The 72,089-nt window shown below is 39.0% G+C and overlaps 3 protein-coding genes across 5 annotated transcripts in view; 2 read left to right on the forward strand and 1 right to left on the reverse strand.

The window, feature by feature from the left end:
• rsbn1 (round spermatid basic protein 1) overlaps window positions 1-6,913 on the forward strand; it is a 10,227-nt gene extending 3,314 nt beyond the window's left edge. The window contains exons 3-7 of the mRNA XM_083895719.1: window positions 1,740-1,877; window positions 3,094-3,236; window positions 4,074-4,241; window positions 4,373-4,481; window positions 5,167-6,913. Of these exons, the coding sequence (XP_083751845.1) occupies window positions 1,740-1,877; window positions 3,094-3,236; window positions 4,074-4,241; window positions 4,373-4,481; window positions 5,167-5,727 (1,119 nt within the window). The 3' untranslated portion in view covers window positions 5,728-6,913. The remainder of the gene's footprint in view (window positions 1-1,739; window positions 1,878-3,093; window positions 3,237-4,073; window positions 4,242-4,372; window positions 4,482-5,166) is intronic.
• Window positions 6,914-8,629: 1,716 nt separating this feature from the next.
• ptpn22 (protein tyrosine phosphatase non-receptor type 22) lies at window positions 8,630-25,098 on the reverse strand (the record flags this gene model as incomplete). The annotated part of the gene is made up of 24 exons (XM_083895535.1): window positions 8,630-8,668; window positions 9,102-9,205; window positions 9,408-9,470; window positions 10,712-10,739; window positions 10,981-11,105; window positions 11,211-11,279; window positions 11,420-11,518; window positions 12,557-12,584; window positions 12,766-12,902; window positions 13,000-13,071; window positions 13,258-13,326; window positions 13,414-13,479; window positions 14,350-14,902; window positions 16,500-16,586; window positions 16,755-16,832; window positions 16,930-16,996; window positions 18,856-18,998; window positions 19,728-19,787; window positions 19,932-20,003; window positions 20,643-20,681; window positions 20,873-20,968; window positions 21,740-21,816; window positions 22,022-22,130; window positions 24,997-25,098. The coding sequence occupies 24 exons, from the start codon at window positions 25,096-25,098 to the stop codon at window positions 8,630-8,632; spliced, it is 2,382 nt and encodes a 793-aa protein (XP_083751661.1).
• Window positions 25,099-33,037: 7,939 nt separating this feature from the next.
• On the forward strand, window positions 33,038-45,280 carry LOC310931399 (membrane cofactor protein-like). 3 transcript variants are annotated; one of them, XM_083894533.1, is made up of 13 exons: window positions 33,038-33,133; window positions 33,874-33,964; window positions 34,070-34,258; window positions 34,733-34,829; window positions 35,121-35,194; window positions 35,650-35,832; window positions 35,954-36,145; window positions 36,957-37,037; window positions 38,265-38,294; window positions 38,394-38,435; window positions 39,036-39,093; window positions 42,493-42,550; window positions 44,313-45,280. In XM_083894533.1, the coding sequence occupies exons 2-13, from the start codon at window positions 33,904-33,906 to the stop codon at window positions 44,313-44,315; spliced, it is 1,068 nt and encodes a 355-aa protein (XP_083750659.1). In that variant the 5' UTR covers window positions 33,038-33,133; window positions 33,874-33,903; the 3' UTR covers window positions 44,316-45,280. The 3 variants fall into 3 exon arrangements, with proteins under 3 accessions (XP_083750659.1, XP_083750660.1, XP_083750661.1); XM_083894534.1 differs by lacking the exons at window positions 39,036-39,093; window positions 42,493-42,550; XM_083894535.1 differs by lacking the exons at window positions 36,957-37,037; window positions 39,036-39,093; window positions 42,493-42,550.
• Window positions 45,281-72,089: the final 26,809 nt, after the last annotated feature.

A 72,089-nucleotide genomic window follows, 5' to 3' on the forward strand; every position in this document is an offset into this window, starting at 1 on the left:
GAACAAACATGTCGCTCTGGATAATATCTCCTGAGGAAGCTTCAGCCAAGTTTACCGAACACGCTCTCCTTCCCTCAAAGTTATCCATAAGCAAATTTAAACTAAAGACTCTCAAGTTTACAGAATGTAAGCTTAATAGAAAAAAGTAGAGTAATATACATCCAGAAGCCAGATCATGTAGACCTAAACATGAGTATCTTGAATGTGATTTGGTATTTTATAGAAAAACAGCATGAAGGAATGAGGGGGTTGATGTAAGTCATTTTACTCAGAATGTAGTGAACAGCAGCCTGTTGGACCAGTTGTTAACGGTTTAATTGGGTTTATCATTTCAACCCTACTCCAAATCTCAAAATATTGTAAGTAGTCCAGTAAATAATAAATTAACATAGATGTGGGTGCCTAGGATGCACATAAATCATAATTTCATAAAAATAACAACGTAAGTAGCATAGTTGACGTATCATTCAGATGATGACTAAAATGAAATGCTCGTATGTGCCCTAACAACACTGTAGAAGGTGACAGGAAGTCGAAAAGCATGGGACGAGCCAGAGTCATGAATGAGCTCACGTACGTGTTCACTCCCAGTAGATGGTTTCGGTCCAAAGTACAATGAAGAGAGGGGAGTAACAGAGTTGCCCTTTTTTTTTTTCATGACGATGCTCGATTGGTCCTGAGAGGAGAGTGAGTGCTGATGTGACACTCTGCGTGTTTGTGATCTGCAGAAGGGAGACTCTGGGAGCTCAGCATTTTTTCTTTGTATGCAGAGACGTTGGATATAGTTTGACCATTTTTGAGACTACGGCATTTTTACTGACTGACTGAAGCCTTTGAGATGAAAATACACTCATGTATTAGTGTAAAGCCAGGGCTATTCAACTAAAATTTCCAGAGGGCCAGCTTTTCGGAAGGCTGTCCAGCCAGTGGGCCGGTCAACCCCTGTACTAATATTTTGTGTTGCATGTACAGTAAACGGGTACAAATAGATCCAAAATGTTATAACTTATTTTGCACTTATTTATTGAAATGGCTGCTAGTTTTGTGCAAAAAAATGTAAGTCACAAAACCACCAACATTCAGGTACAATACATTTTACAGTTGCAGTACCACCATCATTTGGGTGGAACAGTCACAGTTGGCTCTTACAAAATTAGAGGTAACAATATAAAGACAAAGTGTGGCAAAGTGCCAGAAATGGTCGAAGCTACGGTTTGATTGGCTTTTTAATAATGCATTCATTATTTGTGGGTTAATGGGCTGCGGGCCGGTCCAAATAGCTTGAAGGGCCGGTTCTGGCCCCCGGGCCTTAAGTTGACTTGGTGTAAAGCATAGAGTTCATGCTATAGTGTGTAGGGTCTACAGTATACAACATCCACTGTATATCAACACACATCATATTCATATAGACACTGTAATGATAGCTGTATCATGGGCCTGTTTTACAGTATGTATGCATTTCTGAGATTTGGTATTCAAACAAAGAAAAACAGCCTCACCCACATAATCAAATGCATAAATCAACACAAACACAGAAAACCACAAACGAGTGGTGGCGTGGAGAGAGTTGCCAAAGAGTGTTTGTGTCCTTTCTGGTATGCAATAGCCACCGTACTTCCCTGGTGTGGAAAGGGAGAAGTGAGGGAGGAGTCCTCCATTTGTTGCACTCACAACTTTAAAGAAAATGAGTATAACGTATGGGGCGCACGAACTGATACAAGTCGTTTCTCTTGTTCCAGGTGAGTCGGACTTACTCTTCAGGAACATATAGGGCAGGACCCATGAGGCAAATCAGCTTGGTGGGAGCTGTGGATGAGGAGGTTGGAGACTTTTTCCCAGAATTCCTTGACATGTTGGAAGAATCACCCTTTCTCAAGGTCAGAGGGATGTATGTACTCTATACATAAACACATATAGCCCTAAATTGTGCATCATCCTAAGACACTTAATAAGAATACAATAGACGGCCGAACATTGTTCCTCAGGAATGTCATTCAAGAGTTCACCACCCTATGACTCGTTGTTGTCGTGGGCGTTTACCTGATTTCAATGTCCCTACTAGGCCACTTAATCTGCACTAGGTTGTGTATCCCAAGTTTAACTCGTAATTAGAATAATTTTCATTCACACAGTCCTTGTAAAGTCCAGTGGAGATGGGGAAATGCGTTAAAAAACAAACAAAAAACACTTAATTTGGTGCTCTACAAGACTTGTCCACTGTCTCAAGAAACAAAAATGGGGAACAAGGCACACCAGGAATCCACGTTATCCAAGATATTAAAAATAACTTTTTACACTTAAAAAGATCCCACCCACTCTGACCAGCCTAACTGTAATAATAATAACAGTAGTAATTACAAACTACTCTGATCAACAGACTTTATGGCATGTATGCACATGGACAGCTGAATAAAGTACACATGCCGATAAAACATATGATATTAAACGTGTCTGGTAAACACCAAGCACATCATTTATCATTAAACCTGTCATATTTTATGAATATGTTGTGTATTATAATATACACTACTCATAAGAAGTTTCATAGGGATCTTCGACAAGAATATCCCTATGAAAAGTCCATGCTACAGTGATTCTACCATGAAAGTAGGGCATGCAATGGATGGAAGGATGCAATGGTCATTTGTCTCAATAACTTGATCAATGATGTCAACATTTCAACATCATGATGAAGACGACTGTTTGAATACAAATTGTCACTGAACCAGAACTTTTCAGTTGTTATTGAACCACTACATCAGACAGTTGTTGTGATTTTTGCGCTTTATCACCTTGTTATTCAGCACAGAACAGCATGTTATGCAAATAAGCGCTGAAACGCTGAACAATCGGACTTGTGCGTTCAAAAGTTTAGAGACGGTTTACTTAAGTTCACCTGTAAAGGTTATAGTGCATTTTAGGAGCATTCTGAAATAGAATCCAAAAGCCAAACATCCCTGACTTTTTGTGAGCAGTGTTTATACCATGTTTTTGTTTATTTTAATCGGATATGTTAAAAAAAGACACATGTTGACTGTGATTCCAGTCTGTGCGGGGCTCTGTGAATGATCTCCCAGCTGTGTCTGTTAACAGATGACCCTACCATGGGGAAGCCTCTCCAGTCTGAAGCTGGACTGTCGCTCTCAGAGCGATGATGGGCCCATCTTGTGGGTGCGACCGGGAGAACAAATGGTACCCACTGCTGATATGCCCAAGTCCCCTTTCAAACGACGCAGGTACAACACCCCCCCCCCCCACCTCCTTTTAAAGCGGAACTAGACCGGAAGTTCCTATTATCGCTGTTTTTTTTGGTGTGTATCTGCGTCATTACCTTGTTTATGAAGCCCTGACGGTTCGAAACAAACAGTTCAGCCATTGCTGAGAACGTTGTGTTTTATTGTAATCTCGGGGCTCAACGAGATCACTGAAAATCCCGTAATAGTTACGTAAGCAGCGGTTCTCCTGAACAACCGATCGTCCTCCTCCGGGCAGTAGTCCGGGCACATCCGGTTACATACATTGAACCGCAGAAGAAGAATAACGTCCGTTGTGGAGGTGTTTCACGAGCAACAGTGTCTTCTGACTCTGGGTCTGACTCCGGTTTAAAGTCATCAAAGGGACTGTGGCGGGGAGTCGTGAAGAAGCTATTTTTAAACACTGTTAAAACAATGTTTTGATAATGAGGAGCAGTGCATCCACCGTTCCAGAGGGGGGCGCTGCGCTTCTGAGAACGGATGTGCTGGATAGTACTGGCCAATCACAAGACTCTGTCTCCTGGGGGTGAAAGTTCACTCTGTAACATCGCGGCTGAAAAACACTGTCAGAAAAGAGGATTTATATCGGCTCGTTTACAGAAACTAGGAGGTTTTTGACCATAAAAACAAGTTAATATATGTAAGTAGACCTCCATAACTAACATTTATGTGCAACAGGACCACTCTATGTGACCTTTAAAGCAAATTTATGAAATGACCTCAAGACGAAATTATAGTAGTCATGGAAATATAAAGCTCTCCTGTCTTATTATTGTCCTTTCTACCCCTTTTCCTGCTCACTCACTTCTTTTTGTCCAGGTCTATGAATGAGATAAAGAATCTTCACTATCTGCCAAGAGCCAGTGAACCTCGAGAAGTCCTGTTTGAGGACCGCACTAAGGCCCACGCTGATCACGTGGGTCAGAGTTTTGACTGGCAGAGCACTGCTGCTGTAGGGGTACTGAAGGCGGTGCACTTCGGAGAATGGTGGGTGATGGGGGTTTTTGTCAATACGAGTCCTAGACTTGTCCAAGACGATTACATCCTGGTACGCGATGGAGGAGATGTAACTACTGTTTTTTTTTTGGTTTTTTTTGCTCCTATTCAATCTCTTACAGGAATAACCGACCTCGGATAACCAAAGATGTTGTATGTTTCCAAGCTGGTGACTTCACTGACGTTGTCCAGAGGCTGCAGCTTGATCTGTACGAACCTCCCGTGTCTCAGGTAAGGACTCCGATTTCTACACAGTCACTGCACCCAATACAGTTCAATGACATGTCGGTTAGTCATCTGGCATTAAATATAAATTGAATGGGACATTAAAACGTTTGAATCTAAACAAATGTCTGCCCCTGTTCATTCAAAAACCACACAATGCTGATTTAAGCTTATCGGCGCACCACACAACTCTCTCTGTGTGATTCTGTGTGCGACTCTCTCACTATAGCACTGTTTTGTGTCCGTGTCTGTGGAGACATTCCCACGCGGCACAAAGTGACTTATTCTTCCGTGTGGCACAATGCTACATAGCACTAGTGCCCAGAGGAGTCCAAAGGGTGCAATGGATGTTCCGCACTGGAGCTTTAACTGCTACATTGAGCTGCCCCAGCTCATAATAAAAAGCAAAAAATAATGTTTTCCTCTTGCTTTGCCGACTCAGTGATCACTGGGCTAGGGCAGAAACTCTCAAAAATGGGACACATGGACAAATGTGAGCCTTAAAATTACAAAAGTTTTTTTCCAGATATTTACCTTTTTGAGGTAAACTGGCAACTGCATGATTCTAGGGGGCGAAAAAACAACTGTTAAACCAAACAAATACTTGCTATATTGCCATGAATCCCCTCCCCCACCCCCGTAGCATATACTGCTAACATTTTAACCACAAAACCACTGTATCTTCATGCAGTGTGTACAGTGGGTGGACGACGCCAAGCTCAACCAGCTCAGGAGGGAGGGCATCCGCTATGTCCGCGCCCAGCTCTGCGACGACGACATTTACTTCATCCCGAGGAACGTCATCCATCAGTTCAAGACGGTGTCTGCGGTCTGTAGCCTGGCCTGGCACATTCGTCTCAAACGGTACCATCCAGAGAAGGTCAAAGTGGAGGGGGAGCAGCAGCAGCAGCAGCAGCAGCAGCAGCCGCCCAGTGATCTCAGCCCCACCTCGGGCAGAGTCTCGTTTTCCTCCCCTGCCATGCCCGACGCCACCGTTACACCCCGCGCAAGACCACAGAGTGACAACATCCACGGTGGAGTGGCTAAGACTGAAGAACTTGAGTTCCAGAGGCCAGCAACACCTCCCCGAGAGCCTCAGCCGGCTCCCCCGCAGCCCGCCAAGTCCACCCACCTGTCCCAAACATACCATGAGCCCCACTTTTCCTTGGCACCAGTCCACTCTGGTTGTGCACCTTCTAAAGAACCTTCACTTCCAAAAGCTTTTGGCCACGCCGCGATGTTCCCGAAATGATCTTCTCCTTCCTACACAACCCTTCTCTCTTTCCGTTGTGGGAGGAGCATGAAGGAATTTTAAGACTAAAAACTGACAATTGACTGTCAATCAGGAAAACCTTTCAACTTAATTAATAACTCATCACATATTTTTAATCTTTAAATGTTGCTTAAAATGTCCTCTATACTTTTTTTTTTCCCTCAGCCAAAGTATACAGTCAATTGCGACTCTAATCTCGTATTTTTACGTGGTCACACTTAAACTAGAGCTCTCCGCCGAAGAAGCATTTATTTTTAGACCGACAATGTAATTTGTTACACTCAAATTTTAAATTTGCGAGAATGGAAGTCACACGTGCAGGTGGACTGATTTGTTTACATATTCTGGGAGCACGATGCCGAACTTCTTGTACTTCTTTTATTAGTTTAAGCAAAAAGAGGCATGTTGGCTAACTTTACCCAGTAGATGCTGTGGCTTTCTGTGAGTCGTGTGTAAAATAAAACCAGGAGAATTTAAACGCCTGGGACGTGTTGGAAATAACGGATCGGCTAAAATCGACATGTTGACTGAATGTCGACATTTATCTCATCATGGAATAAGCACTTCACACTTTTTTTTTGTCAGCTTTATAAGTTGTAGTTTTTGCATGAAATTACTTTATTTAAATACCATTTTTTTATGGTGCCTTTTTCTTTTTACTGTTGATGCTGTTATTTTTATATATTTTATTTATTTTCTTAATCAACATAAACACCGGTTTGTAACTAAGATAAGATATATATATATCCATCAGATTTTGCAGATGTAGATATGATCGCTGTCCGTGCACTCGTTTTTCATTCATTCGCACTTTTAACTCATAATGTCTCTATTTTGATGAAGGCACTCTCTGAAAATGGTCACCTGTGTTTGAAAGTTTTGACATAATTTGGCCTCCAAAGAATTTTTTATCCCAAAAATAAATCAATAAAAATAAAAATCTTCTTAAATTGGTAAATGAAGGTATGATGGGACACTGCCTCTGCTCTACCGCTTACTTTGTCTAGTCCCTTGTACTGTATAGGATTAGCCTCATGTATGTGTTGTAAAATATTGATTGGCAGCCACAGTGTGTCATGTTTTCATTTTATTTATGTATTGTATTGGGGTTTTTTGTTTGTTGTTTTTTTTTAAAACCAACATTAGTCTCATTATGTTTTTGGTTTCCTGATCTTCCTGCCACCTGGTGGAAGCCAGGTGTTATTGAACACTGTATGAGCAGAGTGGATGTTTTTCTTTTGTCAGAAATATGGCTGTTATAGGTTCTTGATTTACTGAATCAATGTAGAAATAAACAGACAGGTAAAAACACTGTCACATCAGCCTGTTTTTGTCATTTGCATATAAGGAAGTTCATTGTCATCTATCTATAAAGCAAGTTGCGTCTGTCTGTCTGTCTGTGACGGGCATATCTCGCTGACCATTTGTCAGATTGCCCTAAGACTTTGGATATGGGTTGAGCATGGCCCAATTGTGTGCATCCTTGATTTTAATTTTTTTTGGAGGAATTTTCATTTTCACGGATTTATCACGCTGCACCAAGCAGGCAGTGGCTCATCAGCAGCAGCTGCGCTGTCTGTAGCGGGGAGGTGGGATTGAAGAGGCTGTACTCACGGTGTGGGTGAGACATTTTCACACGGTTCGCCGCAGAACACGATGTTACACTGAAACGACGAGGACGGTGTCCATCCTCCAATACGCGAGCACATGTTTATTTTGCATTAGCATTAGCTACTACTTTGCGGCCAACTTGGCCAACCTGTTTCCAAAAGGTAAGGCTAGCCAGGCTACAATTAGTGTTAGCGTAGGGCTAGCGTAATACAAACACTGTGCAACCTCATTAAGCACAACGCAAATGTTTTCATTTTCGATTAGCATGAAGCTACAAAACACGAGGTTGCTCAGTGAGGTAGCACAGTGTTTGTATTATGCTAGCTTTTACGTTCCTTATCATGCATTACCATAACTGAAACATTCAGCTCACACTATAGAAATACATACAAAAAACTGTGACTTTGTGTGTTTATATATATATATATATTTTATAAATACCCCTTTGTTTTACCAGTTTACAGTACAGATTACAGTTCAATTACATGCATTACAATCACTGTACCTTAACATAAAAAAAAAAGCTTTACCTTTTTGGTTCTTTTAAAAGACTCTGCTTTATAAACACACACACACACACGACAGAAAAGCGATACCGTTCAATCTGTGCTCTTATTTCACACAGAACTGTACGTGCTGCATATAGTTTGTTCAACATTCAACCCTTCAAGTTTGAATTCAATTACTTGTTTTAGTTCGATGAGGCGTTGATTGTTTAGTTTAGAAAATTTTGTTTATGACTAGTACAAAAGACACGAGGCAACAGAAGGACAACGAGGCACTTCCAGTTTGCTCCCTGCTGAGGGAGCTGTTGTGCAAGACAAAGAGAAGCCACCGCTGGTGCTTTTCATGTCTGCGGATCATTAGGGGGATATTTTGCTGTAAATGTCCAAAGTCCTGAAGTGTCTGTGCTGCTGTTAGGAGAGACCTCCAAGCTCCACCGTCAGATCCACGCCTCAGGGTAACCCCTGGGGCCTTTTGGCTTCCCAAAGCGGTTTCCAAATCCTGGAAAAAAGCGCACACGGCGTCAGAAATGTCGAGATCTGCCGACGATGTAAGCGGCGAAATGAAGAAAGCGTGCAACTCACCTAATTTGAACACTGAAGATAAGGCTGGAGACGAAGCAGCAGGTTGATCAGGGAGTGGTGGCGGGGCAAGTTTAGCTGGTAACATATATATATATATATTTTTAGTCACGTGAGTCACATTCTTTCATAAACATGTTAATAATAATAACATGGTGCTTATTGAGCTCCATTTTAAAATAGCTTTACTTACGTTTTTGTTTGTGTCTGAAGAACTTCAGACTCTGGATTTAAAAAAAAAAACCACAACATTATTTTTTTTACATCTTTACATATAGCCATTATTAAAGGTGCCATATGTAAGAATGTGGCCAAAATGGTTACTACATTAAAATTTTAGGTTTCGTTTTCTGACATAACTGGCAACCCGTGGTTGCTCGGCAGACTGAGACTCTACTGACTGCAATGATTGGTAGACGGCGGTAGGTGGCGCCACATGCCAAAAAACATGATTTCAAAACATAAACATGATTTGCAGTCTGCAAAATTATTTTTTTTATGCAAATATTTTGTCTGTACTGTTGTTGTTGGTGAGTTCAGTTTGTTATATGAACAATTATTCCTGAGTCTCTGTGACATATTAGGAGGATTTTATGGCCAGTTGCTTTAGATTTATTACATAATGCACCTTTAACTAGTGGTCAGCTCCTGCATTACCTTTGTTCTCGTAAACCCCTTCTCGTTGCTTCTGTCCGATTTGCTTCCTGGCGACTCGAAAGTCAGCGAGGGTCTACGGTTTAGATCGTGCTGCGCCACTTGTGCTGATGAACACACAAAAACAGACCTAAGTGTAACTTATTTGCGGTTACTTATCACGGTTTAATGAGAAAGAACAACTGTCAGGTCTCACTACAGCTGTAGTGATGTTGCCCGCACGCTCAAATGCTGAGCGTTCGCGCGTCTGTTATTAACCAGGGACACTTTGTGTGATGTGCGACACCTGTCGCTATTGTGACAACTCACCGCTTCCTGCTCCAGCCACGACCACAGGAGGTGGAACAAGCTGACACGCTGCAGTTAGGGGCTCTGCGGTGGAAAACACACAGTCATTCATTCCACCCTCGGTACAGACACGGTCATTTACATACAGTGATAAAGGCCCCCAATGATCAATGTTAAAGGTCACATAGAGTGGTCCTGTTGCACATAAATGTTAGTTATGGAGGTCTACTTACATATATTCACTTGTTTTTATGATCAAAAACCTCCTAGTTTCTGTAAACTAGCCGATAGAAATCCTCTTTTCTGACAGTGTTTTTCAGCCGCGATGTTTCAGAGTGAACTTTCACCCCCAGAAGACAGAGTCTTGTGATTGGCCAGTACTATCCAGCACATCCGTTCTCAGAAGCGCAGCGCCCCCCTCTGGAACGGCGGATGCACTGCTCCTCATTATCAAAACATTGTTTTAACAGTGTTTAAAAATAGCTTCTTCACGACTCCCCGCCGCAGTCCCTTTTATGACTTTAAACCGGAGTCAGACCCAGAGTCAGAAGACACTGTTGCTCGTGAAACACCTCCACAACGGACGTTATTCTTCTTCTGCGGTTCAATGTACGCAACCGGATGTGCCCGGACTACCGCCCGGAGCAGGACGATCGGTTGTTCAGGAGAACCGCTGCTTACGTAACTATTTACGGGCTCATATTTTTCTCTCTATGCGACGCCTTCATAACCAGACTAGACGCTCATTGACCCCCTCGGCCATTTGACTTGACATTTGACACCCCTGCTCTAAATTGACCCCCACAACAACAAGCCTTGCATTTTAACAATGGAACATTAAGTCTTCTTGCTTTGCTAAAGGAGGAACTACATATACAACAGTGCACAGACTATAAGGATTTATAGATTTTCAACAAAGTTCACGAAAAAGGAATCAAACTAGTGGATTTTTAAACTGAGCTAAACAACCACATTAAATCCAACCAAAAGACCAAAGACAAAGTTCATTGTTATTTCTTCCTCCATTAATATAAACACAGGAACTGTGGGTTATTTTGAGCCGAAGCCACAAGCACAGTCCTATTACTGTAGAGGCGGCTGGAAATAATACAGGATTCAGTCCTGACTGAAAATCTGACCGTTAAAAAAGGGAAATGCATACTCGTTGTGACTCATTTGTAAAGATTTATAGTCCACAGTGAGATGTTTCTTGTTTTTTTTTCATGGGACAAAAAGACACTCGCTGACGATTACTGGCCTTGTTCCTTTCCATCAAATAACAGGAAGACAAAAAAGGGAGGAGACCTCATTCCTGAGGAGCTTACCGTGTTTTGAACTTCTAGCTCGAACACTCTGGAGGGAAAAGCATGAAAATATAAATATAAATATAAATAAATCGTGTCCTATCATGTAGATCACACAGCAGAACAGATGTCTTTGTAGATTTTCATTCATTCAGTTCATAGTAGGGCAATAATACATAAGGAGCAACTGGACTCTTGGACTCAAGTCCACTTGCTCCTCATTTATTACACTTTATTAGTTCATTAGTAGGACAGAACACGAGTCTCATATATGGACACCATGCCATTACCTTACTTCTGCTCATGACAACATCAGGGAATTTCTTAGACTGAGAGTTTCCGTTCCACTCAGACGACATGCCAACCCTCGCTGTTGTTTGCACAGGCTGCAGGCGGGGCGGCGTTTTCTCTTCAACTGTACGAGACAAGACAGCAGAGATAAATGAAATAGCACCGGGACAAGTTCTGCAACACTGTGTGTGTGTGTGTGTGTGTGTGTTTCTGCTAAGATTCTACTCACGCTCATCTGTTCTGAGGACAAAGGGTTCTGGGTTTCCGGCAGGTAGGGATGGAGTTGGGCTGTCTTCAGCTGCACAGGTGCAGTTTTATTATTATTATTATTGAATGAATGAATTGATTTTTGCATATACGTATATTGTGCAAGTCTTGAAATGATTTGTTTTGCGGATTTTTAATTTAGCATAGCAATAACAATCTGGTCAAACGTACTGCGCGAAAGCAGCAGAGGAGTCGGTGGATCCGCAGGTGGATGCACGGGATGGAGGTTTGCGGATGAATCTGATGCGAGATCGAGGCGTATTACTGGAACTATAAATAACACAAGAAAACATCAAATATCAAACAATCAAACATTAATTTATTTATTTTAAACTTTAAATTTTAACGTTATTTACTAATTGAAAGGCCCAGTGAGTAAAATTTAGATCCGATTATTTACATTTGGGGGACTTTTTTTTTTCCAAGTAAAAACTAATTTGGACCATATGGACACTCCACAAAGTAACCACCAAGCTTTTAATATACCGCTGTCCATTGTTTTTTATTTCTATTTTCTGGGTTTTATGACTATCTGTTATCTTATTTTAACTGTGTATTGTTTTTATGACACTCTTTACGTCTCCTTTTATGATTTTTAACACTGGTGGTGAGCAAATATCCACTTTGGTGGATATTAACGTTCTGTTCTATTCTATTCTAACTGAAGGCCTACATAGGTTATCCAACATGCGACTGCGTCAATAAATGTTACACACTGCACCTTTAATTACACAACAACAACAAAAAAGTAAGTTGACTATGTCTTTTCAACTGAATTAGGACCATTTTGCACCGCTGAATACAAAAATGACATCCATTTTTCTCAATCAGGTCAGGTTTTAATGCTAATTTGATTGTGAAAACTCCGATCTTCTGACTAAATTGACAACATTTAGCCCAAGTTTTATCCTGGTCACCAAGTTTAATACCAAAATAAGCACGGTCAGCACGCTTTATGAAACAATGGTGTATTCACTGCAGATGTAGCAGAATATGTCAGGCTAATTTTTGCAAGATCTTCTAGTTGAAGCTATTTCATTCACTTGTATGTACAAAAAACATGCAAAATCTTCAGAATTTGTTTATTGCAAGCAATATAAAAAGAATTGTGCATCATATGGCGTGAAAATACCCCGTACACGTAAACAAAAGCGTTAAAAAACAAATATGTAGCTTTGTTCAGTAAGTTGACCTGTGATTTTTGGATTCAGCACATCAAAATGATCCTAAATCAGCTAAAAAAAAAAAACGTAAACGCATACACAAAGAGATTCTGAATATTGTGTAAATCATAAAAAAAAAACTTACCTGTGACCGACATCTTTACTTTCAGACTCTATAAGAAAGAGAAATATGTCTATTTTCAATTCTATTTCAGTTAATAAGCTATACAGTCGTAAATACATCCGAGTTAGATATACTGTGTGTGCAGTATTAACAGAACCAGAGGTTTTTGTCCACAGGACGCTGACTTCATTATAATAATGTGAATAAAAAAAGTACTTGACCATTCTTACCTTACTCCTCACCCAAGATTTGGTCTCATTGTGAGATGCACTGGCAGCTGGGTTGGAGTTACCCGACCATTCGGAAGACATTCCGATTCTGTTCAGGTTCACGGCCGGCGTGACTTCTAAGTGCTGCCCCACAGGAGCTGAATGACAAACAAGGGTAATGCATTACATTGTTACACATGAATGTATTATTATGTGCGTGCGTGCGTGCGTGTAATGTATGTATTTATGATTTACCTTGAGCTACAGCCACCTCGTATGATTCGGGGGTTCTCTCTGGAAGTGGGGGGACAGGTGAGGGAGGGCTGCCTGGGAACATGGAAATCAATCTGGATATTTAACTCAGTGCTGTCTAGTTTTCTGACAATAACAATAATAATAATAATAATACTTGTAAACGTTAATATACAGTGGAAATCGCATGTTTTCTTTGCATATGTACCTTAGAACTAAAAAATAATAACCATAAATCAAGAGTTTCAGACATTCTCTCACCTCTCAACTCCCTGACGGCTTCGGCAGCAGCGTTTGGCGGAATGATAACCGATAGACGTTCGCAGCAATCTGATTTTGCTGAAAGACAAACATCGTACACGCTTATCAAACAGGAATGAGTATTAAATAAATCTGATTAAGGACTAAACTACTAACCTGTGTCCACGGCCAGTATGTAGGACTCAGGGGTGCGTTCGGGTAGAGGAGGAGGTGTGTCTTCATCTGTGCGGATGTCCACAAAATCAGCCCATTACTATAGTACAAATGTCTAGAAAATGAATTCTGCTACTCGTAATAAAATATCAGGGATGACCTGATACAACACGATACGAATCGACACTCTGCGGGGGGAAAAGTTTGATCCAATATGATCCATAAACCCTAAAAATGACCCTAAAGTCTTCCACACTGTTGGAGCAACATGTTTTTGGAATGGCTGGTGATAACTAAATGCATCAGCACATTTTTAAAAGTCATTTAAAGGGGAAATAAGTAGTTTATAGTGCCATCTAGAGGAGAGGCTGAAATTTACAACAAAGACCTGCTGCTCTGCTCACCCCCTCCCTTCCCTGAGCGCTACGGTGTCCTCAGCTGGTCAAATGTCGTCCTCGTCGTCTTTCTCCGTGTCAGCAGATGAGGTTCGTGAGGCGAGGGAGAGGGCGGAGCTACCGCGGCCGTAGCAGACGAAGCGGAGAGAGAGGAGGCGGGACTTCCTGCTACAAGTAAAGAGACGCTTGATTTGTTCTCTCGCGTTTGTCCTTACAGGCTCCGGTAGAAACATGGCGTCTCGCTGCTAACAGTGGCTATGCAACCGCGGCCCGCGACCATGTTATTTTACATGACTTTTTGAAACACTACGAAAATGAAACAAAGAATATTATACAGCGACTAGACAATGCAGGAGCACATAATATGTATAAAAAAGTGGATTTTGGGTTATATAAACCCATAAATACTACACATTGTACCTTTAAAAGAGGTAAAAGACAATACTGGACAGATATTATTGTTATTGGAAGGAATTCAAACTTTCGATATCGTTATCAGACTTTTTAAAAAATCGAGCCATCCCTAACAAATAAGGCAGTTTACCTGAGGCAGGTGTGATGAGCTCCGGGACGTGGTCATTCGCAGGCACTGAGGGAGTGACCAAGACCGGCCTGACTGTCCGTTGTTCGACGTCTCCAGTCGAGTCCACGGGTACCTCCTCTGATGGAGGGGAGCTCAATGGAGTATTAAAGTAAGGGTCCTCCACCATGTGACAGACGGCTTCTGATACCGGCAATGAAGGTGGATGATTCAGCTGTGGTGTGCCATTGCTCTCATTTGCTGGTGTCCTCTTCTCTGCTGTGGGGTCTCTCTGGCTCACATGCATCGGCGTGGGCGAAGACCCGGCTCCCTCCTGCACGTCCAGACTGTCGACCGCTGCATCAGGTAAATGGAGATGGAGTGGAGATCTTTGTTGTCGGTCCGTCTGCTTGTCTTTGCCTCTCAGATTTTCTGAAGTGGAAGGGGAGGGCGGGCGGCGCCGTGGAAGAACGTCGCTCGCCTCGTGCGGCCGATGCTCCGACTGTGGCAGCGAAACCAGCTCCTGACACAGATCCGAGTTCTCCCGGTCAGTATCAGTACATGAGAGCGTCGTTACCTGTGCAGATTAAAAGAGGCGTTTCAGTAAGAACTCGTAAAACTGAGGTTACTAAAGGTTAAGCGGTTTAAGATTGAGATGGAATTACTTCAGGCTGGCACAAATTAAATTAAAAGTGTTGATTATTTGAATGTATTAACACCAGGAGCAGGTTTTCAATATGAAGACCCCCATGTTTTTTTTATTGGACAATCTTAACACACTTTTTTTGATATATGCTAAACTAAAAGTATCTCAGAATGACTTGAAATTTACCATCATTATAGTCGGCATCGCCCTGAACAAGGATCCGTTGAAAATATTTGCAAACCTCTTAAGGAATAATTTTAAGGATTTTTTAGATTCAGGAAATTATCCATTTTCCCTGATGCACTTTGACAGTGAGCTGAGTTTCTTCAAAAAAACAAAAAGTATCTCGGAATGACTTGAAATTTACCATCATAATAGTCTGCGTCACACTGAACAATGATCTGTTGAAAATATTTGCAAACCTCTTAAGGAATAATTTTTAATGATTTTTTGTAATTCAGGAAATGATCCATTTGCCTTGATGCACTTTGACAGTGAGCTGAGTTTCTTCAAAAAAACTAAAAGTATCTCGGAATGACTTGAAATTTACCATCATAATAGTCGGCATCACACTGAACAATGATCTGTTGAAAATATTTGCAAATCTCTTAAGGAATAATTTAAATGATTTTTTTAGATTCAGGAAATTATCCATTTGCCCTGATGCACTTTGACAGTGAGCTGAGTTTCTTCAAAAAAACAAAAAGTATCTCGGAATGACTTGAAATTTACCATCATAATAGTCGGCATCGCCCTGAACAAGGATCCGTTGAAAATATTTGCAAACCTCTTAAGGAATAATTTTAATGAATTTTTGTAATTCAGGAAATTATTAATTTGCCCTGATGCACTTTGACAGTGAGCTGAGTTTCTTCAAAAACAAACAAAAAGTATCTCGGAATGACTTGAAATTTACCATCATAATAGTCGGCGTCACACTGAACAATGATCTGTTGAAAATATTTGCAAGCCTCTTAAGGAATAATTTTAATGAATTTTTGTAATTCAGGAAATGATCCATTTGCCCTGATGCACTTTGACAGTGAGCTGAGTTTCTTCAAAAAAACTAAAAGTATCTCGGAATGACTTGAAATTTACCATCATAATGTTCAGCATATGTTCGTAATACTGTTAATATATGTATGTTTGTAATACTGTTTTTAACATGCAATTTGTTGAGCATGTGAAGTTTTTAGATGTCATCTTTACATTCAAATAAAAGAAAGTGCTTTTTCTCTTACAGTTTAATCACAAATGATTTAAAAAATCAGTAGGTTAATTTTTTTATGGTTAGTTTTACAGTAACACAAATGCAACCCAGCTGCCAGTTTTCCAATTACACTGTAACATGTTTAGATCCCCCTCAAATTTTGCCTTTGAGGCTTTCAGGGGGTCTCGAATGTTAATCAGGGGGGTCTCGCCCCCTCCCAGACCCCCTGTATTTCGCACAGTGCTTGTGGAAGAACATATTTCCATTGCTTCTACAAAGTCTGTCTCGTTCACACAGATGTGTTGCGGGGTTACTCGCCTCAGTTTTGCATGGCGGCGCCTCCAAGGACTGCAAATATCTCTGAAACAGTAACTTGATGGTTCTGCACACCAGCTTGTACTGTTCCTGGTGTGAAAACAACAAAAACCTGCTCTGTTAGTAGCAATGAGCGTGACGCACAAAGCGCAACGCATCAAAGGGTCATTGACAGAGGGAAGCAACTGACACCAAACATTGCCTGAAATGTGGTTGTACTTGTCGGAACATTATTCATGATCTAAAAAAAGAAACCACCTTGGTTTGAACCACCGACGGCCTCTGGGTTCTCATATTTTGCACCAAGTCGTATATATTGAAGTCCGGAGTAATCATCTAAAAAACAAACACACAGAACACACGACATGCTGAAATCTTCCACCGTTAAATGATAACAGTGTGCAGTTAAAATGCTTGGGCAGGAATATCTCACCTGTTTCCTCAGCAGGTTCCAAGTGTAATCGATGGCACACAGAGCTCCAGTTCTACCACAGCCGGCACTACAGTAAGTCACAGTTCACTTCATGTCACTTCATCATTCTTAAAGTAATCATAGGTTCTTGAAAAGTGTTAAAAAATACACGAGAGATTAAAATCAATGCTTTTGAATATAAGAACATTCTGTGGTGACAACAAAGTTTTTACTTTGAAGACGACTAACAGGCCAGACATAGAAGACCTGAGTCCTTGAGGGACACTCGTACGGTTCTTCGGGCTTGTCCTCACAGGAGAACCCTTTTTGGCTCCAGGTAGAACCTTTTTATAAAGGTTCCTCCAAGAACCCTTTAAAACCCTTTAATCAGGGTTCTCTGGATCAAAAATGGTTCTTATTGTCACCATTAGTGTTACCAAGAACCCTTGAAAAACCCCTTTCTTTGAGAAAGGGCTTTTCAGAAGCAAATGGTTCCAGGTAGAACCTCAGCCCTTGAAGAAGGACCCTTTTGGAACCCTTATTTCTAAGATTTTAGGGTTTAAAAAAGCAAGTCAAATAAAGGCCCTAAAAACCCCAATAATAATATTATTGGGGATTTTAAAGTCATATTATGACTTTAGCCAATTTCTTTTTTTTTTAACCAAAGTGACTGTCTGGTGTGTCGGATCAACCACTGACTCAACCCGACACATTTTTCTTCAACATGAGTGGTCATATCATGGTGTGCTTTCATATCACATCATATATCACGAATGTTGCCATGCAACTTAATTTCATATAAAATGATCACATAAAACAATGTAATAATGTAACTATTCTTTCCTGTCTTTCTTTCTTGTACGTGTGGATTGATACGATGATGTTTACGTTTACATGTCTTTTTCAGGAAAGCATTTTAGCTGTGGATTTTGAAATCATAAGTGCATGGGAAAACAGAGAGGATGACCACTTCAATAGAACATGCTTTAGTAGGTCACTGGCGAACCACCCACACACACTTCCTGTCTCAAAGATGAGAGGAAGTGCCTTACCTCTAACACCTCTAACACCTAAAGCAGAGTTTCTCATGCTGCCTACAGACAATATGTAGACGACAATGTCCTTTTGTTCACTATTCTGGACGAATCCTGTCCACACAGTAATTATAAAAGCAGTAATACTGTAATAAACATAATTAATATACACCCTGGACACCAGTCAATCACAGGGGTAACACAGAGAGACGAACAACCATTCACTCCCTCAGTGACACGTGCATATTTATCATACAGTCTGGCAGTAAAGTACAAAGGATCTTTTTCATTTCTCGAATTTGCTTCTAGCCCAGTTCAGATGGACAGTGTTGCACTTTGTTGTGTTTTAAAGGGACACTGTGTAGTATTTCTGGGTTTATGTAACCCAAAATGCACTTTTTTTTATACATATTATGTGCTCCTGCATTGTCTAGTCGCTGTATAATAGTTTTTGTTTCATTTTCGTAGTGTTTCAAAAAGTCGTGTAAAATAGCACGGTCGCGCGGGCCGCAGAGGAGTAGTTTGTTGTTGTAAATTTCAGCCTCTCCTCTAGATGTCACTGTAAACTACTTACTTCATCTTTAAATATGAGCACTTATACTTATACGTTCTCTCGCAAATCCAAAGTTTCCTTATGCACTCTGGATTGCGGTGGTGGGCGAAACTGTGGAAACAGAATTGAACTAAGGAGATAAATAAAGTTACCTGTATCTGTAGCGCCTGTAGAGAACCCACGCAACCATCAAGACCATGCAAACGCCACACAATAAAAAGTAGTAATAACACTTTTAGAAAGGTTTTCTTTAGGCATAGTTCTCATGTTTCTTTCTGTTGCCACACGGCTAATGAACGGTCAACAGTTAGTGTTGGTCACTTAGTAAGAAAACACTGGATTACACTGTGTCTGGCTGACCTGCAGTGGATGCAGATGGGGATGTCATCGTGGGCCTGATAGGAACGCATCTCATGCAACATTTCCAGAATGGGATGAATGGTGTCTGGTACTCCATGATCTGGCCAGTTGACATAGTGCAACTGTTTTAACGTTCGGCTACACTGAAGAAAACAAAGAAAAGAAGAAGAAGCAAGTTTTTTTTTTTAATTATTCATAATTACGAGGTCATACTGTATGTCACTTCAGTACGGAAGCGTATTGCATTCACTTGAAAAAAAAAAAAAAATCCTGTTTCTCTCACTAATTAATTTTCGGTTTGATTTTTTGAATAATCTTTTTTCTGTTTTTCTGTCTAATTATTTTCCTGTTTTTCGGAGTAATTTTTTTCTGTTTTTCGGAGTAATTTTTTTTTCTGTTTTTCGGAGTAATTTTTTTTTCTGTTTTTCGTGCAAATTTGGTGGGGTGTATAGGAGTCACTTGCAGGTTGGAGGTTCTCGCGAGAGTTCTCGATAATTCAGAAAAATAATTACTCTGAAAAACAGGGAAAAAAGATTTGCACGAAAAACAGAAAAAAAAATTACTCTGAAAAACAGAAAAAAAATTACTCTGAAAAACAGAAAAAAAATTACTCCGAAAAACAGAAAAAAATTAGACAGAAAAACAGGGAAAAAAATACTCAAAAAATCAAACCGAAAATTAATTCGTGAGAAAAACAGGAGTTTTTTTTTTTCAAGTGAATGCAATACGCTTCCGTACTTCAGGGCAAACACATTTAACCACACTTTTTGCATGGCGGCAGGTCCTGTTTCGACAATATTACAATGATGACCACAGCAGAGAGAATTACAGTGAGAGTTCTTCTTTCAGTCAAGGTATTAAACATTACTTACATTACAGTAGGTCACCCTTAACATCCTGACCAAGTAATCTCCTTTGTTTTCCTCCGAATCCTTTAAGAAACAACAACCAGCATGGCTTATTTAACTGATTCATTTTGTTTTTGTGCTGTATTTATTTGCGTGAAACAGCCCCGTGTCGTGTGACGCAGATGTTATGTGTAGACAAAAGCAACATTTACGTTCCAGGAAACTTACACAGTAAACTGTGAAGGAGTCGCACACGAATGGCTGCTCTTGTTTCTGTGGCCAGTAGCGCTCACACTTTTTCTATGGAATAAAAAAAAAAAAAGAAAAAAAAGCAGCACACATAATTGCATTTCACATGAACTTGACATACGCACAATGTGTGTGATGCAGAACACAATGAAACACAATGGAACAATGTACGCTACCCTTCATAAGGGTTGGGGTCACCTACACACTTTTGTTTGTGTTTTCCATTAAAAGTCACACTTTTATTCAGCAAAAGAGTTGCAAAATGAATAGAAAATATAGTCAAGACATTGACAAGATTAGAAATAATGATTTTTATTCAAAATAATCATTTTGCCCTTTCGTCAAAGAACCAGCAAAACTGTTTTTAGTTGTGCTAACATCATTGCACAATGGTTTTCAAGGGTTTTCTAATCATCCAATAGCCTTCTAACACGATTAGCAAACACAATGTACCATTAGAACACTGGAAATGGGCCTCTATACACCTATGTACATATTCCATTAAAAACCAGACGTTTGCAGCTAGAATAGTCGTTTACCACATGAACAATGTATAGAGTGTTTCTGATTAATTTAATGTTATATTCATTGAAAAAAGTGCTTTTCTTTCCAAAAATAAGGACATTTCTAAGTGACCCCAAACTTTTGAACAGTGGTGTATGTTGACAGAAAAAAATAAATCATCCTTACCTTTCCCATCTCAAACTCACGACAGACCATCACTACAACCTTCATTCAAAAAAAGACAACAAGATATTAAAAATATAAATAATATATAATATAATAACATCTCAACTCTTCCCCATGTCTATTTTTTAAACATGACCTAACAAGGTAGTTTTAGCAAACAAATAATTAGTATTAATGCTGTTTGAATATGACAGTACAATCTTGAACGGTGATGACGGATCACACTGTACCTGTATGTTGTACTCCCATATCATCCTTAAGAAGTCCACCACAGTGTGAGGCAGAGGGCCCTGAGTGGCAACGTATGCCCTTGAATCTGACACTCCCTGTGGAGGGGGGGGGGGGGGGGGGGGGGTAAAAACCCCACAGTGCATTGTCAACAACATAAATACACAGTATGTAAAGCAGGGGTTCTCAAAGTTTTGATACCTGAGGGCCAATTTAAGAACCCAACGTTGGACTGAGGGCCGCCAAAGAAAAAAAAAAAACAGAAAGAAATCCCATTTGTAATAATTCTAATGACCAGATTTGCAGTTCTACAGTTTAACAGAGGTGGAAAGTAACGAAATACATTTACTCAAGTTACTGTATTGAATACTTCTTTTGTGTATTTTTGGATTTTTTAATTACAATTTAAAATCAGGATTTTGTATTTTACTTGAGTACGTATTGACTCAAGTATTGTACTTAGTTACTTTATAAATCCTATCCGTTACTGAGTAGAAATAAAAACACCCCACGCAAAGTAACTAAGTAACTTTTACTGAAAGTACATTTCAAATGAACTACTTTTTACATCTACTTGAGTAATATTTCATCAAAGTATTGGTACTTTTACTTGAGTACAACATTTTTGTAGTTTTTCCACCTCTGCAGTTTACACGTATTGGTCTGTATCCAGTAATGTCCAATAAACATTTAACAAGCTTAGTACATCCTGGATTAAAACTATCAACTGTAATTCATTGCGGGCCGCCAGAAACGTTTCTGCGGGGCCGCCATTGGCCCCCGGGCCGCACTTTGAGAACCAATGATGTAAAGCATATAAAGGTTTTGTCGTCAATAAAATTATTACAAAGACACTGTTCATCATTTACCTTGATGAAATTAGCGTTGATGTAGTCCGTGTCATTTTTAGCTGTGGTGAAGGTGAGCTTCACTCTGCTGTGGTCGACTAGTAAGAGAGGAAGAAGTGCACTTAGAACGTAGACATGCTAGAGAAAACTAGAGAAGAAAATACAAATAAGACATTTTCAAGTATCCAAGAGACAAATGTGCTCCAGAATTCTTATCTGTTCAGAGAATTTTTTTTTACCACAGATGTGTGGACAGAATACAGAATGTAAATCCATCTTTGTCACAAATTGTCTGAATCTTACATGGCACAATGTCCTTGTATCGGTTCTTCTTGGTGTTTTCTTGTTTCTCTGCGGTCTTGGTGGGGAAGGTCTTGTCAGTACGGTACTTGAATGACTGGCTCTTCAGTCTCTGAAAGACACGAAGGGGAACAGAATCCGTCTGCGTTACATTTGCTTTTTACAGCATTTATATTGACGACTGATCACACTGAATGTATGAATACGTGTCATTTATATGTTTCGGGGCTTATGTATGATCATTTTTCAACGCACAGTTTCTTTAAAGGTGCATTATGTAACAAATCTAAAGCAACTGGCCATAAAATCCTCCTAATATGTCACAGAGACTCAGGAATAATGTTCATATAACAAACTGAACTCACCAACAACAACAGTACAGCCAAAATATTAATATTAAAAATAATATTTTGCAGACTGCAAATCAAATCACGTTTATGTTTTGAAATCATGTTTTGGCATGTGGCGCCACCTACCGCCGTCTACCAATCATTGCAGTCAGTAGAGTCTCGGCTGCCCAGCAACCACGGGTTGCCAGTTACGTCAGAAAATGAAACCTTAAAAGACCTCGGGTATTTTGCATTTAGATGTAGTAACTGTTTTTGGCCACATTCTTACATATGGCGCCTTTAACTCAAGTTTTCTTACCACAAATAATTGGTTATGTTGTCGTGCCTTGGAGTCTGTTCTGTCCATTGTATTTGTATGGTGGGTATTCTATACTCGTGTGTCAATATAATGCTTTTAATAGATGCTATGATGATATGTTTATTCATATAGCACTTTACAATGCAAGGTACTCAAAGTGCTTTACATAAAAAACATTTAGGAAAACCAAAAAATACAGATCGGTCAAATTAGAAAATGTACAATTAAGAACAAAGGGAAATGAATGTTACCTTGCTACAGAATATTTAAAGCCGTTCTTAATAAATATGCTTACTTTTAAAAACTAGCAGGTCAGTGGTTGAACGCAAATCACAGGGTAACCTGTTCCAACAGGACAGCTAGAGTAACCTTTGACCTGATGAGTGTGAAAACCCGTCATTTTCACGTGACGTTAACATCTCTGTTAACTAAGGCGGAACAAGGGCATTAATGGATTTTACTCCGTCAAAGTAAAATCTTAACAATAAACCTAAAATGAACCGTCAGCCAATGAAGTTGATGAAATGGGGGCGATGTGTTCACGCCCGGGGGTGTCTGTTGAAAAAGTGAGCAGAGGCCAACTTCAACCAGAAGTAAAGCTTGAGCTTCTAAAAGTGTGGCTTTGCCGTTTCCAACTTGTGCCAATTCTGAAATGGCCTTTACTTTGAATAAAAGGCAAAGAACAAAGTCAGTCTGTTTATCAAAGTAACGAGACATAAATAAGTGTCTCTGTTTAATGTCACTGATACAGTTACACACAGAGAGGCGAGGGCATCATCACCTCCGCTTGTTGTCACAGGTCGATAGATTTGCAAGATAGATTTGCATGGCAATAAAAGAGACACATTGTGCTTCCTTGTTGTAGCGTGTACTAAGAAAAGAGAGTTGGGCTCTGTATGTCAGACACGACAGTCTCCGAAAACATCGGACATGAGAAACTGCCCGTTTCAAAAACTTCCTCAATTTAAATTAAGCTATAACATTTAAAGAGAAAGGGTACTTAGGACTCCTTCAGAGCAGAGGATTCAGTCTTTTCTACTTATATGTACAGTAATATATGAGTAATATATGTGTTTTGTTGCTTTTTTTTATGGTTTTAGTGTGAAGTTTGTGACTTTTATTTTGAAATGTGCTATACAAATAAAGCTTCTAGTTACTTTACATGAGAATCAAGGAAAAATTGTGAGTAAACGCCTGGGAAAATGTACATAACACGGGGTCACCTTGTAGATGATTCACCCGCTGAGGATCAGAATCTGTGAATCACTTCACTAGTGACTGAAACGACGAGGATTTCCAACCGTAGATTGAACCGAGTGGAGGGTTTGACATTCACAGCACGTCCGTGCTTAACAGGGTTTGTTGTCGAGACACTGGGCTTTTTGTTCACATGCCATTTCTCGCGAGTTCTAAACAGTCTGTTTAAGGCCTCGCAGGCCATCTGTGCCGCTGACACCACAAAGTGGTTTTTGTTCTTTCAGGAAGTGATGCAAGAGACCCGCTTTCCTGGAGTGGTCGGGGTTGCAAGCGACGCGGCAGCAGCGTGAGATGTCCTCTGGCACTGGCATGTCACCATCATCACCATGGCAGCACCAGCCCACTGATGATGATGTCATACCGGGGCGCAACACTTATGATGGTTTGTGTATCTATTACAGCAAAAAGGTCTTTTAGGTTTCTTTTTATGACGTAACTGGCAACCCCGTGGTTGCTCGGCAGCTGAGACTCTACTGACTGCAATGATTGGTAGACGGCGGTAGGTGGCGCCACATGCCAAAAAACATGATTTCAAAACATAAACATGATTTGCAGTCTGCAAAATATTTTTTTTTTATGCAAATATTTTGTCTGTACTGTTGTTGTGGGTGAGTTCAGTTTGTTATATGAACATTATTCCTGAGTCTCTGTGACATATTAGGAGGATTTTATGGCCAGTTGCTTTAGATTTATTACATAATGCACCTTTAAGTTCACACAACTAATGATACTTGACGAAATTCTGGTCTTCGATAGCTTCAATGTGCAACGCAGTTCCCTGCACTGTGTCACTTGTCGTGTGCCTTTAATGACAAGAACAAGTGCAAAGAGGAAGCACGTATATGGTGTTGAAGCTTAACGCAAGAGCAACGTTTTACTTCCCTGAAGCATCATGTACTGGATGTGGAGGAAAAATGTAGAATATTCACTCACACTGTGCTCACAGTAAACATTGTAATTATGGAGCAAAAATAAAAGCATAGGAGGATATGAGTCTACTGCACAGAGGCTTCATTTGCACGCCTATACTCTCAATCGCAGTTCGTCAAAAGAGAGCGTAAATCTTGACTCACAGCAAACTCGTCAGCAAAGCCATTCGGTTCCTCGTCATCCACAGCTTCCTGTCTCTCCAGCTGGACCAGGAAGCTCCTCAGTATCCAGGCCTGCTGCTCCATGGCTGGCTGTACACTGCCTGGGGTACGGCACCGCTCATGTCAGGTCACAAAGGTCCTCGTCCACAAGTCATGGCGTAAGGTCGACGGGGCTTGGGTTCTGGGTTGTGACACGCCTGTTGCAGCTGTACAGAGCACTTCTCTATGACTAGTGCGGTGGAGGAACTGCTCAGGCTGTCTTAGAGGAAGCAAGAGTAAACTAACAGGTTCTGTGGTCATGTTAAAAAATGTTTTTTTTTTTTTTTTTTGCCGCACCTCCTATGTGTCTCTCACCGGGTCCTAACGTCACCTCGAGCGTTTGATTGCATGACAGTGTCAAAAGACAAAAACTGGGAGGGGAAACACCCACAAACAAGCGAGGGCCACATGTATGAAAACAGGCAGATCAGCTGTTCCTAACCCAAAGGAAACTTCTTTCACGACACTCGAGGGGAAAGGGACGTGGCTGTAGGGATAGAGGCAGAATCAGAGGGAGTGGTGAAGAGAGAGGGAAAGCCTGTGAAGCTTGAAACTCCTGATGTTCTGAGCCAGAAATGAGCACCAACTGTGATTTAGCGGCAGCTCATTTACTAACTTCCCTTTAAAGAGCCAAGGGACTTTTTTAGGCCATGATGTAATTTGCCCAAAACTTCCTTTTACTATCAAGAGCCAAGGTAATAATAATGCGATTAGAAATGTAATAATAATACACACGTAAAAAAAAAAAAGTTTAGCTGTAGATTAAAGGTGAAGTAAGTAGTTTATAGTGCCATCTAGAAGAGAGGCTGAAATTTACAACAAACTGCAACAACTGCTCCTCTGCTCACCCCCTCCCTTCCCTGAGCGCTACGGTATCCGCAGCCGGTCAAATGTCGTCCTCGTCGTCTTTCTCCGTGTCAGCAGATGAGGTTCGTGAGGCGAGGGAGAGGGCGGAGCTACCGCGGCCGTAGCAGACGAAGCGGAGAGAGAGGAGGCGGGACTTCTGCTACAAGTAAAGAGACGATTGATTTGTTCTCTCACGTTTGTCCTTACAGGCTCCGGTAGAAACATGGCATCTCGCTGCTAACAGTGGCTATGCAACCGCGGCCCCGCGACCATGTTATTTAACATGACTTTTTGAAACACTATGAAAATGAAACAAAAACTATTATACAGCGACTAGACAATGCAGGAGCACATAATATGTATAAAAGAGTGGATTTTGGGTTATATAAACCCATAAATACTACACATTGTCCCTTTAAAGGTGCCATATGTAAGAATGTGGCCAAAAACCGTTACTACATTCAAATTCAAAATACCAAGGTCTTTTAGGTTTCGTTTTCTGATGTAACTGGCAACCCGTGGTTGCTCGGCAGCTGAGACTCTGACTGCAATGATTGGTAGACGGCGGTAGGTGGCGCCACATGCCAAAACATGCTTTCAAAACATAAACATGATTTGCAGTCTGCAAAATATTTTTTTTTATGCAAATATATTGTCTGTACTGTTGTTGTTGGTGAGTTCAGTTTGTTATATGAACATTATTCCTGAGTGTCATATTAGGAGGATATTTATGGCCAGTTGCTTTAGATTTATTACATAATGCACCTTTAAGATATAAATACTGAATATATATATATATATTTAATAATTATAAGGCAAGATATATTGAGAAAAAGACTTACCAGGTTAGCCGACCTGTGAGAGGTGACCTTTTCTGAGTCACACCTGTAGACTTTACACCTTTTTTGTTCAGATTTGATGATCCCGACACTTTCAGCAGGTGCACACTGTGGGGAGAACGCTGACATCTAGTGGCTATCTTGTGGCCATACAGGGCTGCAAACCTTGCACTTTACGTACACACTTGTATAACATTTCACTCATGCAGATGTTAAATACATCTTAAAAGGTTTCTACAAAATGACTGGCCAAAAAATAAATGGCCACAGGCTGTCATCAAATTTATTTTGGAATGTTATAACTCAATTTTAATTGAAAATCAATGCTATTAAATCAATATAGAATTTAAAAAATACCTTTGAAATTGAAATTTTACCTGGACAGTGGGCAAAATGGCTCAGGTTTGAGCAACACCTGGGATCTATCTGTGCATCTCCATGCATAGACTTCAAAACAAACATGCAGATGCTGATATTATATTGTGAATACTGTAGCATAGTAGTATATTTGTAAAATAATGCTCTTAGAAAGTAAATCTAGTCTCAGCTGCCAAACCAAATCTTATATTTTTCGATGGGCTTTAAACATATGAACTATTTGGAAAGCACCACAGATGGCACAAGACAACAGATCATACACAACTATTTGCATCGCATGCAATACTTGTCGCAGGAAGCTACCATTACCACAGTCCACCTCTAAAGTTTCCACAGTGTTGATTGTGTTTGTTCACACGTTTGACATCAACATGAAGATACTGTATCTGATTCTGCTTTTTCGTGGTGAGTGAACAATATTAAGCTTCACCTTTCGTTTACTGTCCTTTGACTTTTATGAAAGATAAAGTCATTTCTATTCTCTTTAGGAAATGAAGAAAATGATTTGAATGATAAAATGTAGTCTCTGTAAGCATCAGTGATGCCCCTGATTGACTTAATGTTGTGGAATGTACTTTAGCAAATGCATTTGTTGTTATTGTTATTATTATTATTGAAAATGATAATGTATATGTATGATCTGACTCTGAAGCATTGCACATTTGTTTCCAAGGATAATGAGAGAAATAACAAGAACTTCAGCCACTCTTAAATCAAGCAGAAGAAGAAGGTTTTCACCTTGAAAGTCTTTGTCAGGGTGCAAAATTGTGCACAATGATAAAACAACACACTTGGCATGCGTAATAAATTAAAATGTGCATTTTTTTCCCCAGTTAAATCCTGTATTTTGAAAGCCGGTAATTAAAAAAAGAGGATAAACTTCGTTTTCAACGGGGGTTCTGTGCTACAAACACTTTGAGTCTGATTGGAGTCTGTCTTTCAGAAACTCTTCAGCTCCAGTGTGACAAAGCAAAGATCACGGCGCATGTTGGAGAGGAATTCACTATCTTCTGCAAGTACGACACAAGGTACTTGTACAGCAAAAAGTACTGGTGCCGCGGTCAGTCCAGAAGCAACTGTGAAATTGTGGCGGATTCGGAACGCGTTAAGAGACACAACTCGTTTGTGATAGATGGTGGAAGAAGAGGGCTCTTTGTGAAAGTCACCGCTCTCCAGATTGATGATACTGGAGTGTACTGGGTTGGGATAGACAAAATACACACTGACATCATGACTGCTGTTAATGTGCATGTCACTGAAGGTAAGAGGAAACACTTGTTTAATATGGAAAATGACTTTCACGGCATTGTTTTTTGCTTAGAGACTGCGCTTAAACATAGTCGAGGCCAAATACATTCAAATAAATTCCTTGTGTCTTTGTGCCAGTTCCAGTATCTAAGCCCAGACTTTGGCCCTTGAGATCTCTGGTAGACAGGCCAACATGTTGGGGGCAACCAGTGACTGTGCGCTGCGGCTGTGTCAAGGGGACGGCCATTCGCTACGCCTGGTATCGACGGACGCAGCACGAGGACTTTCTTCTTCACCTGACACCTGACTTGTCTCTAAACTGCGGCACAGTGGAAGAGGACAGTGATTATTACTGTGTTGCCAGGAATGACATGAGCACTCAGCAGAGCGAACTCCTCTCTGTGCAGGTGCTCGTGCCTGCACAGAGTGACTGTATCTATGTGGTGAATATGTGGGGTAAGAATCGATGTGTTTATCGCGTTCTCTGCCAACTCATTTGAAATAATAGCACACATTGTGTGCGCCATTTTATCATAACTGCACATATTTATTAGAATTATAAAAGAGTATTAGGGCCACGTGTAAAAATAAATAAACAAACAAAACAGCATGAATTGTGAGATTATTATTATTAGGTAACGCTTTCTTTTACAGTCCCCTAATTACCAGGTATTTACCTGGTAAATTCATGGTAACACCAAAGTGTTACTAGGTAATTACCAATGGTAATAAGAAAGTAAATACAGTGAAACTGGGCATTTACCTGGTAACTATATAGTTAATTATAGCGTGTTATTACTGCTGTTAATAAGAAGGTATGTACAGCTAAACTATGGCAAAACTATGGTAAATGTAAGTGTATTATTGGGTTATAAACTGGTAATAAGCAGGTACCTACAGTCCCCTAATTACTAGCTATTTACCCAAGGGGTAATCTAACAAACCTAACCCTAAAAATGTGTGTAATTACATGGAAACAAGCTTGGCTTTCTTTTACAGTACAGTTTTACTTTACTTACCGAGTACATTACCGTGCATTACCCAGTATTTTGGCAACGGTTTCACTGTATTTACTTATCTTATTACCCTTGGTAATTACCTAGCAACACTTTAGTGTTACCATGAATTTACCAGCTAAATACCAGGTAATTAGGGGACTGTAAAAGAAAGCGTTACCTATTATGGTAATTTATGGGTTATATAAACCCATAAATACTACACATTGTCCCTTTAAATCCACAACTGCACCACTCATTTTTCCACAAACCCTATATTTTTTTTATAGGTCTGTTGTAAAGTGTGTATTTTACAAAGGGCAAGCCCATAAAAGAGAATATTTTTTTCATATCTTTCATGTGAATCATCAGACCAACCCATTTATGACTGCGCAGACACCATGGCCACAACTCCACCCGTGGCAACCTATGAAGTGAAAATGAACTCCACCACACGAAAGCAGTCTTTACATATCGACCAAACTACTCAAGATGCACCTCTAAGCAGGTCAGGCTTTGATCACTTTGATGGTCAAGTATTACGTGACTTTAAACCAGACTCTAATCAATTGTTCTTCGTTTTATTCTTTCAGGGCAAGTGCATGGCTGCCACACTGGTATACGTTACTACGCTGGGGCTCTTTCGCATCTTTATTGATATCTCTGTGCATAGTTCTTACGTATACAAAAACAAGAAAACCCAAGAGGAGGAAAATTTTATATTTCAAGCAAATGGCCCACTTGGCTCAATGACCTGCATTTTACAATGGCAGGTTTTTTGAAAGAAATATCAGCCTCTGGGTGTTTGCTTTGGGGGTCTTCTTTTTCCCAAGATGCTATCTGCTATCAGGTAAACAGTCTGTGAAGAGCCCTCGTGTTAATTTGGGTTTCTTATTCCAGCTTTTATCGATACAAATGGCTTGAGTTGGTTTGTTGGTGTTTTATGGTAGTTGGCACTCCCCAATGATGCATCATTATTGCCTGCTCATTTCATCCTTCCCCTTATTTATTGATGTTGTAGAACTTTCTAGCAGTTGTTCAGCGCGTGCTGCGCGGAATCAGAGTGAGATTGTCATCAAAGCAGTCACAATCAAAGCTTTAAAGCGGAACTAGACCGGAAGTTCCTATTATCGCTGTTTTTTTGGTGTGTATCTGCGTCATTACCTCGTTTATGAAGCCCTGACGGTTCGAAACAAACAGTTCAGCCACTGCTGAGAACGTTGTGTTTTATTGTAATCTCGGGGCTCAACGAGATCACTGAAAATCCCGTAATAGTTACGTAAGCAGCGGGTTCTCCTGAACAACCGATCGTCCTGCTCCGGGCGGTAGTCCGGGCACATCCGGTTGCGTACATTGAACCGCTGAAGAAGAATAACGTCCGTTGTGGAGGTGTTTCACGAGCGACAGTGTCTTCTGACTCTGGGTCTGACTCTGGTTTAAAGTCATAAAAGGGACTGCGGCGGGGAGTCGTGAAGAAGCTATTTTTAAACACTGTTAAAGGTACAATATGTAGTATTTATGGGTTTATATAACCCAAAATCCACTTTTTTATACATATTATGTGCTCCTGCATTGTCTCGTCGCTGTATAATAGTTTTTGTTTCATTTTCGTAGTGTTTCAAAAAGTCATGTTAAATAACATGACTTGCATAGCCACTGTTAGCAGCGAGACGCCATGTTTCTACCGGAGCCTGTAAGGACAAACGCGAGAGAACAAATCAAGCATCTCTTTACTTGTAGCGGAAGTCCCGCCTCCTCTCTCTCCGCTTCGTCTGCTACGGCCGCGGTAGCTCCGCCCTCTCCCTCGCCTCACAAACCTCATCTGCTGACACGGAGAAAGACGACGAGGACGACATTTGACCAGCTGCGGATACCGTAGCGCTCAGGGAAGGGAGGGGGTGAGCAGAGCAGCAGGTCTTTGTTGTAAATTTCAGCCTCTCCTCTAGATGGCACTATAAACTACTTATTTCCCCTTTAAAACAATGTTTTGATAATGAGGAGCAGTGCATCCGCCGTTCCAGAGGGGGGCGCTGCGCTTCTGAGAACAGATGTGCTGGATAGTACTGGCCAATCACAAGACTCTGTCTTCTGGGGGTGAAAGTTCACTCTGAAATCTCGCAGCAGAAAAACACTGTCAGAAAAGAGGATTTCTATCGGCTAGTTCACAGCAACTAGGAGGTTTTTGACCATAAAAACAAGTTAATATATGTAAGTAGACCTCCATAACTAACATATATGTGCAACAGGACCACTCTTTGTGACCTTTAACATCCAAGGCAATTCTTGTATATAACTAACCCCTTATTTGTTTATCCTCATCTGTAATTGATCATCAGAACCTGTATGCTTTGCCGGTTTACAACCTATTAAGTAGTGTATTGAGTTGTGTTTAGAATAAAACCTCTTAAAGACACTCGAGTTGTCCGCCACACTTGTTCTGGTCGCCCTTTCCAGAGGGCAGTTTATTGAGCTGTAAGAAGCAGCCGGTAAAAATCTGGACAGTTGTAAACCGTTGTCGGGATCGTTGTCGAAGAACACGGTGCCGAGCGGAGAACGCCCGTCGTTGAAGAACATCGTCGGGATCACCAAGAACGCCACCACAACGGGCAACGTGCATGTCACAACTATTTCATGCAAATAATTCAGCTGCACTCCTGTTTTACCGTCTTTATACTAGCTCTGAGTATGTCTCAGACGTAATGTGAAGATTTTTAGTGTCTGGGCATAAATGCACTCCTGCTATTTGATGATATTATACTATTATTGCTGTTATTGTTCGATTGCACTGTGAAGATAATTTGATTATTTCACAAAAAAATTGACAACTTTTTCATTCCAATCCTCAGTCAAACCATATCATGTCAGACTATTGTACTTTCAAAACCAGAAATGCAAACCCACACACTCTCCGTTACAATCGACCCTAAAATGGTCATGAGGAAGTAGACGCTGGGAAATTAGTAAGTGGGCTTTATTGTGGATAAATACGTGATAAACTGTACGTGTTTGATTCAGGATGAATAATGAATGAGCGCAAACCAATTACGGATATGACCAGGGTGTGTGGAATTACATAATGAGTCATGCAGGCAGACATGAATGAGGATTGTTTCCACATAGTGCAACAATGCAAATACCTCACCCACTTTTTGTCAACTCATCTCTTGTACAAACAATGGATTGGAAGTAGAATTTTTCATTAACTATGAATATGATGTATTGTTATTTAGATAAAGGGCCATTTGACTTACAGAAAAATATTTCAGGAGTTGACAAATGGGGTTTTTATACAGTTATAAAGCCATGGAATTGTAATAAATGAATAGTCTTAATTGATCTTCGTCTTAAAATGGAGATTGTGTTTAGGTATATGTCCAGATAAGAAGTGTTGTATACAGTATATGGATAATGTTTTTGATTTATGTAGATACAATTTAGCCCAAAAATAATGAGCAAGTTAATTAAATATTGTTCACTGCTGGTAAAAGTCTTTGAATGTGATGTGTTTTTCCAAAATGTCTTGAAGGTCTCATTGAAAATTGTTCCAGAAATGATTGACATGTTGACAGTGAAAACTACTGTAAACATTTGGTATAAACCGCTTTCAAATCACCAGAGCTTGTTGTTGGTTTTTTACATTATGACCCTAATCTCGTGCCGTAGTTACGTCACTCGCGATAACGACACACCCACGCTACAATAACCTAGCATTACATCGGGTCTCACATCGCAAACCCTTTCATTCGACGTCGGTGACTTGTCTTGCCAGTCAGGGTAAGTTTTGAGTTTATCCACGTGCGTTCATGAATTGCGTTGACGAACTAAAAACTGAAAACATCACATTCGCACCGCACCAGCGCGAGTAAAACACTTGTGTTTTTCCACCGTGTTCGTCTTTATGCTAGCTAATGTAGCTGCTCCGGCTTCCTCTCCAAATCGGATGCGTTTTCTTTCATTTGATAATGAATCTAGCACTTCCGCGGTCTCGTGTGTGATTGAACATGAGCACGTTTTGTCTACGTTAACGTTTTGGTGACTGTTAACGTAGACATATATCTAACGTTGATGATATTTAAATTACGAAGGACGTGGTCGGCGGATCCACCCATGGTATTAGTTGAAGGTGTGTTTACTGTTGCGTTGGTCGATTTCGTGTTTTCGCTCATTATCAAACGTACGCGGAATTTCCGAAACGACAACTTTTGTGAGGTAGTCATAACAAACATAATGAGTGCCTAAGTGTTCAGCTATTACTGGAATACTGGACAATTTGGCTTGATGCGCTATAAATAACTCAGTAGCTAGTATGGCTGAACAATTCATCTCAATTTGTTTTGTTTTTTTAATCGAAATCAGAATATGGACTACTGTAATTTTCATATTGCAGGAGGCCATTACTTTTTAAAAAACAAAATGTGTATCAGAGTATCATTCTAGAGGAATTATCGATTATTGTTTTGACCGTAACACATCTTATTCTAAAGACTGAAGATAAAGATCTTTGTTTCTCACAGATCTGCACAAATACAAAGTATTTCCAGATCATGATTGCTATATGTAGGACATCCGTCCTTGTCATACTTGGACTTGTCGTCATTGCTCAAGGTCGGTGTATTTGGAATTTGTTCAATATGACACATTGATCATCACACATGACCTGGCGATTCATCCAGAGATAAATGTCCTTCTCCTTCTTTTTCCCCATTATAGCTGAAAACTGTTCCATACCTGTGGCAGGACCCAACATGAATTTGAAGGACAAATACATTCTTTTGGATACATTTCCAAATGCTTTTAAGGTTTCCTTTGAATGTGCTACTGGTTACCTGCCTGCTGGAGGGTCTGCTTCCATTACCTGTACATCTGGCACCTGGAGTCCTGTTAAGTTAACATGCGAGAGTAAATATTTACAATTGATTTTTATTCGCATAAGTCACAGCAGCTTCATCTTTTCCCTTTTGCTCTTTTCCCCAGTAGTTTGTATCCATAATGTTGCATTGTCTCTTTCTGGTCTGTGTTTTGCACACCTTAGCAATTTCTCCTGTTCTTATCCATTTTCTTCTTCCTCCTCTGCAGCTTTATTTCAAATGGCATCAGTAATGTTGCACAACTGTCTTCTGCTCTCTCCAATTCTTTTTATTTTGTGTTTTACATCAGTTGGCATCTGTAATCTTGCTTTCCCTCCCTGCTCCTCTTTCCTCATTTTTGATGGCACTCTCTGACATAGAACCCTAAATAATGTTTTACATATACATAAATAATGTCTTTGAGTGACTGGTAATGTATAATGATTAGTCTGATTAGTCATCGGTGCAGTATATTATTCAATAATTTTAAAATGGAGAATGTCCTTTTTTTCCCCCTTTTCTTCAGGATTTAACTGTGGTCCTATGGAAATTCCAAATGGAATAGTCGATTATCCTGAAGGAACTTTATTTGGCGATCAACTTGTGGCATCCTGCAACCCAGGGTTAGTAATAAACCAATAACAAGGGTGTTAACTGTTTTATATGACTCTGATTAGTGAGTTACTTTTTCCAAAAAAGTGTAAAATAAATGTGTATGACCTGTAATTCATTCTGACAGCTGTTAACTAAAATAATGTTACATCAGTTCTAAAACATCTGGAACATGGAGCTGATAATCAAGGCAAACGGTCTTTATTTTCAGTTCTCTGTAAACAATGGGGGTATTTGGTAGGACTTAGTTAGTTTTCAGTTGTATCATATGAATTGCAAACTAATTCTCTTCTTCTCTTTAGTTACAATATGCTTGGCAGATCTAAAATCCTTTGTGGAGCCAAAGGGTGGTTGGACCGGGCGCCTGAATGTGAAGGTTAGTCATTTTTGTCTTAAACAATAAAAAGAAGAAAACAAAAAACAAAAATTACAAAGCACAGTGTGTAAAATTTAGCAACATTTAATGGTGAAGTCGCGCGCATGCGTGATGCAGCAGATCATTTCACATCTAACCCTTTCAAATATAGCCTATTTTGCATAAAAACTCAGAAGATGTTTACTTCGTCCATTGTGGACCATAAAAAACATGGTTGTTCAGAATCATAGCATCCGTTGCGCTGATCTGGCTCCTAATATAAATATAAATGGCTCATGCTGAAAAACACTTTATACAGACATGTGATTGTACACTTGTAATAAATATTTTATTATAATATTATATATATAAAAATAAGTATAATTTATTATCAATGTCTGTCGAATTGATATAAATTCAGCTAAATTTGACACACTGAACCCATTTCCATTGTAATAGTCCTTCTTGTATTGCAGCGCAGGTTTGTTATCCACCACCAGCATTGGCCAATGGAGGTTACGTTCCTGTAGTGGATGAAGTCTATTTTTATAGTTCTATTATAAGTTACCGCTGTAACAGTGGTTTTGTACTTAATGGAAGTACAAGTAGACGATGTTCAGAGAAAGGACAATTCGAACCGGATGCTCCAAGATGTATCTGTAAGTTGTTTTTTTTTATTGCTTATTTTTGCTTCTCAATATTTTTAAAGTATTATCTGTGTCCAAATACTCTGACATATCAAGGTTATTTTTTGACATCTTGTCTTTATTTAACATTAAGCTACTGCAGATGTTAATTGTAAGGATCCTGGACCTTTGAAAAATGGCTGGCGCTCTGGTGGTTTTGCAGAACCCCATAGATACAATTCCGATGTATTGCACGAGTGCAACTCTGGATACGTCCTGTTTGGACCCTCCTCCATGAAATGTGGCTTGGATGGCCACTGGTCAAACGGACTTCCAGAATGTAGATGTAAGTTGAATATCAAAATGGCTGCTTTTACTTACTATAGCTCTGTCAAAACGATCTACTATAGTGATAAGTTATTTTTTTTCACAGCTTCCCTGTTAGTCATACAATTTTGACTAGATTATAAATACTTTTTCTTTAGGGAAACTACAGGATAATATCTGTACAGGGTGTGACGTATGGAAAGGAGTACATGGAAAAATAATTTACAGGTTTATGTACACATGAACTACATGGGAATTGTTAAACCGTCGCATGGTGGCAAATAAAAAGAATAACAAAGTACCTCTATTAGACCTCACATAGAAATTAATTAAATTAGTAAAGTAATGCTTGGCCAGGCCAGTACCATTAAATTAGCAATTGAAGGCACATTATTTACTGTAACAGTTGTGTCCATTTGCCTCTTAAATATGATTCAATAACACAACAGTGACAATAGTGAATAGTTTTTTGTATGTGATCTTGTCTTGAAAGCAGTGGACCTTTTCACCAGGTTTGTTTTAAAGGGAGTACTGAATATATCTCTTGGCTAACGTATCTCAGATCAAATTGCTGTCACTGTGCGGGATTAGAAATGAGGATTTTCAAGGGTCGGCTCAGATTGAGCGGTTCATGAATAAAGAACGAGGGTCATGGTTGAGATGGTTTGGTCACGTGCAGAGGAGAGATGATGAATGTGTCGGACAAAGGGTGTTGAAGATCGAGCTGCCGCGCAGGAGTAAAAAAAGGAAAACCACAGAGAAGGTTCATAGATGCTGGGAGAAGCCAAAAGAAGATCTTGTACCGAATCCTCTGTTTTTATGTTTTTCAGTACAGCCAACCACAACCACCACCACCACCACAACCACAACCACCACCAAGGCCACTCCCCCTATCTCTCCAAAGGAACCGGGTAAAGTCTTAAATGATTGTATTGACTTAGGGCGCTTTCACACCACTAGTTCGATTATTTGAGCCGCACCAGGCAATACAATTGTTATTATGTAACATATCGCTCCAGTGTGGTCCGCTTTCACACCAGCAAACGAACCAAAATTGGCCCGATTGACGTTTCATCAATGTGTATATATGTTCCGGTAGAAAAGCGCCAATTTTGACTCACTATGGAGCAACACGTTCGCACATTTCTACTTGCTCTGATCTTCGTTTATTACATTCTCTGTATTGGCCATTTTTGGCAAAATATCCAATTTGAGAATGAGTCGCGGCTGCGTCTGGAGAACATTCTGCTCATGCGCTGGAGTCGGCGAAGACGTATAGCGCGTCATTTCAGGCAGAGGAGACGCGATGTTTTCATGAATGTGGTCGTGCTAACTATGAGACGAAGATTGCTCCAAAAACATACAAGGTAGCCTTGCAGAATATGGTTTGGACCCGAGTTCGCGTTCTCACCAGAGGGACCGCACCAGAGTCCGACATTTGGTGCGGAGTCAAGCGGACCGAGACCACCTCTTTTTGGCGGTCTCGGTCTGCTTGATTTGGTTCCGACCCGAGTGCGATTGATGCTTTCACACCAACGAAAACGAAACGAACTAGAGTTTTTGGTTCGAATGGATCGTTTGGTGCAATCGCCCTTAGTTGCTGAATGTATATCAGCTATTCATCATCTCTCCTCTGCACGTGATCTGAATATATATATATATATATAATATCAGCCAATTTAATAAGGGAACAGCGATTAATAATACTATAACTATTATTCTAACCCTAATAATACTAATGATAATAGTAATTGTTAATTTATTCTAATGAATTACAGTTTATTATAAATTTGTTTGAGCTTAATCTTAAAAATCTTGACAACAATACAAAAAATACGTAACAACAGTGCCGTACTATGTTTTTGTTATGTTGCGGTTTTAGTGTTGTATGATTCTCAGTCTTAACTGCTCTGTACCATCATTGGTGAGATACTTGGTTAATAAGAAAACACATTTCTTCAGATTTCCTTCTCGTACAATGTTCAATTTAAATATTTTCACTATGGAGCAGAGAATTCTTTCTTAATAAATGAATGGCAATTAGTTACCATTACCCATGATCATATCATCATACGCTTTATCTCAACATTATTGATCTGATGTGGACGATGTGTAATGATGTGACTATCTGCTTTCAGTGGCTCCTCCTGACGGAACTACACCACCCAGTAAGTCATCAAAAATAATCAGTTTAAATTGTGATGCATTGGATTCCTCTCTCTCCTCGTCCATGTCCTCGTCATTGTGTTTTCATTTTTATTTTACAGACGGTGCAAACCACTTAAAATGGGCTATTCCAACTGTTCTAGGTAAGTTTAAGCTCTAGGAGCCATACACACGAGTGCTGGATTAGGAGAATCCGCAAAACTTTTATATTGTCTCTGCTCTTTGTCTACACGGAACCAGCTGTTTCTGTGGCAGCGTTACAGTGCCTATTACAGGCCTGGCACATGCACTACAGGTTTTAGAGTTGTTTTGGGGTGTTTCCTGTGGAAGGAATCTCACATTACACTTGCAAAGCTGATATTTTGTGGCTATGCTAACAACAATACAAAGTTTGCAGTCTCTTGTACCAGAAATTGGCCCCAAAGGTGTTTTCCAACATGTCTCCTCTTTTCTGCAGTCGACGATATTGATATAACAACGGCTGAAAGCAGCTTTTTTAAGTAACAGTGTTTTTGAATCTCTGGCAAAAGAGAGGTGTTGATGAGGTGTCCCATTTCTAAGGGGTATATTTTAACCTATACCTATTTTAACTCGGTTAAAGGGGTAGGGATACAAATGGGAAGTGGGATTGAGCCTACATCTTTTCATGTGCCGATGGAGGCATTTAAGTTGCAGTTTGTGTTGACCTGGGATCACACGTCATCCTCCTTCAAATAACCTTGTTTTTTTCCCCCCCATTAAAGGAGCCATCATTGTTGCAGCCAGCTGTATTGCTCTAGTAGTTTTCAAGAAAAAACAAGGGTAATTGATTTAATGGCTTTGATCTTTCTTTTATCTATATTTATATCTATGCTTTATGTCAAATCACTTTTTCCTACAGTCTACAGCAGGGGTCTCAAAATCCAAATAACCTGCGGGCCATTGAGTGTATAGTCTGGTCAAGACCGGCCAAAAAAAAGTCATATAATATATAGCAATAATTTGTGATATTTCATAGCATTTCAAAATAAAATGTATTGTTTTGATATGGTACAATACATAGTTTACAATAAGGAATGTGTTAATGATGCAAAATGCATCTGTTAATAAAACGCATAATAATAATTCTGACTTTATATCAAGTGGAGGGGGACATGAAATTGATGGGGGGGGGGAGGGGTCTGTAAGTGACCGTCAGGCTGTGACGTTGAGACCTCTGTTCTGCAGTCAGGCTGTTTTGTGTTACTAAGTGTTGCGTGTTACTAACCGTTGCATGCTGAAGTTGTGGATTTATGCTGCGTTCACACTGGACGTGGCAGGAGTTGTTGTTTTTCTTTTTTTCTCAGTGACATACAAAGTGTGAATGCAGCATAAGTTTTCTTTTTTTACACCACAGTGTCACCAGTGTCCTAAGGGGACACCAGTAAGCCCTCAAAAGTCCTGTGCTGTCAGTCACTCTGTACAAGATGCTCTATATTGCTCTGTATGTGGTCCAATGTGGATAAAACATGGTTAGCCATTTACAATTGGGTATACAGGCACTAAAATATCAGACACCTCATATTTATCTATACTGTTAGTAACGTTGAAAAACAGACGTTGCATAGTCTTCTATTTTTATGCATAGAACATCTTAAAGGTGATGTCGGTAAAATATAACGGCGATCTCTAGTGTGCAAAACGATTACTGCACTGTGACACATTTCGACACATTGTATCTTGTTGATAAATGTTTATGTCGGCAACAAGCGGATGATTAAAAGTGTGTCGGCAGTGGATAATTATTATAAGATGAGAGGAGACGAGGGGACAATAACGGACTGTAAAATCATAATAATATCCACGAGTGTACTGTATCAGAGAGGGGGATAGAGTAATTGTTAGCTAACCATGGCTGTTTTTCTTCCGTGTTCTATCCACACCGGCATGGCTGTTTTCAACTTCTCTCAGCTTTTGGCCGTCTCCACTGCAGACCTTCACTTTGCTTTTATGGTTAAGACATTTTTGAGAGTTTTTTTTATTTATTATTGTATTTTTTTGCAACGTTCCGACCTTTGGCTGCAGCTGCTTTGTAGAGGCATCCTCTCATAGTGCTACAAGCTACAAGCTGTGTTATTGTGTGTGGGTGGTGCAAAATTGTGAATGTACTAGCTGCAAAATTGTCGTCAGTGAGGCCAGTGTTTCACCGTAATACATTTCATTAGTCTCTGATAACATATCTTGGTCATTTTATGACTTCAAAAAAATCAAAATATCAAAAAATCAAAATCAGGAAAATCAATTTCCAGTCCATTTTCGGATAATAACAAGTTCGTAGTTTGTCTCGGTATCACAATCGTGTCAACCAGATGATTTTTAAAAAATTTGAATTTCGACCAAACAAGCTAAAGTAGCATTGTGTCAAGACGTATCACACTCTTTTTTTTATATATATATATATAAATACTGTAAGGCTTAACAAATTTATTAGACTACCAATCAAAGCCACAGTTGCCCTGAATTAACATCCTTGGTCATTTTTTTATATTTCTGTACTGATTAATTTACCAGTATTTTAATTCACTGAAATTATTTTTTAATTTTTTTCATTAGTTTTATTATTGTTATCCGTGAATTTTCAAATTTACTGTTTTACACAAAATAGTAAAGCACATTATTATTTCTCGATGCCAAATTAGAGTTATTTACTTGCGTTCCTGAGCAGAAAAATGTGTCGTTGAATGTTACGCTTGATTAATAGATTAAAGAAGCCCAGGGAGCGGTCTCAAATTTGGGTATAAAAATATGAATCCGTTTATAAAATCAATTGCAGTAACGTTTTTAATTTTAAACAAGTTTTTGCAATAACTATTTTTAGTTTTATTACAGGTGGTCTAATACATTTGTTACGCAATGTAGTTCCATTTTTTTTTTTTTTTTTAATGATTTCCCAAAGCAGGAAGTGGTTAGAGTAAAGACCAACTTGCTGTGTGGGAGTGCATTTTTTTTTGCACCTTAATTGTGCATTTAAGTCAATGAACAAAGATTTTCTAAAGTGATATCGGTGACATTGTCTATTTTACCAATTGTAAAGGTCCAGTGTGTAACATTTAGGAGGGTTCAGTGGCAGAGATTGAATCTATTATGTATGGTGGCTTTGAAGTGCGTGTGAAGTGCTTCTGATTTTGACACACCACAGGAGAATGTGTTACTAGCCGCCACGCCAAATGTGAACGATTAATTTAGTGAAAAATTCAGCAAAAATCATTTTGTCTTGGTAAACATTGCTGCTCATCTATAATATATAGAAAGCATTTAGCCCAGTGCCTCTTTAGTCAGTGCTTGCATGTATGTTTGTGCAGAATATCAACAGTCTGGTATCATAACCTCTTGTTCTGCAAACATGAAGAGAAACGTAATTTTTGCAATTTTAACGTCAACATTTAGCTTTCTGTTCTTCATCTTTAGGCAAAGCTGTTCTGCCTGTTCAGTGAAGATGGGTTATTTTTTTCCCAATGTGTTGCGGCGCAGCTGGTAAACCATGGGCACACATGACTGGTTAAAGCACTGAAAAAGCCTGCGATGGGGGGGGTTTACATTGTTACTATGGTGTTGGTGCATCCTTGAGCCGTATTTTTTAGACGCACCTAAAAAATCCTCAACATAACACTGCAGAGAAACTGTTCTCAGTCTTTACTCCACACTATTTGCTAACACGTGTGAAGAAGAGAATCTCCATTTGCTTTACGCGCACATTAAAATGAAGAATTAAAAATGAGAATAAGCCTTTAATTGAGGTGAAAGCCTTGCGTTATCAAGGCTGCGATCAGCAAACTGAACATGCCTCCAATTCTTACATACTGGACCTTTTATAACCGTCTCTTCACATTTATTTATCTTTGATTATTTTTTTTTCCCTGAATCAAATCTGTTTTATTTGTGTAGCCCAAATTTCTCCACCCCAAAAAAGCTGTTAATAAATCTACCATTTGGACATATGTTGGAGTGTAACAACTAATATATATATTTTTTTTTAATATACATACTGTCTGTTCAGAAAAGAGTAAAAAAAAGTACTCTCAAAGTTGTCTTATCTCAAAAATAGCACCCACAACATTGGCAGGGTGGCGTTCAACTGGGCTGCTGTGTAATTGTGTGTCTTTTGGGTAAAAAAAAGGGGCATTTTCTCTCAGTGTAATCGAACACGTGCAGTAATGTTGACCGGTCATGATTGGATTACAGTTCACAGAGAGGCTACTCTGACAAGAACGCTTCCAAAGATGAAGGAGTTGCACTCTCGGTAAGAAGACGGGCCTCTTAAGTGTTTAAACGCACATCATTGTACCATAATGTATGTTTTTTCTGCGTGCTGCCCTTTGTGGTACAGTGGTTACAGTTGTTTTGTTTTTAATCCTGCCTTTCTTCATGTTTGCTGCACATCTTTTCTTCCTGGTGCTTCTCCTCCCACAGTACAAAGAACCATGCAGATTGTTAGTTGGGGTCCGTTGAACACTCTCCAGACCTTAGTCCCAGTGTCCACTAGGGCTGAACGATTATGGAAAATAATCTAGTTGCGATTTTTCGTTCTTCTGTATTATTAAACAAAGACGAGCAATACATCATAAGTATGGCCAATACTATATTACATTAAAAATAAACTGTTCTTTCCTGGCTGACAGACCTCTGTTATGATGACATGAGGTGATGCATGAATTGATGATTGATATTTTTATTTAGCTACTTCAATCACAATAGTATATTTGGAACTTACAAACATCTGAAAATAATGACAAGGAACCCTGGTGTAAACATTAAAATGAAAGTCAGTCACAAAGTGCAGATTGCAGATATACATATAGTATTATATATATATATATACAATAAAGTTCATTATTGGCTGCTAATGACGCTTATAGACATCAATTCAAATACAACCGTTCATTGCCAATGGCGTCTGAAAGAAGAGAGTCTACTCTTTCTTTTGGTTGTTTCGGCGTTAAGGTCATTGAACACACCGTTTTGTGGGTCTTGGAAAATCAGTCAAAATGCTGTAAAACACTTGGCAGCCTGGTGCTGATATTAAAGCCAAAACATTGGTTATTGCGTAGTAAAAGGTATTGTAAGATTTTATGGAATTAGACTTGTGTCAATATTTTCATACATCACTTTATGAATTAAGCAAGCAAAAAATTCAAAATACCCGAATTGCAAATCAAATATTGATGTAATCACAAGATCGATTTCCGTAAGATTTGACTATAACGTCAAGGTTTCTTAAAATTCAGCAGTATGGTAATGATTATAAAATCACCCCTTATCCATTCTGCAAGTCAACAGAAAGTAAACATAAACGCAAGCCATGTGTTGGTGTTATCGTGCTGATTTAGTATGACCCCATACCCTTTAGTAATATGCTGTATGATGTTGGGCTCTTGCCAACTTACAAGCCAACAAGTCTTTGAGGGTTCAGGATAGAGCTGCAACTCACGATTATTTTTCCTAATCGATAAATCTGTTGATTATTTTCTCAATTAATCGTTTGGTCCACAAAATCGTTGATCGGTGTTTGTCAAACCTGGAAATTACGATGTTCTCGAATGTCTTGTTTTTGTCCTCGAACCAAAATGATTCACTTTTAATGATTTATTTATGTGGAGCAAAGAAACGAAGAAAACGTTCACATTTAAGAAGCTAAAACGATCAGAAATCTTGTTTTGATCATGAAAAAAAGCGCGAAATCGTTAACGATTTATAATCAATGGATTGTTTCAGCTCTAGTTCAGGACCTGAGGGCATAATGGGACACTGGGAACTGAGGGTCAGGCTCAATAACCTGTCGGTGTGAATGGTTGTAAATGGGGGGACAGTTTTATTACTGCATTAACGTTCCCGTGTTTATCCTCCTTGTTCCATGATACCCGGAGCTGTTGATGGGAGAGTTACTTCCTTTGAGTGCCGTTACAAATATTAAAAAGGAAAAAGTCCCCTACAGGACTGTTGGGGTTTAACATTTCGTCTAAAAAATGTCTTTGCTTCCCACCCCCCCACACCCTTTCCTGCAGTAAGCGCCGCAGTCCTGTTGGTCCAAGTTTGCTGGCTCTAAGAACGACTTGAGAGGAACGTCGCGGAGCAAGTCGTCATGCGCCGACACTCTCCATGAGCTACATGCATGTGGGCGAGCGCCACTGAGATTCAGAAACCTCCCAAATTCGTCTCGATACTCCGCTTCTGCTTATAGTTGACAGTCGTTCATATGAGACACTTTCATCTCTCTTTTCCCTTTCTCGACACTTCAGGTCATTACTTAACAGCATTCTAATCATCATGGAATGAAATTCCATGTTCATCCAAGATACTCTGTCTCCTGATTTCTTTTTTTTTTCTTTTTCGTCCAGTATTTATAGCATCAGCTACACTGGTTTGCCAGTCAAAATATGTCCTATGTATTTTTTGTGTTTAGCCTGAAATACAGCATTTGTGATTAGTTGCGTGTTTTAAAGCAAACCTGAAGTCTAAAATCACACTGGATGTAGCAGCCGATTGATTCATATCAATTATTACAGTTTGCGTACTTTGTTTTAACACTATAAACAAATCTAGACGACTGCGTTATTTGAAATCAATTGAACGCCTGTAAAGGGAGAATAAGCGAGATCAAATCTTGTGCCTAAAAATGTTTCGTGTTTTAGTATTACGAGTATGTGTGTGTGTGCCTGTGAAATGTGTGAACATTGTGATGATGTCACTTCATGGTTAACGTGTGAATCATGGATTTGGTTGGCACAATAACGTGGGTCTTGTGGCTTCAAAGTCAGGTGAAACTTTTTCATCGTGTGGAATGTTACTCCCTTTGTCGCGTCGGAGACGGCGTCTGTAGTTAAGATTTTTTGAATGTGAATATTTTGCACTTGCTCTATTTATTGAAATCCCAAATTTCTTCTCATAGTACATTGCTTTGAAATGTATTTTTTGAAAGGAAACTTAATGACTATGCTGCACTATCTTTTCTGAATAAAGGAAATTAACTTTGGCGGCTTGGCACATGTTTATACCCATATACGTTCTCGAGTAAGTGCAATTGCTAATAACGAAAAGTGATGAAAACGAGAGTTGTATTTGAAGGAACCTTGATAGAGGCTTTATTTTTGCACATTACTTCATCAAGTGCAGGTGTTGTACACTATACCTGACAGTAGCGATGCTCAACTGAAGCTTTTGTGACGCAATTGTTTGGAAAATGGGTTCATGCCCCCGAAGCCTTGGTTACAGTGACCTCTCCTGGCCAAGTGCAAGGCTGCAGTCACTTTAGGCTTGAACGATGGAGAGGAGGCTTTCAATTATAGACAACACACACACACACGCACGCACCTCAATGAGCAGTGTTTGTTAAGTCTTATCTTCTAGAAAAGACCTTTCGATCCGAAGCGTCTTTGCTTTCATCTCGATTGCTTTCATACACGCTCACAAACTATTTCTACTTACAAATAAAAGATTGTTGAATCTGTGTAGCGGTGGTTGGGTGTGCTTTTGCAACGATAGCAGGGGAGGATTGTGTGGAATGGGAAACACTCATTTTAAGTGATGTACCGCTGCGCTTTCACGTGGACTTTTCTTTTCAACGTTTATTTGTATAGTAGTTTTTTTTTTGCAGATCTGTAGATTAGCTATAACGTTACCTGTGGATGATGGATTGCCGACATTTGCTCGAGCTGATGTGCAGGGCTGCTCTTCTGTCGGTACGTCAGGTGGTGCGTTTTCTTATCAAATGTGAACATTGCAAACCGTGACAGCAGTCGGATGATTCATTCAGACGACAAAGCAGTCGCTGCTTCGCACGTCGTACGCCACGTGATTTCTTCCGCGCTAAAGCAAAGCTTCAAAGCGGTGCTTCTATGGGAATGTAGTTCTGTATTCCGAATTTTTTTTTTCAATGTAGAAAGCCTTCTGTTTATTTGCTATTGTTTATTCAAGACACCTGAGAGTAACGTTTTGTTTTTTTATTTAATGCATTGTGACACAATTTCACTACAGTCAGGAAAAAAAATGCAGGGCAATAGGCGCGTTGAAAGAAATCCACCTGGACGTAAAAGACGAGATCTGTCCTTCACTGTAACCGATTTCAAATGGTGCTAGAAACAAAAGCAGACTCTGAACACCAAAAGAAATCGGTCAACCTTGGAGATAGGACAAAGAGCTTGAGCGGTAGAATCGCCGTCGAGTGTTGGTTGTTGCAGTCCACCAGGGGTGGTTGATAACTGCACACGTGAAGTGGGCTCGTTCGGACTGGACTCCTCTCGTGGCACCCGTTTTGGCCCAGTGAAACACTCCCCACCCCAAGAACACTGATTTCAAATGGTGCTAGATAGGTGACAATACTCTAAGCCACCATCTGAAACCAGCTTCCAAGGAGGGCACGTCTGAGAAGCGTCTTCCGTCTGTGCACGTGAGACGTCCTGAATGGAAAATGAGGTAAACAGCAGAGACGTTTATTTTTCTTGTTTTTTTTAGCACAAATTAACACCGTGACAACAAGTTGTGATTCTCTAATCCCCGAAACGTGATTTCAGAGACGTTTCAATCAGAGCAACTGACGCAAAGATTTGTGAAAGGAATAGTTTCAGACGCAGCAGACGATAAAACGCGCACTGTACAATAATTAACAAAAGTCTCGCGGCAGCTACTGATTCAGCAGTAACCCGAGGGAAAAGCCCAGACTTCCTCGACGTCTGCGACGCTAATGTTTAGCATTAGAATCCTTCACAGAGGCTAAATGTTTTATGGAATTTGGGGCAAACATTAAAATGAATTTCAGCTGATCGTGCACGCGCAGCATTCTCTCGAAATGGGGACACTCGGGTGAAGAACAGTCGCAGATTTTCATTGATTTTATATCTATATATATTTTAAGTAGAGCTGCAACTAACGATTATTTTCTTAATCGATTAATCTGTCGATTATTTTCTCGATTAATCGATGAATCGGTTGGTCCATAAAATGTCAGAAAATGTTAAAAAAAACATTGATCAGTGTTTGTCAAACCTGGAAATTACGATGTTCTTGAATGTTTTGTTTTGTCCACAAACCAAAATGATTCAGTTTTCATGAGTTCTTTGTTATGTGGAGCAAAGACTAAGAAAATATTCACATTTAAGAAGCCGAAACAATCAGAAATCTTGTTTTAATCATGAAAAAAGCTTCCAACCGATTAATCGATTATCAAAATAGTTGGCGATTTATTTAGTAATCGATTAATAATCGATTCATCGATTAATCGTTTCAGCTCTAATTTTAAGTAAATATTACCAAGTTGGGGAATAAAATGCTGATTCATTTGAAATGTTAAAAAACGTCTTAAGTCGCTGAGAGGTGATGTACTTCCTGTTCCAGGGTGCACAAAGGAGTCTTGCTGAGAGGAGAGGAGAGTCACAGTGAAAGGAAACTGGAGAAAGAAAACACAGTTAAGTCTTAAAACACTTATTTTCTGTTTCAACTTCTTATATCCGAGTTTTTTTTTTTTTTAGTTTTTTTTAAATGGTGTTTTCATTGTCATTCAGTCATTTCGAGAGACAGAGACTGGGTCAGAACCCACACATGAGTTGCCAAAACAATTTGCTGAATGTTTTTTTCAGCATTTTACCTCATTGATTGAATAACATGCAAAGAATGAACCTTTGATTGAGTTATCAAATATATTTTCACCTCTTGAAAATGTCCTTTTTTTATCTATTTTAAAATACTCTGAGGCGTTACGGCGTGTAACAGCGGTAACGTGTCACTAATTTACAGAAATGGTCGTGAAAAATAGTCTGAAATTTGACATTATGCACACATTTGCGCTTGTCATGATTTATATTTTGAATTGGGTCAGATAGTGTGTCATGGTAGTGATAATATGGACTGTTGGATGGTTTGACTTGTTTCATGTCCATGTGGAAGTTGTACTTTTTGGTGGAAAAGCATTATCAGATAAATGTTGTTCCCAGCAGAGTATGTTAAAGGTGAAGTAAGTAGTTTATAGTGCCATCTAGAGGAGAGGCTGAAATTTACAACAAAGACCTGCTGCTCTGCTCACCCCCTCCCTTCCCCGAGCGCTACGGTATCCTCAGCCGGTCAAATGTCGTCCTCGTCGTCTTTCTCCGTGTCAGCAGATGAGGTTCGTGAGGCGAGGGAGAGGGCGGAGCTACCGCGGCCGTAGCAGACGAAGCGGAGAGAGAGGAGGCGGGACTTCTGCTACAAGTAAAGAGACGCTTGATTTGTTCTCTCGCGTTTGTCCTTACAGGCTCCGGTAGAAACATGGCGTCTCGCTGCTAACAGTGGCTATGCAACCGCGGCCCGCGACCATGTTATTTTACATGACTTTTTGAAACACTACGAAAATGAAACAAAGAATATTATACAGCGACTAGACAATGCAGGAGCACATTATATGTATACAAAAGTGGATTTTGGGTTATATAAACCCATAAATACTACATATTGTCCCTTTAATGCAAGTAAATACAGTGGTTTTGATGCACCAGCACGGTGCCTACTGGCGGATCTAAAGACCGGACGACTGTGTGGAGCCTTTCGTGTAATATAGAATTGGATTTAGGCCCAATGCTCAAGCCACAATCCTCTGGTCGAGGCCAAAAAACTAGCAGTGGAAGAAGGAGGTGAGGGGAGAGAGTGAGATCCAGAGATGAAATGGAAAACCACAGAGAAAGCACCAGAAAAACACCCCTTTTCTCACTCCCTCCTCAATCCATTGCTCTGTAACACGCCCACGCGCCACTGATACTCGATCCGGGCTTCGTAGAGACGTGCGTAGGGCCAAACGGGAACAGACGCACTGAAACACCGTCGCTGTACGCGTGCGACACACACACAAGCTCACCTTCAGCCGAAGACCTCCGTGAGTCGTCTCCTCTCTGTTGCTTGGTAGAAAACAGCCGGGGTGACGGCGTGTTGCTCTCCAATCCACTACGAGGGAAAGAGGAAGTGGTAGTCAATTGTTGGCAACGAGAGCCACGATGCAGACACGCAGTAACAATACACACAGGAGGGTGCGGCAAGGACAGGTAGTGGCCAGTTTATAGACTTGTTGCCAAGTGCGTTACCAAAGTACAAGACTACAACATTTCCACTCCTGCACTGTTTTTACTCTTTTTTATGCAAGTGAAATGGCCATCGACACTTTATTGTCTTGCTTCAAACCCACCTCGCATGCGCCTACACACAGTCTGCACACTCCATTTCTCCACGTTTATGATAACAACTCCTACAACGTCTCTATTGACTGAAGCCAAATCAAGGACAGATAACTCCAGCGTCAAACATCAGACTTTGGCTTTTTACGACGATAGCGAGAGGAACGAGCAAACCCTCCCTTCTTTCACAGGTCCATTTTTCGTTTGAGGCTGTTTGTGTAGCAGGGTGTGTGTGTGCGTGTGTGTGTGTGTGTTTGCATGGTAGCCACAGTGACAGTTCTGATCGGAAAGCTCTATCTGTAGGTGTGTGTTTTCCCTTTGCCTCGCTGGCTCTACCCAACCCAACCCTGTCAATTTTCTTTTTTTGGGTTGTTTGTTGCTTGTGTGTGCCACTGGACCTCTTGTGTAACGCTTATGAAAGATTTAAAGGGACAGGACGCCTTCAGGGAAGTGGAACTGTCGAGCACCCCCGAGAAAACTCACTCACTAGGAGTGATATCTTCACACAAGTCCTTGTTTTTTTTTAAACAAACAAACAGGAATTTGCGTACCATCGCCTATTGAGTAGCTGCGGAAGTAAAGTGCAGTAAAAATATATCACGTAGCTGAAATACTATAGACCAAAGTTGTTAAGTTAGTCGGTCTCTTCAACTTAATGTCTTGTGTGGCCGACACAGACTAACCATAGTCTTTATCATCGTCACTCATTTATAAGGAATGCCCCCCCCCCCCCACCCCCACCCCCCGGACTTGGGAAAGTACCTGCTTCAGCGTTGATGCTAAAAATCTTTACAATCATCTTTAAAAAAAATAAAGAAAGGGGGGAAATAAATGCGCAGCCTCGGTACACAGTTTGTTATACCCTCAGCACATTTAAAGTGAGAGAGAGAGAGAGAGACTTTCTGTAGAAGCAGGAGCTGCAATGCAGACCACAGGCGGGCACACACACACACACACACACACACACACACACACACACACACACACACACACACACACACACACACACACACACACACACACACACACACACACACACACACACACACACAGTCTTGCATCGTCTCAGTAAGGTGGCATATTTTGGACGCTGGACTCCAGATAAGTGAAGGAGAAAACCTCAAAGCCATATTCCAGGGGATTTAAGCTCTTCCTGTGGTTGCCACCATTAACAAACACGCAGAAATTTAATAAAAAAAAAAAGAAAAAAAAGAAAGGGGGGGGGGGGGGAGTATCAGGGAGTGTCAGGCAACCGTGCTACGCAGCCGAGTCCACAGTGAACAGGAAGGCCTTGGCAACACTTTTACCAGTCGCGTAGTTTTCTGCGAGAGACACTGTGTCGTTTGCTGCGAAAGAAGTGGAAACGGTTTCCTGGAGGAGGGTTTGTAGTATGGCATTAATTATTAGAGGGTGGAAACAAAGCTGATACATTAGATTAACCGCAAGTGCAGCTTAGAGACTTTTGTAGGTCACCATCTATCTATCTATCTATCTATCTATCTATCTATCTATCTATCTATCTATCTATCTATCTATCTATCTATCTATCTATCTATCTATCTATCTATCTCGAAATCAACATATTCTTGACACAACTTGATTAAGTGGCATAACGTCAGATTATTTCTCTCGTTAAAAAACAACAACACATCAACAACAACAAAAAAACATTCATGGAGGTTATTAGACCATTGTGGCAGCTTTGAATTGCATTGCCAATGTGGCCTCAGGTTCACCCACTGCATCATAGCGAGCAGGTACAGATAGAAGATGAATTGTATGATGATAAAATAAAAACACGCCGACAAACATCACAGCACGCAGCATCTCTTTCATAACAGCCACAGTCGTGTATCTGATGTCACGTATCCAAGGAGCAACCTTTGTATTAGAGAACGGCTGTTCTTAGCCAATCAGATATTAGCCTCCGGCTGCTCACTTGCACTAAGCCAATAAAGTAGTGCTGTGCAGCTCGTGGAGCCAGGAAAGCTCCTCCCACCCAATGAGAATCCAGCGTTGGCACGAATGGCCTGTGATGCTGCAGCTTTAGGAAGTCCAGTGCATGTGAACTGGAGAGACGCCAAAGCAAAGTCACCAAGAGAGCAAGGTAAACAACTTCTCGGTCTCTCTCCCTCCTTTTCTTTCCCCCCTCCTCCTTCTATCTCGGTTTCTACCTCCTCCTTTTTCTTTCTCTCTCTGATCCTTTGCCATGACATTTTGCCCCTTTTTCCACGTCCCCCTTTTTCTCTTAGGAGAGTAATGGATAGATAAACAGACAAGAGAAGAGAGAGAAACACAAGCTGCTGCATACTGGTCAAAGAGAAAATCCGGCCCAGACTGCGTCACCATCTCCATCTCTCTTTACTACGCAGAAACAAACATGTCTTGCGAAGGGGTTTTGCCAAATCCCAGTGGCCCTGAGGGGTGAAAACAAATCACAAGACAAACGTGCCACAAGCCACAGATCCAGAGCCGATCTATTCCCCATCCTTAACCAGAATTTGCCTGCGTACATTCACGCCTCTCCCTCCCCGTGCTCAGCTTCGTCGGCCCTGTCAAGAGTTAACCACAACAAGTAGTCGTTTAGAGTTTGAACACATACACAGAATGTCAAAAACAGGCCTTTTTTCAACAAACCCCCCCCCCCCAAATCCAGTCATTTCCTTTGCCCACCTGGCTGCATCAATACACACGTCCATATAATGGCGTATTAAATGTCATCGTACGACATCATGCACGCATTGTATTCACCTGTTCGCGCCACTCTGTATTCCATGTGGCGGCGGCGGCGGCGGCGGCGGCAAACAAGGCGACGTCTCTCTCTGAATACCTCGATAATTCTCGGGGCAAAACATTCCCCGATTGAGCTTCGCTTCGCTTCGCTGTGGTTATTAAGAATCCTCCAGAATATTCTTTTCGGGGGTTAACCCCTTTGTCGCACCGCACCCCACGAAGCGACGCCGACACCTTGATATACTATCACAACAACATCTTAGGGGGAAACTGTGTCATCTCCAGCATCCATGTTGAAACCAGCTCACCAGGAACAACACACACACACACACACACACACACACACACACACACACACACACACACACACACACACACACACACACACACAAAGAAGAGTAGCGACAGGCAGCACAGATCACAAAAAACTACCGACGAGGACGAGGAAGAGGAGGAGAAAGCCGAGCTTGTCCGAAACCATCGTGTCCACTTCAGGTGGAAAACTCGATGACTCTACGGCTTCTGCTATCCTCAGCTTCCGTTCCTGCCAACATGAAAAAGTGACGTAGCAACTAATCCAAAAAATCTCTCTCTCCCCACCTCGCTCTGTCTCCCTCTCACTCTCTCGCTCTCTCGCTCTCTCTCTCCATTTCTGCTTACCTCTCAAACACACGCACTCTTTATTTTTCATCTCGTTGCAAGAGAGCAGAGCTGCTGTGAAGACAGCCACTTCAAATCAACACATGCACACAGGAACAGAACAGACCCTACAGCACACAGAGACCGCACATGGACGTGCACCCGCGTGCACGCGCACGCACGCGCGCGCACGCACGATCACGCTATTCCCTTCTTCCTGAGTGTGACGCAGCACTTAATTCTCTGCGCTTTTATACGACTGTTGTGGCCGCACAACGCTGCTCCTTGATCAGGCTCGAGCCAGAACACAGCAGCACACACTTGCTCTCGCTGCCACACAAGGCAAGTCAGCAGGAGCAGGAGCTGCAGTTAAAGGGACCCCGCCACCTCGGCTCCCTTAGCCCAAAACCCCCCCCCCCCCCCCCAGCCCCCCTGTCGTATTCTATGACGTTGCCATGTCCCCGTTTCCCCCCCACGTCCCCTTCAAAATTGGGTCTCTCTCGCTCTCTCCGCTGCCCTCCTCGCTGCGAGAGACTCGCTCTGGTTTCGCCGTGTGTGTGAGGCTGAGCTGACTGAGCTCCTCGATCACCTGACAAACCCACTGGTTTTAAAGGCACATCACACCAGCTTCTGTTATCAGTTGCATAAGCGCTCCGATGGTGTTCTGGGTGTTAAAAAATTCAAAAAATCGAGGGATCCCACTCGTCTCTGACTCTCCCGTTACGCGACGCTCTTCTGTCTCGTCTTTTTGTGGCAGTTTTGTGTTACACGTGCTGGGTTAGTGTTGTGATTTTCAGACAGAGAGCGCATTTACTTCTTCATTGCTCGCTTAGAATAGAGCTAGCACTGAAAAAAACAAGAAAAAAACAAAAAGAACAGAGTGTGAGGTAATTTACCATGAATCGGTCTACCACATGTACTTCCTCTTTTAGTTCTGGGTGTTTATAACGTCGAGACAACACGCTATTGTACATATACAAATACTGCCAAGCAGTTTTAAAACATGGGCAGCTTCAGTCAAAATCAATCAAAAGAAATCAAATAAAATAAAGAGAGTGTGTGTCATGTAAAATGGATGTGGCTGTATCTTTAAAAGCCCCATGTTCCTGTCTTATAAATAGCCTGTTTTGTTTCAAACATTAGCAGAGTTTATTTTAAGAACACGGGCCTCTGCAGTTTCATTTATTTCTTCACATACCTTGATCGGATGATTCTTGGGACGTCTAAACGTAAACCGGACAACAGAGCTGCGGAAAGAGAAAGGAAGAGAATGACATTTTTGAACAAAAACCAGCAGAGGATATAACGCCCTGAGGTTTAACAACACCTTTTTTTTTAGCGCATTCATTCATACTTGCGTGGATGAGACGCGACATTTTGCGTTGAACTGTGAAGTTCAAAAAAAAGCAAGGAAAAAGACAGTTACTTCTTAACAAAGGAGCCAAAGTACAGACGTGAACGATCTCTCGCCAACAACATCCGGCGTCGACGAGTTTGGTGAAAGAGCAGATGATCAAATTTAACAGTTTGTGTTTGTGTAAACGTGTTTGCGATTCCATAAAACAGTGAACCAGTAAAGCTAAGCTCGCCTTGACTGTGCCCATAAGGACTTTACCGATGCATTATTATTATTATCGTCCCTTTATGTACCCAGCTACGATGAAAGCCCTGTTAACAAAAGGTAAACAAAGTTTCTGTCTCTGTCAGATCAAAGCAATCACTATACGGATAAATGATAATACGTGCATTCAACAAGTGCCTTCGTAAATAATTCATTTACTTGGAAGAGTACTTTCGTGGGAGATGATGACGTTTATTACAAAAATCATAAGTGCTGACTTGCAGTCAAACAACATTGTTGCGAGCGTTTCCTCTGCTGCAGTGCGGCCTCGCCGAACGTCTCGAACCTCACTTTTCACACGAGGTAGCTTAACCGTCGCCATGTTGTTGTGACGCCTCAATATTCCCATAAAAACTCTCCCGTTACGCGTCTGGGATTTCATCCGTTATTTCACGTGGCTGTAAATCTTCTCAACCAGAGCAGTTGCAGCTCCTGACACATTCTCATTCCCCACCGGAGTCGGACGACACAAAAGCCCAAAGCTTCACCTTACGGGGACTCGGAAAAGGAGAGTCGCGTCGGAAGACTCGGCTTTCCCTCCTCGAGCTTCGGTGGGAAAATGTAAAAGACCTCGCGGATCAAATGCTGAGAGCATCGATCTGAGGATTTGAGGTCTATCGTTTGGTAAAAGTGTCCACGCGCGTAGATAATCGCATTAGCACGGACGTTTTTTCGAAATTGTGTTTACGACAGCGAGCGATGTCGGGGCCTGCTCTCGCTCGTTTATACCAACACCCAATCCGTGTAATCCACTCTGCGGCCTCTAATGAGAACAGGAAGTTTTACCGAGACGGCTGTTTGTGTTTAATGCTGACAGAGACGACGCGCTACAGCTTTAAAGATACGTCCAAAATGCTCATCCTTCCTGTCGGCTATTTATGCTCCTCGTCCAGTGGGCAGCGTGTTAATTTTAGCCATGTCGTCTATCAACCTGTGCCTGTTCCACTTCCTAAACCTTAATCCCTCCGTCGGGAAGTTGCCCAGTCAGCTTCATTGATACAGTTTTGAGGCTGTATTGGGAATAACGCTCGCACACCTACGTTTAAGCAACAACAAACAAAAAAAGAAAACAGTTAATGTATGGTCATGGACAGTAAACACTGTAATTGTTTTGATCTATTACCGGATTTTGCAGTTTTCTGGAGAATACACACGGAATGGAAGCCTCGCAGCTTCAGCAGCGCCTGAGAAAATCATGTCAAACATATTGCACAGTAAATGTCAAATGTTAACCCCCACCCCATTGGCCCAATTCTCTCCCCGTCTCTCTCTCTGTCTGGCGTTGATGTTGGATAAGGACACGTTGGACAGCATAATACAACTATAAAATACCATTCTTGTGGTCGTGTGTGTGTGTGTGTGTGTGACTGCAGACCACCGTCACACGCTGCGCTTTAAAGGTGCCACATGTAAGAATGTGGCCAAAAACGGTTACTGCATTCAAATTCAAAATACCGAGGTCTTTTAGGTTTCGTTTTTTCTGACGTAACCGGCCACCCGTGGTCGCTCGGCAGCTGAGACTCTACTGACTGCAATGGTTGGTAGACGGCGGTAGGTGGCGCCACATGACGCCAAAACATGATTTCAAAACATAAACATGATTTGCAGTCTGCAAAATATTTTTTTTTAATGCAAATATTTTGGCTGCACTGTTGTTGTTGGTGAGTTCAGTTTGTTATATGAACATTATTCCTGAGTCTCTGTGACATATTAGGAGGATTTTATGGCCAGTTGCTTTAGATTTATTACATAATGCACCTTTAAATGCTGTCACTCAGTGAGTATTTTGACAATAACCCGTTTACTATGAAGTTCACTGAAGCAAAACCATGTTCCTCTGTAAAAAAAAACATAATAATACGTATGTGGATGGTGGATTTTAGATTATATCACACTTGTATATCCTTATGTCACATTCTGTCATAAAACTGCTGACGTTTTCCCACTGTGCTTATCAAACAGGCAATCCGCGGCTGCAGTCAATTTGGGTTTGTTTTTTTTTAATGCCAAGAGACGTCAGCAAAAAAAAAAAAAAGAGAAAGAAAAAGATCATCTAGGATCCACTGAAGCTGCTGTTACGAGCTCACTCTGTGCTGTTGCATCAATACTGCCCGGTAAGATATCTGACTCATTCCAAGAGCAATGTTTCTGATACTTCATGTCCAAATGTACAAGCTGTAGAAAACACTCACTGCACAACTCCGCCACCCAGTGTTCAAAGAGAGTATTACATCAGGGGAGGGGGGGGGGGGTGGGTTTGTTTACATCAGGAATAAAAAGTGCGTATGACATAGAAACCTCTGGATGGATGGAGCTGAGTCAAGGTGCTGGCGCAGGAGACGCACATACACGAACTGTTTTTATTTTAAATAATTAATAGTACGTTTCCGTTTGTGTTGCATATTGTGCGTATATTTTTCCACGTGAGGATAGAGGAAAAAAACCAAAAAAACAATGTTACATAATTTCAACTTCAAAGTCTTTACGCAACGACAGACGACTGAATGAAGTGTGGACTCATTTTACATTTCATGGACACGTTTTAGACTTTTAACACATTCTACGCAACACAATTCACGCGCGCGACAAGTGCAGCAACGACACAATTCAAAGTACGCAGCCAATAAAAACACACACACACACACACACACACACATCCTGCCATATAAAGCATCATATAGTCGTATTTACTTTTACTTACCACGCCTTTTCTGTAACTCATACCGTGTGTTTGAACATATAACGAGCTCGGTCAAATATATGTAAATATTCACCAACAAACAAACCAACAAACACGAGCTAATGTAAATATTGACAATAAAAAAAAGCATCTACCTTATGGATGATTCCATTACGCAATGGGTGAGTAAGTGCATGGATAAAGGCACCACTCGCTCCTGAGGTAAAATGAAGTGCGCAACATCCTCAAGCAGCAGCAGCAGCAGCAGCAAACATCCAGGCAGCACCTCTCCATCCACCTCTCTCTCTCTCTCTCCCTCCCTCCCTCCCTCTTTATCTACCTCTCTCTCTCTCACTCACTCTCTCTCTCGACTCTGACAAAAATGAGCCACAATATATCATTTCATAAATATAAATATATATAAAGAAACAGCTGAGAGCAAATGCCTCGCTTATTTCCGGGTAAGGTTGGACACTACGCACGTCATCGTAATAGTCAAATCACAGTCGTGCGTAATCCTCATTGGCCTGAGATAAGACAGGAGTCTTTGTCATTGTTTTTTTTGTTTTTGTTTTTGTGAGTGATTTTTTAAAAAATTATTATTAATAAGCGACGCTTTTAAAATTGGAGAGATTTACGCGCAGCGAACTAAGGACTAATAATAAGTGCGTCACAGCGCAGCGCAGCGCTCACCTCACACACACACACACACACACACACACACACACACACACTGTGAAGATGAAGGTAAATGATGGTGGTTTATGATTCACAGCAGCACAAAGTGGATGTAAATAAATAGTTTCTCCTGAAAGAAGGGAGCGGGGGTGGGGGGGAGGGGGGGGGGCGGCAGAGGTTACTTACCGACAGCGACTCTTTCGCAACACATCCGGTCTCTGCGCTGTTGTTACCGCTGCGTCACCGCCGTGCCATAACCTCCCATCAACCTCCTGCTTATAATTCGGTCCAGAGTGAGAGTGGTCCCCCCCCCCCCTTGTGAAAAAAATAAAAGAAGCCTGGTCCATCGACATTTTCACAGCAACACAATCCGGCCACGCCCACCCTCACACACCCCCGTTTCCTGATTGGACGCTGCCCTGAAGTGCGTCGACAGGATCACATGCTTTTGACGCATGTTTACAAACAGGCACGGACCGGACGCACACACACGCACGCACGCACGCACGCACGCACACACACACACACACACACTATAAAGAACTGTGCAAAAATCTTAAGTCACAACCACCTTTGTTCTTTTACTCTAACTGGTGGCTTCAATTTATGACATGGCCCACCACCTAAATTTACGACATTCAACGTTAAACTTATAAATAAGCTTGTTCAGTGTTTTACTTATAGTTGCGCACATTGCTATTCATTTTAGATTTATTGCTGCCTTTTTGAAGATTTATTTTGTATTATGTTTAGATGTATATACACATATATTTTTTTTTTATGAGCAGATGTATATTTGACATAAAACGTCATACTATACTATGACTACTATACTAATAAAAAATAAAAGGGTTGGACGTCATACTAGGGTCGTCCCAGATTTGACAATATCATTAAAAAAACATTTTGGTCCAAAATTTGACAAAAACGACATACTATAATATGTATTTCAAAATGTGACTATTTTTTGAAAAAAAATTTGGGTCCAAAATTTGACAAAAACGACATACTATACTATGTCGTCCAAAAACTGACAATTTTTTTGAAAAACGTTTTTTTGGTCCAAAACTTGACAAAAACGTCATACTATATTATGTAGTAAGTCATACTACAGTATGTCGTCCAAAATTTGACCACTTTTTGAAAAAAAATTTGGGTCCAAAATTTGACAAAAACGACATACTATACTATGTCGTCCAAAATCTGACAATTTTTTTGAAAAACCTTTTTTTGGTCCAAAACGTGTCAAAACCTCATACTATACTATGTAGTACGTCATACTACACTATGTCGTCCAAAATTTGACAATTTTTTGAAAAAAAAGATTTGGTCCAAAATTTGACAAAAAAACGGACATACTATACTATGTCGTCCAAAATCTGACAATTTTTTTGAAAAACGTTTTTTTGGTCCAAAACTTGACAAAAACGTCATACTATACTATGTAGTACGCCATACTACACTATGTCGTCCAGAATGTGACCATTTTTTGAAAAAAAAAATTGGTCCAAAATTTGACAAAAACGACATACTAAACTATGTCGTCCAAAATCTGACAATTTTTTTGAAAAACGTTTTTTTGGTCCAAAACTTGTCAAAACCTCATACTATACTATGTAGTACGTCATACTACACTATGTCGTCCAAAATTTGACAATTTTTTGAAAAAAAAGATTTGGTCCAAAATTTTACAAAAAAACGGACATACTATACTATGTCGTCCAAAATCTGACAATTTTTTTGAAAAACGTTTTTTTGGTCCAAAACTTGACAAAAACGTCATACTATACTATGTAGTACGCCATACTACACTATGTCGTCCAGAATGTGACCATTTTTTGAAAAAAAAAATTGGTCCAAAATCTGACAATTTTTTGAAAAACGTTTTTTTTGGTCCAAAACTTGACAAAAACGTCATACTATACTATGTAGTAAGTCATACTACACTATGTCGTCCAAAATCTGACAATTTTTTTGAAAAGCTTTTTTTGGTCCAAAACTTGACAAAAACGTCATACTATACTATGTAGTACGTCATACTACACTATGTCGTCCAAAATTTGACCATTTTTTGGAAAGAAAAATTAGTCCAAAATTTGACAAATCAACATACTATACTATGTCGTCCAAAATCTGAATTTTTTTTTGAAAAACGTTTTTTTGGTCCAAAACTTGACAAAAACGTCATATTATACTATGTAGTATGCCATACTACACTATGTCGTCCAAAATTTGACAATTTTTTGAAAAAAAAGATTTGGTCCAAAATTTGACAAAAACGACATATGTCGTCCAAAATCTGACAATTTTTTTGAAAAACCTTTTTTTGGTCCAAAACTTGACAAAAACGTCATACTATACTATGTAGTGCGTCATACTACAGTAAGTCGTCCAAAATTTGACAATTTTTTGAAAAAAAATGTGGGTCCAAAATTTGACAAAAACGACATACTATAGTATGTCGTCCAAAATCTGACAATTTTTTTGAAAAACGTTTTTTTGGTCCAAAACTTGACAAAAACGTCATACTATACTATGTAGTACGTCATACTACACTATGTCGTCCAAAATTTGACAATTTTTTGAAAAAAAAGATTTGGTCCAAAATTTGACAAAAACAACATACTATACTATGTCGTCCAAAATCTGACAATTTTTTTGAAAAACGTTTTTTGGTCCAAAACTTGACAAAAACGTCATACTATACTATGTAGTAAGTCATACTACACTATGTCGTCCAAAATGTGACCATTTTCTGAAAAAAAAATTTGGTCCAAAATTTGACAAAAACGACATACTATACTGTCGTCCAAAATCTGACAATTTTTTTGAAAAACTTTTTTTGGTCCAAAACTTGACAAAAACGTCATACTATACTATGTAGTAAGTCATACAACACTGTCGTCCAAAATGTGACAATTTTCTGAAAAAAAAGATTTGGTCCAAAATTTGACAAAAACGACATACTATACTATGTCGTCCAAAATCTGACAATTTTTTTGAAAAAAAGAAATTGGTCCAAAATTTGACAAAAACGACATACTATACTATGTCGTCCAAAATCTGACAATTTTTTTGAAAAACGTTTTTTTGGTCCAAAACTTGACAAAAACGTCATACTATACTATGTAGTAAGTCATACTACACTATGTCGTCCAAAATCTGACAATTTTTTGAAAATAAAGATTTGGTCCAAAATTTGACAAAAACGACATAATATACTATGTAGTACATCCTTCTATACTATGTCGTCCATAATGTGACCATTTTTGGAAAAAAAAAATTGGTCCAAAACTTGACAAAAACGTCATACTATACTATGTAGTATGTCCTACTATACTATGTCATCCATAATGTGACCATTTTTGGAAAACAAAAATTGGTCCAAAATTTGACAAAAACGACATACTATACTATGTCGTCCAAAATCTGAAATTTTTTTTGAAAAATGTTGTTTTGGTCCAAAACTTGACAAAAAAATGTCATACTATACTATGTAGTACATCCTTCAATACTATGTCGTCCATAATGTGACAATTTTTGGAAAAAAAAAATTAGTCCAAAACTTGACAAAAACGACATACTATACTATGTCGTCCAAAATCTGACCATTTTTTTGAAAAATGTTGTTTTGGTCCAAAACTTGACAAAAACGTCATACTATACTATGTAGTACATCCTTCTATACTATGTCGTCCATAATGTGACCATTTTTGGAAAAAAAAAATTTGTCCAAAATTTGATAAAAACGACATACTATACTATGTCGTCCAAAATCTGACCATTTTTTTGAAAAACGTTTTTTTGGTCCAAAACTTGACAAAAACGTCATACTATACTATGTAGTATGTCCTACTATACTATGTCGTCCATAATGTGACCATTTTTGGAAAAAAAAAATTGGTCCAAAATTTGACAAAAACGACATACTATACTATGTCGTCCAAAATCTGACCATTTTTTTGAAAAACGTTTTTTTGGTCCAAAACTTGACAAAAACGTCATACTATACTATGTCGTCCAAAATCTGACCATTTTTTTGAAAAACATTTTTTTGGTCCAAAACTTGACAAAAACGTCATATTATACTATGTAGTATGCCATACTACACTATGTCGTCCAAAATTTGACAATTTTTTGGAAAGAAAAATTAGTCCAAAATTTGACAAATCAACATACTATACTATGTCGTCCAAAATCTGAATTTATTTTTTGAAAAACGTTTTTTTGGTCCAAAACTTGACAAAAACGTCATATTATACTATGTAGTATGCCATACTACACTATGTCGTCCAAAATTTGACAATTTTTTGAAAAAAAAGATTTGGTCCAAAATTTGACAAAAACGACATATGTCGTCCAAAATCTGACAATTTTTTTGAAAAACCTTTTTTTGGTCCAAAACTTGACAAAAACGTCATACTATACTATGTAGTGCGTCATACTACAGTAAGTCGTCCAAAATTTGACAATTTTTTGAAAAAAAATGTGGGTCCAAAATTTGACAAAAACGACATACTATAGTATGTCGTCCAAAATCTGACAATTTTTTTGAAAAACGTTTTTTTGGTCCAAAACTTGACAAAAACGTCATACTATACTATGTAGTACGTCATACTACACTATGTCGTCCAAAATTTGACAATTTTTTGAAAAAAAAGATTTGGTCCAAAATTTGACAAAAACAACATACTATACTATGTCGTCCAAAATCTGACAATTTTTTTGAAAAACGTTTTTTGGTCCAAAACTTGACAAAAACGTCATACTATACTATGTAGTAAGTCATACTACACTATGTCGTCCAAAATGTGACCATTTTCTGAAAAAAAAATTTGGTCCAAAATTTGACAAAAACGACATACTATACTGTCGTCCAAAATCTGACAATTTTTTTGAAAAACTTTTTTTGGTCCAAAACTTGACAAAAACGTCATACTATACTATGTAGTAAGTCATACAACACTGTCGTCCAAAATGTGACAATTTTCTGAAAAAAAAGATTTGGTCCAAAATTTGACAAAAACGACATACTATACTATGTCGTCCAAAATCTGACAATTTTTTTGAAAAAAAGAAATTGGTCCAAAATTTGACAAAAACGACATACTATACTATGTCGTCCAAAATCTGACAATTTTTTTGAAAAACGTTTTTTTGGTCCAAAACTTGACAAAAACGTCATACTATACTATGTAGTAAGTCATACTACACTATGTCGTCCAAAATCTGACAATTTTTTGAAAATAAAGATTTGGTCCAAAATTTGACAAAAACGACATAATATACTATGTAGTACATCCTTCTATACTATGTCGTCCATAATGTGACCATTTTTGGAAAAAAAAAATTGGTCCAAAACTTGACAAAAACGTCATACTATACTATGTAGTATGTCCTACTATACTATGTCATCCATAATGTGACCATTTTTGGAAAACAAAAATTGGTCCAAAATTTGACAAAAACGACATACTATACTATGTCGTCCAAAATCTGAAATTTTTTTTGAAAAATGTTGTTTTGGTCCAAAACTTGACAAAAAAATGTCATACTATACTATGTAGTACATCCTTCAATACTATGTCGTCCATAATGTGACAATTTTTGGAAAAAAAAAATTAGTCCAAAACTTGACAAAAACGACATACTATACTATGTCGTCCAAAATCTGACCATTTTTTTGAAAAATGTTGTTTTGGTCCAAAACTTGACAAAAACGTCATACTATACTATGTAGTACATCCTTCTATACTATGTCGTCCATAATGTGACCATTTTTGGAAAAAAAAAATTTGTCCAAAATTTGATAAAAACGACATACTATACTATGTCGTCCAAAATCTGACCATTTTTTTGAAAAACGTTTTTTTGGTCCAAAACTTGACAAAAACGTCATACTATACTATGTAGTATGTCCTACTATACTATGTCGTCCATAATGTGACCATTTTTGGAAAAAAAAAATTGGTCCAAAATTTGACAAAAACGACATACTATACTATGTCGTCCAAAATCTGACCATTTTTTTGAAAAACGTTTTTTTGGTCCAAAACTTGACAAAAACGTCATACTATACTATGTCGTCCAAAATCTGACCATTTTTTTGAAAAACATTTTTTTGGTCCAAAACTTGACAAAAACCTCATACTATACTATGTCGTCCATAATGTGACCATTTTTGGAAAAAAAAATTAGTCCAAAATTTGATAAAAACGACATACTATACTATGTTGTCCAAAATCTGACCATTTTTTTGAAAAACGTTTTTTTGGTCCAAAACTTGACAAAAACGTCATACTATACTATGTAGTGCGTCATACTACAGTAAGTCGTCCAAAATTTGACAATTTTTTGAAAAAAAACGGGGTCCAAAATTTGACAAAAACGACATACTATAGTATGTCGTCCAAAATCTGACAATTTTTTTGAAAAACGTTTTTTTGGTCCAAAACTTGACAAAAACGTCATGCTATACTATGTAGTACGTCATACTACACTATGTCGTCCAAAATTTGACCATTTTTTGAAAAAAAAGATTTGGTCCAAAATTTGACAAAAACAACATACTATACTATGTCGTCCAAAATCGGACAATTTTTTTGAAAAACGTTTTTTTGGTCCAAAGCTTGACAAAAACGTCATACTATACTATGTAGTAAGTCATACTACACTATGTCGTCCAAAATGTGACCATTTTCTGAAAAAAATAATTTGGTCCAAAATTTGACAAAAACGACATACTATACTATGTCGTCCAAAATCTGACAATTTTTTTGAAAAACTTTTTTTGGTCCAAAACTTGACAAAAACGTCATACTATACTATGTAGTAAGTCATACAACACTGTCGTCCAAAATGTGACCATTTTCTGAAAAAAAAATTTGGTCCAAAATTTGACAAAAACGACATACTATACTATGTCGTCCAAAATCTGACAATTTTTTTGAAAAACGTTTTTTTGGTCCAAAACTTGACAAAAACATCATACTATACTATGTAGTGCGTCATACTACAGTAAGTCGTCCAGAATGTGACCATTTTTTGAAAAAAAAAATTGGTCCAAAATTTGACAAAAACGACATACTATACTATGTAGTAAGTCATACTACACTATGTCGTCCAAAATCTGACAATTTTTTTGAAAAACTTTTTTTGGTCCAAAACTTGACAAAAACGTCATACTATACTATGTAGTACGTCATACTACACTATGTCGTCCAAAATTTGACCATTTTTTGGAAAGAAAAATTAGTCCAAAATTTGACAAATCGACATACTATACCAGGGGTCACCAACGTGGTGCCCGCGGGCACCTGGTAGCCCGCAGGCAGCCAATACGGTGCCCGCGGGCTCACTTCACTTCACCTCACTTGCATGTATCCGTATGATCGCTCAGTAAAATATCTTTGATATTGTTAATAAAACTGGTAATCGTTAGGAGTAAGCATTGGAAATAATGTGTATGCAGTTGAATGCATAATATTAATCATTTAAATGGTAAACAAACAAAAAAATATTATATGGTAGCCCTCCATATTATTTTTTACCCTTGAGGTAGCTCTCTGTCTCAAAAAGGTTGGTGACCCCTGTACTATACTATGTCGTCCAAAATCTGAATTTTTTTTTGAAAAACGTTTTTTTGGTCCAAAACTTGACAAAAACGTCATATTATACTATGTAGTATGCCATACTACACTATGTCGTCCAAAATTTGACAATTTTTTGAAAAAAAAGATTTGGTCCAAAATTTGACAAAAACGACATATGTCGTCCAAAATCTGACAATTTTTTTGAAAAACGTTTTTTTGGTCCAAAACTTGACAAAAACGTCATACTATACTATGTAGTGCGTCATACTACAGTAAGTCGTCCAAAATTTGACAATTTTTTGAAAAAAAATGTGGGTCCAAAATTTGACAAAAACGACATACTATAGTATGTCGTCCAAAATCTGACAATTTTTTTGAAAAACGTTTTTTTGGTCCAAAACTTGACAAAAACGTCATACTATACTATGTAGTCCGTCATACTACACTATGTCGTCCAAAATTTGACAATTTTTTGAAAAAAAAGATTTGGTCAAAAATTTGACAAAAACAACATACTATACTATGTAGTAAGTCATACTACACTATGTCGTCCAAAATGTGACCAATTTTTGAAAAAAAAATTTGGTCCAAAATTTGACAAAAACGACATACTATATACTATGTCGTCCAAAATGTGAATTTTTTTTGAAAAACATTTTTTTGGTCCAAAACTTGACAAAAACGTCATACTATACTATGTAGTAAGTCATACTTCACTATGTCGTCCAAAATGTGACCATTTTTTGAAAAAAAAATTTGGTCCAAATTTGACAAAAACGACATACTATACTATGTCGTCCAAAATCCTAACCCTAACCCAAAATTTGACAAAAACGACATACTATACCTGTCACAATCCACACACTCACATTCCACAAGTTCTCTGTTTGTTTTCCCTGCTGCTCCTGGTCTTCTCTTTCTCTTCCGCAGGAGGCGTGGCTAACCTACTTTCCTGATGACACCAGTGATCGTCTACACCTGCTCAGCTCCTCCTCAGCTGTTCCTGATCGGCGATCAGGAGGATTCATAAGGCGGGGCTTCGCAGATCACCGGTGTCAGTTCGTTGTTTCGCTTAGCTGGTAACAGTCTCTCTTACTTCGCTGCTAGAAACTTGACTCTGCAAGAAATACTCACGACTTGTTCCACCTAGGTCACCACGTCTCCTGTGGGTCCCGAGAAGACACGAGGCTCCAGTGGATTCTACCTACCTCCGGAATCACTTCCTCCTCTTGTCTCCTCACGGCGTCACCTCCTCGTCAGCGGAAACCTCCGCCATTCCACCCGCAACCTCTTCAGCTGGCTTCCTGTTCTCCTCGTCTCTTCATCTCGAGTGAGTTCGTTCCGTGGAACCCCCATCTGATGAACTGTTGCCCCTGTGGAATCGCTGACGTTTCCCTTCCCCCTCCAGCTAGCTATTCACGTTATCTCCCGTTGTCTATACTTACGTGCTTGCTAGCTTCCTGTAAACTTAGGCTAAATAAACACTGGTTTTTACATACTTACCTTGTCCTGTCTGCATTCGGGTCCTCTGTAAAACATCTTCGTTTCCCTCTAACGGGAATCGTAACAATACTATGTCGTCCAAAATCTGAAATTTTTTTTGGAAAACGTTTTTTTTGGTCCAAAACTTGACAAAAACGTCATACTATATTAAGTAGTATCCCATACTACACTATGTCGTCCAAAATGTGACCATTTTTTGAAAAAAAAGATATTTGGTCCAAAATTTGACAAAAACGACATACTATACTATGTCGTCCAAAATGAAAAAAAAATTTGGAAAACGTTTTTTTTGGTCCAAAACTTGACAAAAACCTCATACTATACTATGTAGTAAGTCATACTAGACTATGTCGTCCAAAATGTGACAATTTTTAGAAAAAAAAATTGGTCCAAAATTTGACAAACGACATACTATACTATGTAGTATTCCATACTACACTATGTCGTCCAAAATCTGAAATCATTTTTGAAAAACATTTTTTTGGTCCAAAACTTGACAAAAACGTCATACTATATACTATGTAGTATTCCATACTACACTATGTCGTCCATAATGTGACCATTTTTTGAAAAAAAAAAATTGGTCCAAAATGTGACCAAAACGTCATACTATACTATGTTGTCGACCTCAATGTCATACTACACTATTTCGTGCAAAATCTGACAATTCTTTTGAAAATAATATTTTGGTCCAAAATTAGACAAAAATGTCATACTATACTATGTCGTCCAAAATTGGGCAATAGTTTTTTGGGGGCGTTTTTGCCTTTTTAACTGATTGTATAGTGGAGAGAGAAAGGAGGCAGGAAGGTGGGGAACAACATGCAGGGAAAAAGGCTTGGTGTGGGATTTGAACCAGATTTGTTTATAGCAAGGAGTTTAGCTTCAACACAGGGTAGGTTGGGTGCTCTACCTATTGAGCTAAACATAGTGCTTTAACAACCATGTCGTCGACCTTGATGTCATACTACACTATTCTGTCCGAAATCTGACAATTTTTTTGAAAAACATTTTTTTGGTCCAAAACTTGACAAAAACGTCATACTATACTATGTAGTATGTCCTACTATACTATGTCATCCATAATGTGACCATTTTTGGTAAACGAAAATTGGTCCAAAATTTGACAAAAACGACATACTATACTATGTCGTCCAAAATCTGACAATTTTTTTGAAAAATGTTGTTTTTTGTCCAAAACTTGACAAAAACGTCATACTATACTATGTAGTATGTCCTACTATACTATGTCATCCATAATGTGACCATTTTTGGAAAAACAGAAATTGGTCCAAAATTTGACAAAAACGACATACTATACTATGTCGTCCAAAATCTGACAATTTTTTTGAAAAATGTTGTTTTGGTCCAAAACTTGACAAAAACGTCATACTATACTATGTAGTACATCCTTCTATACTATGTCGTCCATCATGTGACCTTTTTTGGAAAAAAAAAATTGGTCCAAAATTTGACAAAAACGACATACTATACTATGTCGTCCAAAATCTGACCATTTTTTTGAAAAACGTTTTTTTGGTCCAAAACTTGACAAAAACGTCATACTATACTATGTAGTATGTCCTACTATACTATGTCATCCATAATGTGACCATTTTTGGAAAAACAGAAATTGGTCCAAAATTTGACAAAAACGACATACTACACTATGTCGTCCAAAATCTGACAATTTTTTTGAAAAATGTTGTTTTGGTCCAAAACTTGACAAAAACGTCATACTATACTATGTAGTACATCCTTCTATACTATGTCGTCCATCATGTGACCATTTTTGGAAAAAAAAAATTGGTCCAAAATTTGACAAAAACGACATACTATACTATGTCGTCCAAAATCTGACCATTTTTTTGAAAAACGTTTTTTTGGTCCAAAACTTGACAAAAACGTCATACTATACTATGTAGTATGTCCTACTATACTATGTCATCCATAATGTGACCATTTTTGGAAAAACAAAAATTGGTCCAAAACTTGACAAAAACGACATACTATACTATGTCGTCCAAAATCTGACAATTTTTTTGAAAAATGTTGTTTTGGTCCAAAACTTGACATAAACGTCATACTATACTATGTAGTACATCCTTCTATACTATGTCGTCCATAATGTGACCATTTTTGGAAAAAAAAAATTGGTCCAAAATTTGACAAAAACGACATACTATACTATGTCGTCCAAAATCTGACCATTTTTTTGAAAAACGTTTTTTTGGTCCAAAACTTGACAAAAACGACATACTAAACTATGTCATCCAAAATCTGGACATTTTTTTGAAAAACATTTTTTTAGGTCCAAAACTTGCCAAAAACGTAATAATATACTATATAGTAAGTCATACTACACTGTCGTCCAAAATGTGACCATTTTTTGAAAAAAAAATTTGGTCCAAAATTTGACAAAAACGACATACTATACTATGTCGTCCAAAATCTGAAATAATTTTTGAAAAACATTTTTTTTGTCCAAAACTTGACAAAAATGTCATACTATACTATGTAGTATCCCATACAACACTATGTCGTCCAAAATGTGACCATTTTTGGAAAACAAAAATTGGTCCAAAATTTGACAAAAACGACATACTATACTATGTAGTCCAAAATCTGGACATTTTTTTGAAAAACGTTTTTTTGGTCCAAAACTTGACAAAAACGTCATACTATACTATGTAGTACATCCTTCTATACTATGTCGTCCATAATGTGACCATTTTTGGAAAAAAAGAAATTGGTCCAAAATTTGACAAAAACGACATACTATACTATGTCGTCCAAAATCTGACCATTTTTTTGAAAAACGTTTTTTGGTCCAAAACTTGACAAAAACGTCACACTATACTATGTAGTATGTCCTACTATACTATGTCATCCATAATGTGACCATTTTTGGAAAACAAAAATTGGTCCAAAATTTGACAAAAACGACATACTATACTATGTCGTCCAAAATCTGACAATTTTTTTGAAAAATGTTGTTTTGGTCCAAAACTTGACAAAAACGTCATACTATACTATGTAGTACATCCTTCTATACTATGTCGTCCATAATGTGACCATTTCTGAAAAAAAAGAAAATTGGTCCAAAATTTGACAAAAACGACATACTATACTATTCTGTCCGAAATCTGACCATTTTTTTGAAAAACGTTTTTTTGGTCCAAAACTTGACAAAAACGTCATACTATACTATGTAGTATGTCCTACTATACTATGTCATCCATAATGTGACCATTTTTGGAAAAAAAAAATTAGTCCAAAATTTGACAAAAACGACATACTATACTATGTCGTCCAAAATCTGACCATTTTTTTGAAAAATTTTGTTTTGGACCAAAACTTGACAAAAACGTCACACTATACTATGTAGTATGTCCTACTATACTATGTCGTCCATAATGTGACCATTTTTGGAAAAAAAAAATTGGTCCAAAATTTCACAAAAACGACATACTATACTATGTCGTCCAAAATCTGACCATTTTTTTGAAAAACGTTTTTTTGGTCCAAAACTTGACAAAAACGACATACTATACTATGTTGTCCAAAATCTGAAATAATTTTTGAAAAACATTTTTTTTGTCCAAAACTTGACAAAAACGTCATACTATACTATGTAGTATCCCATACAACACTATGTCGTCCAAAATGTGACCATTTTTTGAAAAAAAAAATTGGTCCAAAATGTGACCAAAACGTCATACTATACTATGTTGTCGACCTCAATGTCATACTACACTATTTCGTGCAAAATCTGACAATTCTTTTGAAAATAATATTTTGGTCCAAAATTAGACAAAAATGTCATACTATACTATGTCGTCCAAAATCTGACCATTTTTTTGAAAAATGTTGTTTTGGTCCAAAACTTGACAAAAACGTCATACTATACTATGTAGTACATCCTTCTATACTATGTCATCCATAATGTGACCATTTTTGGAAAAAAAGAAATTGGTCCAAAATTTGACAAAAACGACATACTATACTATGTCGTCCAAAATCTGACCATTTTTTTGAAAAACTTTTTTTGGTCCAAAACTTGACAAAAACGTCATGCTATACTATGTAGTATGTCCTACTATACTATGTCATCCATAATGTGACCATTTTTGGAAAAAAAAATTTGGTCCAAAACTTGACAAAAACGACATACTATACTATGTCGTCCATAATCTGGACATTTTTTTGAAAAACGTTTTTTTGGTCCAAAACTTGACAAAAACGTCATACTATACTATGTAGTACATCCTTCTATACTATGTCGTCCATAATGTGACCATTTTTGGAAAAAAAGAAATTGGTCCAAAATTTGACAAAAACGACATACTATACTATGTCGTCCAAAATCTGACCATTTTTTTGAAAAACGTTTTTTTGGTCCAAAACTTGACAAAAACGTCATACTATACTATGTAGTACATCCTTCTATACTATGTCGTCCATAATGTGACCATTTTTGGAAAAAAAAAATTGGTCCAAAACTTGACAAAAACGTCATACTATACTATGTAGTACGTCCTTCTATACTATGTCATCCATAATGTGACCATTTTTGGAAAAAAAGAAATTGGTCCAAAATTTGACAAAAACGACATACTATACTATGTCGTCCAAAATCTGGACATTTTTTTGAAAAACGTTTTTTTGGTCCAAAACTTGACAAAAACGTCATACTATACTATGTAGTACATCCTTCTATACTATGTCATCCATAATGTGACCATTTTTGGAAAAAAAAAATTGGTCCAAAACTTGACAAAAACGTCATACTATACTATGTAGTATGTCCTACTATACTATGTTATCCATAATGTGACCATTTTTGTAAAACAAAAATTGGTCCAAAATTTGACGAAAACGACATACTATACTATGTCGTCCAAAATCTGACAATTTTTTTGAAAAATTTTGTTTTGGTCCAAAACTTGACAAAAACGTCATACTATACTATGTAGTACATCCTTCTATACTATGTCGTCCATAATGTGACCATTTTTGGAAAAAAAAAATTAGTCCAAAATTTGACAAAAACGACATACTATACTATGTAGTATGTCCTACTATACTATGTCATCCATAATGTGACCATTTTTGGAGAAACAAGAAATTAGTCCAAAACTTGACAAAAACGACATACTATACTATGTCGTCCAAAATCTGACCATTTTTTTGAAAAATGTTGT

The sequence above is a fragment of the Microchirus variegatus genome (assembly GCF_963457635.1).
Source record: "Microchirus variegatus genome assembly, chromosome: 9".
Taxonomy (NCBI): domain Eukaryota; kingdom Metazoa; phylum Chordata; class Actinopteri; order Pleuronectiformes; family Soleidae; genus Microchirus; species Microchirus variegatus.

Coding starts and splice junctions, on each gene's coding strand:
- LOC310931399 (XM_083894533.1), top strand. CDS start 33,904: ATGATTGCTATATGTAGGACATCCGTCCTTGTCATACTTGGACTTGTC. Junction 35,833..35,953: donor GGATGCTCCAAGATGTATCT/GTAAGTTGTTTT, acceptor TTTAACATTAAG/CTACTGCAGATGTTAATTGT. Junction 37,038..38,264: donor TATCTCTCCAAAGGAACCGG/GTAAAGTCTTAA, acceptor ATCTGCTTTCAG/TGGCTCCTCCTGACGGAACT.